This window comes from Camarhynchus parvulus, chromosome 10 (assembly GCF_901933205.1).
Source record: "Camarhynchus parvulus chromosome 10, STF_HiC, whole genome shotgun sequence".
Taxonomy (NCBI): Eukaryota; Metazoa; Chordata; class Aves; order Passeriformes; family Thraupidae; genus Camarhynchus; species Camarhynchus parvulus.
In genome coordinates this window covers 5,851,765-5,923,853 of record NC_044580.1, presented here as the reverse complement: position 1 = coordinate 5,923,853, position 72,089 = coordinate 5,851,765, and the positions used below count along the sequence as shown (strand labels likewise).

Below are 72,089 nucleotides of genomic sequence, written 5' to 3'. Positions count from 1 at the left end.
TGTAGCTATGAATACTTACAGCAAACAAGGAGAAAAACTCCTCTCAAACCCTGTCCAGTGTTGAAACAAGCCAAAGTCACAGACAATGTTCTGTAAGACTCAAAAACCAAATCACTGCCTTCCATTCCACTCTAGCAAGAATAAACATGTAGTGTTGTTCTCACAGAAACAATACAAGAATTAAAACCCAACTGCATCTTAAGAAATTGCAAGAAAGCACCCACATTGATCAAAAGATAGCAATAGCACTAGGGAATCAAATTCACTTGCCCTGAAATTAGTGGCAGTTACTCATTGCAGAGCCAGGTTGCAATCCTTACTTATAATCTTTTAAAAACTGAGCATCTTTAACTTGCTGCTCTAAAATATTGTGAAGCTTTAGTGTGTTAGTAAGATGAATAGTGACCTGGAGTTTGAAAGAATAATTGTTTTGTGGAGTTTAAAGGACTACTGTTTAAAGCAAGATACCTGCTTTTTAAAGTCAACCATTTTGATATTATGGTCTTTTATACAAACTGGCAGTATATTGAATGGACTAGGAAATACCCCTAAATACCCCTAAATAAATGCTTGATATTGCACTAAATTTAGGGAAGTTTGACCAGGAGTAATATTTGTATATAGCATTAATAGAAATACCAGCATGTTGCACTTCAAATGGGATTTTGAAATACAGGAATTGCTATTGTAAATCAGGCTATTAGTCCAGCCAGATCTGCTATTATTTTTCCTCCTACTGTGACTAATGCTTTGGAGAGGAGCACAAGAATCCAGCAGTTCTTTTGGCCTCACTGACGTCTGACAGTGACAAGTTTTACTATTCATTGCTTTATTGCTCTGGCACAAAAAAAGTGGGGGGAAAAGCCATTCCAGAAGCAATGCTTTCCAATCTACAAGAATGCTCTTGCCTGTGTGTTATAGAAAAGGTGAAAAGAAACACAGGTGGGCTATTTCAGAGCACACCAGTACAAACACACCAGTCAGGCCTTTATTCCTCAACTGTCACAGTCCTACTTCCCTCTTACATGTGTCTTTCTAGAACTTGAGGTCTCTTTGGTCCCTTTTCATTTCCTCATAATGCATGGGTGTGGCTGCAGCAAACTTACATTACAAGCTCAGTATTACTTCCTGGCCCTTTCTTTAAACTCCTACACAGGTAGAAGTTTTGTTTCTCTGATTGCTGCTTAATACTGAACAAATAATTTCATTATTTTCATTGAGTCAATGATACTTCATATTTTTCCTGTTTTACAGCCAATTTACACAACTGGCTAAAATTATTCCTTCCACTGCATGTTATTGAGCATTTGACAATTGTTCCACGTGTTATCATGGCGCCTGTGACTTCATTTTGTATATGCAAGTCTTATGCAGTTTTCTCCAGTGCTGTGCATTTCACAAAGCATTTTGAAACTTCTACACCAGCCCTCTGCCCCATTCCACTTTCTTCCTTGAGTTTCTTCAAAATGTCAAGTTTACCAGAGCCATCTACACTAATCCTGAGATAGTCCTTTAAACACCAGTTTCAATTCACTGCCAGCTGTCTGCATCCTTTACCCTAGAGGATTTTCATTCTGTTTCTCATACTGCGCAGCATTTATGGAAAATATAATATGCTGTGCAATGGTTTGCATTCAAATTGCCAAAATATAGCACTATTCCCCACAACTTGAAAACTCAGAGGAAGTTTGAATATGACCATTTAAACAGCTCAGAAAATTACACATAGTGATCATTTATTCACAGCCCTCCACAGTGTGTGAAGGTGTCTGCAGACTCTCTGTGAGGGCGATCCCCCCTCTTGGCAGCTGCTCCACTGCTTTGTTATTAAGCAACTGCACTCTGCATCAACACTTCTCCTGCTTTACTCCTACAACTTCAGATATTTTCTTCTCTTTATCCTTGTTTACATCAGAGAAATTACTTACTGTTGGTTGAGATGGATGCGACTGCAAGCTAAGTGCAGCCTGTGCCAGATTGATGCCAGTTCCCAAAATGGTTCTGAACATTTTGTCCTTGTATATGCTGGCAGCAAACCCACATTCATCTGGGATTCTGCTGCAATACTGCTGACATTTAATATCAGCAAGAGATAATTTTCCTAATATAAACATATATTTTTTTCTTGCCAGATATTAAACTTGTGTCATTCATAATATTAGCAAAAGCCATTTTGCCACAGAACCCATGGGAATGTTTTTGACTTGAACTCATTTTGCCTCCCACTGTTGAAAGGCTTGAAAAGAAGTCAATGAAATAGAAGGCCAAATTTCTCAATGGTTTAAATCTGTGCATTTCTGTTGATGGTGTTGATAAGGCCATACGTGAGCATGGAATATATGTTAAATTCACATTTCTCCTTTTATTAATGCAATATGCTATGGTGCTCTTAATTCTAAAATCATACAAAAATTCCTTTGGATTAGAACTCAAAGCCCTGTGAGTGTGCAAAACCTCTGAAAATGCACTTGGGTGTAAAAGCCAATCCATGTTCACATTCTCAACCACAGAAATTTTCCAACAAAACCCCTACACTTTTAAGAGTTGTGTTGTGATTCTCTCAGCAAAACTGAAATCACCACTGCAGACAATGATTCTACAACTACAGCAATTATTAATTCTATCTCACTTGTCCTAGTAGGTGCTAAACAGCTACTGAAATAAAAGCCTTGCTTCTTAGGTTCACAGCACTGATGTGGGGATAGTTGGAGCAGAATCAGGCAATATCACGTGAAGATAAGGTTGTAATTCACACCTGAAATGAATGTGCTGCTGTGTCCCAAATCTCCCATAGTTTTGCTCTTCCTCCTCCTCCTCTGATATTATAGCTCAGAAAAACACTGATTGGCATTTATCAAGAAATCACTGTTTTGCACCAGTCTGAAACCTATGGCAACCCTAAGTAATCAGTGGAAGGCCTGTATGCAGTAGCCAGAAAACCTGAAGCCTGTCAAGCTTTGAGCTTGATCTAGAAAGTCTCTTATAAATCATTCTTTCTTTCTTCAGTACACAGCATTTTATTAGGAAAAGCATGACAGATTAGGAAAAAAAAAAAAGTTAAAAAACCAAAACCAACCCACAGTTAAAACAGGCAAAGGAGAACAAAGAAATGTTGAGTTAATTTCCTTACCCAAATTCCCAAATTTGTCACAGCTGCTTGGCTATTTTCAACCACAAATAACATTGATAAATAATCATGGTGAAATTAATGAAACTGAGTTAATGATGACTCATACATTTTCAAAATCCATTACTAATAGATAAGTAAGTGTTATTTCAGGGAAGCACACACCAAAAGATCATTTGTTTCAAGACGAAGAAAAAGCTTAAATTGCTTAAACACTTTATAATTTTGACAGTAATTTTTTGTTGAAGAGGACTAACAAAAGGAACTATAAGACAAGACAATACAACTGGAAATCCAATTCTGCTTCTATTAACAATAGAAAATAATAGGTCTCAGGACTTCCTCTGGTGCAACACTTGTTCAAACCAGCTGACTGACACTAGATCAGCTTACTCAGGGACCTGTTCCCCGGGTGACAGAAAACAACCAGCATCCACTGTTCAAGTGAGCCTTGGGAATGAGCTGAGTTCCAGGAAGTTCTTTCCAGCTTTACTATCACACATGAATGACTGCTTCCCCAGAATGGTAAAACTACCATTATCTAGCTGATCTGGATTGGAAATACAATGCATTGTATATATATATATATGTATATATAATTCTAAAATTATCTTCTTCTTCCAACAAAGTATCATCACATCCTTGGGAACTGCACCAACAATACCAAATACTGGTATCTCTATAAAAGATCTCCAAGTGCAATTCTACCTGAGGAACAGGTAGATAAGTAGGAAGATTTGGTAATTATTTATACAAGTGTCAAGTGTAAATATTAGAGTGGGTTAATGAGCCAAAATACTCAGCTCTCCTCCAGTCTTGGCCAGGTAATTTGTGTGTAATGCTAGTCAAGATATTATAATAATTAAGAATAATTCACTGATTTTGGAATTAAAAGTCTAAATCCTCTGAAACTTCAGGTGTGGAACAACTGGCAATGTAGGAAAAGGAAGCACAATGATATTGCCTCACAGCCAAGCCCCAAATATGTCACTATTAGAGTTTCTGGAATGCCTCATACCAGTACCTGCAACACTCAAGAATGTTGGTATGTTCATAAGAGTTTACTCCTGCCTACAGTCTCCACATGTCCACTTCAGAGTTATTCCTTTAAAACTGCTGGGAGACTATCAAGAATGTCACAGGTATTTAAAGAACAAGTTTCACCATTATTGATTTGGCTCTTAATCTCTAGGATGCTTGAAATGGAAGAAAAAAATTCTTTACCTTCATGTGCATCACTTTGAGGGGAATGCCAGACAGAATTAAATAATTATTTTTGTCTCTCCTGATTTCTTCTCTAAGGCTTGTCCAGTCTGATCTTGTCTAAGCAGCAATAGAAGTAGTTGCAAAAGGACTGTTACTGTTATGAACAACTGTCACTATGCTTGAGAATAACAACAACCTACTACCCAGTGCCAAGAAAAATGCTCTGTAAATCTTTAGCAGTTACCTGAAACTATTGCTTGCCTCTAAGAACAATGTTTTGGTGAAAAAAAAAATTACCACTAAAATTTTAATTACACATTAGTCTCCCACATAATTTATTTTCCATTTCCTTGATTCTTACTGAGATTGGTGCTCTGAGTCATATTTCATCCACAAGTCTAGCACTTGGAGTAAGCAAGCCCTTCCAAGGGAGAGTTCCAAAAGCTTGCTGATGTTTTGGTCCTACGTGCTGTGCTCACAGGCTGCTTTTAGAGCTGCTCCCAGTGCTCTTGGACAGCTTCCTCCTGAACAGAATCAGGATTCTCAGAGTACCTGCCATTGCCCAGGCTGCAGATAGTGAAATCACACAGACGTGCCTGATGTTGGACAAAACGTTCCAAGTGTAACAAAAAACCCCAACCAGCATCTAGCATGCTTTTCATTCTGTTTCTTACTCCCCCCACCCTGTAAAATATCTCAAGTTTTATAAGATAGCAGAACTTATGGAAGGACATGGAAAAGACATTAATATACAGTATTAAACAGAGCAGTGTCCGAGCACACGTATTTATGCTTTTAAAGAAAAAAGCCAAAAGAATACTTTGAGAGTTGAGGAAAACATTTCTAACTTCTTAAAAATAGATTCCCTTATACTCTACTTTTCTTCTTTCACACTTTTCCTTCTTTTTTCACTTCATTAAAAGAAACCAAGCAAATCAAACCAAACCAACCAAACCAAAAACCCCAACCACGACCACAAAACCCTGAAGAACCCTCTCAAGAAGCAAATAGAACAAACTTTTTTTTTAAATCCTACAAGGTAAGAGGAAGTGAATCTTTGTTCTTTGTAAGTGACAGCAATCACATGAGCAATTTTTGAAAGGGGGGAAATAAATAAATAGGTTAATCTGGTATAAATATTATATACTGACTTTCCCTGTAAGAGGGAAAAATGCAACACAACTTTCTATTGCAGGGAAAAAGAAAACTAACAAACAGAATTTTTAAAATCTGTGGAACCTGCCTCAGAATTTCAGGACTTGCTTTGCCTTTCTTTTTTTCCTTCACACTTGCAATATCCAATCTTCCTGTCCTTGCAAAATAAAGGTAAGTCTGTTAGTTTTGGGACAAGACCCTTATAAAGGTTACAGGTTCTCACACATTCATTCAGATGGGCTTTAGGGTTACTGTGATGCTACTTTACCTTTTCCTGATCTCCTGGAACTGGCACAATTTACTTATTTACTAGTTGTCCAAATGGGAAATAAATCGTTCTTATTCATTTCTTGAAGCCTCCTGAGAAGCTCTATGTAAGTATTTAACAGTTCTTGAAACTTTGCTTGGTAATTTTCAGGTAGAAGCTCTGGAATGAAGAATTTGGAAACAGTTGAAAATCAGCAGTAAACTCAGGGGAACCCTGCTAAGCAAATCATCCTCAAGACAAAAGCTGCAGTCCTGCCTTTTCCATCCAGTTGCCAGGGTCAAACAATATTGCATGAGAACTGCAGTTTTTAGGTGTATAAACTTAAGCTTTTTTTCTGTGCTCATCAGTTATTTCACTGTAGATGTAGCTTCAAATCTGGTTATGGATTAAAAAAAAAAAGAAGATACTTATAAATTACATGGAGGTAAAAAGAGATGGCAAACAGAATGGTTTATAATCCAATTAAAGAACTGTAAAATGGTAGAAGTCTATGCATCAGAGTCCTCCTACTTACCTGAAAGAAAATTGCAATGGCTTCCAAGTGATGTCACAGTCCTTTGCTTGCCTATTGTGTGGTCTAATGTCCCATTGCAAAACTAGTTTTCCTCTTTTTTTCTTTCACTAGGTTTTCTGGGTTTGTTCCAGTGTCCTACATGGCCTATATGTCTGTTTAATAACCCTGTCTTGGGTTATAAACTCTGCAACTGCTTGGCCCCTGGTTCTAAACAAAACAAATCATTTGCTCAAGCACTGTCAGTAAATTTAAGGAAACAAACTGCTCTCCAATTCCACCAAAGAGGATAATATTCTCTCTCTTGTGGTTTCAAATCTGAAAAGGAGTAGAATAAATCTGTATCATCCCTGTTTATCGTGTATATCAAAAAGTGGTTCTGCTTTGTTTTTTTTTTTGTTGTTTCTTATTATTCTTGCAAAGAAAAGTCTGCATGCAGGATTGGTTTGGAGTTTCAATAAAGTACTTAACAGCCATTCTACAGTTGAAATTTCTTTGCTGAATGTCAAGCTCTGCTTTGGGTAATCAGCTTTATGGAACACATACCTGATGTCTGCATACAACATAGTAGTACCCTAACCTGCTGAATAGCCCCTTTTTTCCCTTTTTTTTTAAAGGATATCAACAGGAAAGAACTTTTCCAGCATGGAAAAGTTGCATACTGTAAAAAAATGAACAATTGCAGTGAGTTATCCAGTGAGTAATTAACTTAATTAAGCTAAAGAATCAACTGCAGCACAGGACCCAAAAAAGGGAAGTGGATGTAATTTTTTCCTTCCTCACCTTTCACATCCACAAATTTATACATATGATGGTCCTGTTTGATCAGGTTTAAGACAGCTTATTAAAGCAAAAAGGATTGCAAGTGATAGGCACCAGAGTGAAAAAACCCAACACCACCAACCAGTCCAGAATTCAGGACTCCTGGAAGAAGTGTCTCATTTCAGACTTGGAAGTGTTTCAATGCTTTTCTGTTTAATGTTAGAGTAGGAATGTGGATGAAGTGTGACAGGTTTTCTACCTACAGGATAAAATACACCTCAGAGATACTAAAAATCTAAAATCCCCATCTCTGTTTCCTATCCTGATGAAGTTTAGTGTTGGACTTCTTTATAACACCAAAAACCAGAAACAATTCCCAAATGCCACTAGCTTGAGCCATCAACATAATATACTTCCTACCACACATCAAGCTCTGCTGTCTCTGGTATTTTCATTCTTTCTAAGGAATTAAATACTTAATATACACAATTAGACAACTCTGCTAAATATCTGAGCTAACATTCAGTAGAAGTAAAGGCAGTAGTTCACATCTCCCACTATTGTTACAAGCTCCATGCAAACTTCTGGCTGCATCACCTACATCCAACTTCACATACTTGAGGTTTTCTTTGATACTAAAACAGCTATGGTCTAATTTTCTTTAAAGAAAGAATATCAAAGCTGAGACTGAGGGGAACATAGAAATCTCACAGATTTATGTGGAAACCTCCTGGCCCTTTTCAATTCCAGATATAGATCAAGCTAAATGAGACACAGACAGAAAAGAGCTCTCTGCAGCGTTGTCTGTGCTTAGATTCTCCTGAAAGCAAGACATATTTTTAGCACTTGCACCTCCACTAATAATAAAAACAGAGCACTAGCAGTGTTGTATTTTTTTCACACAGTGTCCAAAAAGGCCTGGATGTTGCTGCAGAGTCAGCCAAACTTCAGCAATGCTAAAACCAGCTGCATTCTCCAGCTGTACAGTTGTAAGAACAAAGTTACGGAGTATCAAAACCAGCAGCAATATGCTTTAAGTAACTGCATATTATCCCACAGTAAGATTGCTTCATTTTGGTCATTGATTGTAGTTGCAGCTCCAGAGAAAAGGAGTTCAAACTGACCTCAATGCCAACGAAGTAGCATTTAAATACTTATTTAGTGTAGAAACTTCTGAAAATCTTGAGACAAAACCTCTGTACCATATTGCAAGGACAAGCCCTCACTTCAGGATGAAAAATATAGCTTCCTTACCAGCTTGGTTAAACAAGACTAAAGATTTTTGTCTCTGTATCAAGACTGTTGGCCAGACCACACTGGAATGCAATATGAGTAGATGTTGATGAGAATACAAAGAAATCAATCAAAAAAATTTAGAAAAAAAAAGAGCTCAGAAAAATGTATCAACCTGTTTGATCTATAGCCTAAAGCTCAAGTCCTGCCAGAGAAAATACCTTTTTATTTTTAATATTTGGATGAGGCATAATGGAGTAACAGCAATATTTTCTATAAAGTAAATGGTCTGTTTAAGAAACATTAAGGCCAGTTTGAAGATTCTTTGCCTGTTTGTCCCTGATTTTCCAAGCCACCACATCACTCGGTCTTTTCAGATAGAATGCCTTTGATTTGCACAGGTTTGGCTTAAGGTCAACAATGTAACAATCCTGAAATAACAGACCATCCTCTGAAATCCCATGTATGAGGAAGACCCTGAGCAATGCTGGCAGATTAGGGAATCATCTCTTAGTCAACACTAAGAGATGAGTAGTCCTGTTCTGTCCCTAGACACTAATACAGTCCAGCTCGAACCATTGAACTTTTCCCACCAAAGAGGAATAGGTGTCTCAGCTGGAGCCTTCCCTGCCCCATGTCTGGAAAGGGAGGAGCAGATTTCCATGTGCATGGCATTTACCAATAGAACATTTGCTGCTGTATCTGCAGATCACCAAGGAGAGATGTCTGTTGCCAGCCAGCTGCTGTCACTGACAACTTCTCAGCCACTTGCACTGCTTTTCAAATTAGGGCTGGGGGGACTCCATCCAGCTATGCCACCTTTTATCTCTGCAGAAAAGGTCTGCCAACTTTTCAGCAAAAGCAGCAGATGGGAACAAGCTGCTGCCCAAACAGAACAATTGATCTAGCCTGAATTTCTCTTGAGCTTATCCACTCCAACATAGAACTGTGAAAACACTTTTCAAGAAAAGTATTAACCCTTTAAAAGCAGTAAGAAAATAACTGCTCCTCTAGAAAACACAAAGATGATGAGTGCCACAGACTTGCATGAAAGTTTGAACAGTTACTGGTTTTCATAAGAGGCAGTGCTGGGAGTGTCTGAGAATGTCTCTGGTGGAGGACCAGGAAAGAGACCTCACATTGCAAGGATTATCAGCAGTGTTCATAAAGGATCTGTAAAGGGCCCACCCTTTTTAAACTGAGACAGGTATTCATATGATACAGTTAATCTGTGTCCTTTTATACAGCGGGCACTCCTAAAGTAAATAAAGGAGCACCAAATACTCAATAGTGATGTAAACCCCTGAGCTGACACAGGCCAGAGGCATCCTCCTTTAACACAGCCTGCAGAAAACTGCCTTCAGGAATGCACTGGGAGAGCAACCAAAGAGAACAGTTAAAGAATGTTATGAGAAAAAGACAAATGTTCACTGAGGTTGGGGTGCACATATTTCTCACTCAAAATTACAGAGACCTGCCAAGCTCTACAGACTTGAAATCAAAGTTGCAATCCTGGCTCCCAGCTCACTCATGTTTGTCTCTAGCTCTCCTTCACTCCATGCAGCACTGCAGGCCTCCCTCCACTCCACAGCACTGTGCACCAGAGTCTGCTGGTTTCACAAATTTCCTGTGTTCTAGAGGAGCCCTTCAAAAAGCTTATTTCTGAATTTCAGACTGCCATTACAGTCCCTCTCTATCTCATTGCCCAAACTCCTCTACTCTTGCCACCTATCCATTCTTCCTCACCTTCTCAACAGTCTCAGAAAGATAAAAATAGAAGACCAAAATGACAAATTTTGAACTAGTTTGCTCCTTATCTCCATTGTAGTCACAAAAATAACCAGTTCCTTCACCTCTGTATGATAAGAATGTATCTAAAGTTCTAAAAGTAGCTGCAAGAATCCATGGCCTTTCCAAGCTCATTCTAGGAAAGAAATAATACAATTTGCTACCAATGCAGGCAATCATTTCTCAGATCTGAAAGTAGATGTAAATTTTCCAAGAATCATGAATTTTCCAAGAATCATTTCCAGGAGATCACTCTGGAGTTTGCCCTTGCCAAAACCTTGATCCCAGTGTCACAAGTCCTGCCAAGAACGTGTTGTGCCACTAAGCTCTAATTGTCTCTGATGTGGAGACTGATGTCATCACACAATGCTGGAACAAAGGAAAGTCCACCAGCATCTGACATCATTCTGCTTTCATCCAGATTTAAAGCAAGAGAAACAGCTATAGTCACCAAGTTAATCTCTAAAACATTCTGTAAATACTTCTGAAAAAATGTACTTCATGAAAGAAGTAGTCTTGAGCACATCACAAAGCTGCCTTTTGAACAGTTAAGGAAATAAACATTTGAAAGCTTTCTCCAAAAGAGATGAAAAAATTTCATCCAAAATTTTGAAATAATTCTTTTTTCTGGTGCTAAAGACAAATTCCAAGAACCTACTTGAAGTTTTGCAAGATTTTTAGCTGTACTGTAAAGTGTCATTTAAAAAAAAAGACGCTGCAAAATCAAAAACCAAACTTGGCAATCTTGTAGATTTCTAAATGTTTCTGATTAGGAATCACTAAATTGATAACATTCTGAAACAAATGTGTATGAAGCAATCAAGAGTATGAGACTCCTCTAAATCAACAAATATTTCAAACAGATATTAAATATTCAGCACATAGGCTCACACAAAAATACCTACTTTCAGTACATTTTATCTATCACAAATTCCACACATGCTATAGGTGTAACGAGCAAGAAAAAAAAGACCCCAACACAGCAGCCTGTTTTTTTCCTGGGACATAAGACAAACTAGTTTAAAAAAATGAAAGTAAATAAACATGACCTGTGACTGTTACAGGTGAATGTGCTGGTTAATGAGCTACAATTATTTTTCTCCAGACTGCCAGGTGCCTGTACCTCCAGCACTCCTCTCAACCTCTCCAACAAACACAGCCATGCCACTTCAGCTCTACACCAATAACTAATGGCACCTAAGTCACAGCCTCCCTCTGGCTCTTCCCCACTGCAGAGGCTGGGAAAAGGGAAAAGCTGCCTGTGCCTCCCTTCTGTGGGCCAAACACTCAAGCCACAAGCAATGGTGACAGTGTTTTCCTTAAATAACAACAGAATACACACACTGCAGCTTGGAAACAAAGGGTGGGGAAAGTGAGAGTCTCTTAAGTGGAGTATGGGAGGGGAAATTAAGAAGTATTTGGCTTCTCCTAACAGTTCTCACACCTCAAAAGATACACAAGACTGCTCACTCTGTGTAGCTGCCCAACACTTAATGCACAGTACAGATGAGATAAACAGCACCTGGCTGCCCTAACACCTTTGTCAACTCATTACCAGCTATCTAATGCAACCAAGGGTTTTTCTTTCACTTTTGCTTCTGCTAAAATGTAGGTCATGAGGGGATGATCCTCTTTGAGGCATGGCTTTTTATCTTACAGTCTCCTCTGAATACCAGTTTGAAGGAATTTGACCAGTGTGGTTTATAAGGAGTCTCTGGAATAAAAACTGAGAACTAGTCACTAGTAAAAGTCCACAGATGTCTTACACTAAATATTCTTAACATGAGAATCTTTACAATTGACACTCATCTGCTCCACAGAAAGACATCAAACACATTCATAGATCACGTATTGAGATGCACATTGTCAAAAGCTAGTTTTTCCCTGCAACAGGACAAAGTTTGTTGAAGCGAGGTGCTGATGGAAGGTGTGAAAATGTGAAAAATTACTAATCATAGATTGCAAAATATGTTGATTGTATTTGGAAAATTCCCTGAGCACACCTCCATCTATTAAAGTACTTTTCTGACACAAACTATAGTTAATCCCTGGTTGTTTGATGCTGGCTACAGCCAGCATCATCAAACAAGGGCAGAAGTTCAGTACCAACAAAGAAGAAAGAGCAAACAATACAATTCTCTCAGACCACCTGTGGGTTCTTTTTGGTTTCTTTTCTTCTTCAATGACACACACATTTGTGCAATTAAAAAAACAATCTTAACAACAAAGCTAAAGGATCTTTCACATCTCTGAAGCAATTTTTCTTCTAAATAAATCTGAAACTACTGAGAATGATATTCTGCAGAATGTATCAGAAGAATCTGCTCAACAACTTGAACATCCATAATATCTGCAAATGACCTACTTTCTTCACAGTTGCCCAGCACGTAACAGTCTCTGTACAAGAGACAGCAGCTGCCTTGCAACCAGTGAGCTCAGCACCAGAGAAATGGCTGTGCCTAACAAATGAGATATCTTGGTTATTTTGACATGTTTAACACATGTATTTCTGGCTTGTCACCAAAAACATTTAACATGTTTTGCAACACTTTACTACTCACAACCATATGCTCTTGCACTGCTTTGAGTGAAAGAGCAGTTATCTACTGCCTAACAATGTCTGCTCCAATTCAGTCTCCCACCCTGTCAACATGGCACTCTCCCCTTTGGCAATAAATGCATTCAAATCAGCAAAGGACAGAACCTGTGTGCTAGCCCTCAATGTCTCTTCAAATGCTACAAAAGGATTTACTGATCTAGATCTCACTGAAGTCTAGCATGACTTGAGGCATGCAGTTCTCATTTTGGAAGTCCAGGACACTCAAATTTTACCCCCCAGTCCAACTAGAACATGTTTGTTCATGTTCAAATGGGCTGCTTCTGTGGGCTCTGACTGCCTTAGAAGAATATTCTGGTTTGAACCACAAGAGAGGGAAGCACACAACACGTGGGAAGGATGGAGCTGCTCAGTACAAGGCCAAGCTTTCACAGACATCAATATCTGGAAGACTATCTCCACAACTTTAACAGGGAAAGAAAAAAAAAGAAAGAACAACTCCAACTCATTGAAAATATGGACATCTAAAATAAATCAGATGTTCTACATTGTAGAAGTGTCTATTTTCCTCCAGGCAATACAGAATCTAGACGAGTTTCTAATCTAGATGAGATTCTAATCTGAGACCCAAGACACAACTGTCATCACCATATATATAAAAAAATTCTCACTCAAATCACTGGGAATGTTGTAACAACTTCAACAGCATCAAGCTTTTCGCTCACACAGATGATCTAGTTTGGATTTTCTTGTTTTGATTATGCATCCTAACAAAGAGCATAACTCAATGCAAACACCTTTAAGACTCTTCAGCAGTTTGTCAGCTTGAATCTAAACTTTGCATTACAGAGGGGACTACACTCAGCTTCAGAGTCAGACATCTCTGAGAGCTCCAGCACGAGTATTTTATCCAGGATAAAAGTGTTTTTTAATCCAGGATACATGAGTTGTATGAAGACCAATATACTCTATTGTCAGTGCTGAGTTAGAAACTGAGAAAAGCTGTACTCTGTGCTTCTTTCATCACTCCTCAGAATGATTATTTTATGAGGAAGCATAGATCATTGAAGCCTAATGCAAATAGGCAGCAAATGTGCTACATATCCAACTAGTACACAAACCACAGCACATATTGTATCACAGTATAATTTCTAAGTGTCATATAATATCTAATCAATGAACTCAGCATTTTTTATCACTGTCAGGTCCCAGCTTCTCTACATATTGCAATGATTTATTTTATTGGTTGTGACCACTGTTATTTGCATGACCAAATAAGATGTCTAGACAATGTGAGCATGTAGGACAAACATCACATTCACAGCCACAATTTCTTCACCACTGTAGTCAGAGCTAACTTTACAATCTCTTGCCTGATGATACATTTATAAATAGCTGGAAGCCATTATCATTTTGGGACATCTTCTCCTGTGCTGAAGTGTCAAGTGCTCAATACTACATGCAGAAAGGCTTTGCATTATTACCTGTACTCTTGAAAGCTATCATTCTTGCTGTTTTGAAAAGGTTAATGCTGTTTATGCTATCCATGTCTAGAATTCTAGAAGGAATGCACTTTTTTATGACCTGCTCGGTATTCATTAAAAACTCCAGTTTTGTTAAGTGTAAAATGGAATATTGCTAATTGCAGCTTTTAACCTCTAGAATATCCATATTACTCAAACAGAAGTGAAAGGAATAATTTGAAAGTGGAAAATGTCCAAGTTATGGATGCAGTAATACACCACATGCCATGCACTATACAAAAATGAAGATTGCACACAAGATGTTCCTTAGTATGCAAGTACCTACCTAATTGGGAAGATTGCAACAAAAATGGGATTAAGAATTGTCATGCCATTAACCAACACAATTCATCACCAAGAAATATGATTATTTTGTCTTGATCACATTATTTTATAATGTACCAATCAACCAAAGCCCACAGCAATCAGGAAGGCATCAGTCTGGATTTTCCAGAAAGCTGGACAGAACTACTGCCCATAAGGGCCTCCTCAAGCCTGTGTATCAGTAGTAAGGACAATGGGGTTGCCTTGTATAAACCCATGTCCTGGGCATGCTGGATGCTTCTAACCCTGGATTTAGTATAAATATTCTAACTTTCAGTTTTCTACTTTTTCATACACTCAGTGTACTTACATCAAATTTGTTTCTGCTTTTAACACATCTATCCATAACTGAAAAAAACCCCACCAAAACCACACAATTTAAATTTGAGAAGAGTCACTTTTTCCCCCATTAAGACTTCTCAGCTCTTCACCAGTGTTTCCTGATGTTTGATACAATAAGCAGAAATGTCTGTCCACTCCATCTGTACAGAAGTATGGCATATAAGGCTCAACACACAGCCTGTAAAGAAATGCTGTTTTCACCACAGCAAACAGAGACAAGAGTTCCTCCAGATGAGCTTTTCCTTCTTCCCCCGAGAGCAGAAGCCTAGCAAAGCTTGCCAACAGAGTTAATACTTTGGTTGAATAAACAGTTCCTTAGATTCAATTTTTAGCTCATGCTCAGGAAAATCCAGCTCTGAGGTGATGTGTGAGCAGATCCCTCTCAGCTTTCTGTAGGATTGTCTCAAGTCAGCATAGCCCACACTAACTCCTATTTGTCTGCAAAAAATGAATCAATTTATATTCCCTTTGGAGTAAAAGCCACCTTATCAGACAGTAGAACAAAGTGATAGCCAGTCTCTTCCTTCCCACTCCTTGTTCTATACATATGTAGCAAAACACCAAGACTTAACAAATCTCTGAAATCTGATGCCTCCAACTTAAAAAGAAAAAATAATTTCACTGGAACTGGGCTTCAAGATGCAGCAGTTTGTGTGATATGGAAACAGAAAAACATCCAAGCAGTCTGTTTTCTCAATCAAACCAAATAGCTGCTATTGTGATTTTGACCTCCCTATCTAAATTCCATATTTATGACTATGACATAAGAAGAAGAAATAGCAAATACTTGCCTTAGCTTCTTTAAACAAAGCAGCTAACAAAACCCAATTCATCCTGATGTGTCACTGTGATAAAAAGCAGAAACTGGAAACATTGTCACTTTTACAGCCCATAGTCCTGGTTAAAAAAGCATCCACTTGTCCTGAAATTATGGAATGTATACGTAGATTGTGGAGTCACTACTGTTTCCACAGTAGCCTAACTTCATGTGCAGATCTGTTTTAATAGGTTAACCTTTTTATTATTGTCATTATTTTATGTAGTTTACATGATAAAAATACATTTGTAGCAGTGGAAGAAGATAATTCACTTTTCTATAATGGAAAACACTTTTCAGCTGTTTCTGGATTCAGATTGTCCCTTGGTCCCAGGCAGTGTGGCAGTGTCACTTCTAAGCTCAGTTAAAACTTTTCCCAGTACCTTTTTCTTCCTGCCTGACAGCATCAGCTTTTGGTTTGCATCAAGTGAATTTGTTCTCCCTGCTCCACTGTGGCAGCAAGTATGCAGCTCTATTACTTTTTCAGATTCTGCATTAGAAGGAATGTACAAAATACAGCTCCTCATCAGTCTCCTTACTGAAGATCAAATTTCAGTTGTGTAACAAACAGTGACTCTGCATGACATAATGGGGCCTTCGTGTGTGAAACAGCTGAACTGAAACTGCACAAAATATCCTACATCATTATCTGCTTTTGGCTGGACATAGAAGAAATTTGTCTCAGGAAAGAAATAAATTGCATAAATAATCCAGAAATCAACCCCAAAAGTTTCCAAAGGACTTTAAACAGTATCTTTTTAACCCTAAAGGAGATTTCTAGTTAACATACAGATATTTTACAGTAATAGTTCCTGTCTTGTGCAGAAGTCAGCTACAGGAGAAGATCACAGTTTACTTTGGATGGGATATCAAATAATATTAGGAACATCAAAATTTGGTTTTATGCAGCATTGAAAGGCTTTTGAAGAAGAAAGAAAGAACTGCTTTCAGACTGGAAGGTTTTATTTAAAGGTTCCCTAGCTTCAATATCAATTGCTATTTTAACTCATCAGTTTGCATCTGTAGCCACAGAAAGTTCATATTTGTGGCACTTAAGTTTCAGAACATCTAAGAATTTGCTGCTTATATGACCTTCAAATTTTTAGGTACTTGGGAACTCCCTAATAAGCAACTACAAGAATGTATCTCATGAGTCTCTATGAATTAAGAAATTATTTGCTTAACCACAAAAACAACATCTAGCATGCTAACAATTTTAAGATCCTCCATCTGCTGAAAATTCTATGTATTCTTAGGCCTAACATCACTTTAATTTATCACTTGTTTCCTAAAAAGAATTAGTGAAAATGTAAGTTCCTTCTTTTTTTCCTACTGGTTTTATGTGAAAAGAACACATGAGCCCAACATTAATCTTTTCTTCATTTATAATAGCTGCCTACCTACCCTCACTTCAGCCATTTAGCAATCCTGTTATGAAACAGCTGCTATTAGTGAAAAAAGTCCAAACTGGCAGCATTCAGAGAGCACTGGGAATACAGAGCATTTTAAGATGTTTCTACAACTCCCCATCAATACCCTCTGATTCATTTTTTCAAGACCCTACCTTAAAGCCTCAAACCAGGATTATGCTTCTAAAGACTCAATATCAGAAAGTCTGGCTTTTCTCTTGATTTTCCCATGGAGGACTTCCTGTTCCTCTAGACCAATACAACCTTCTTAAAACATTTTTTTCCACTCTTTTACTGCTGCTGAATCTGATTCAAAAGGGGCCCATCTGTTCCAGCTACATCATCAGGAGAGCTCTGCACTTCCACACAGCTGCTGAGCTTTCTGTCCCCCTGCAGAAGCTGGAATTGCTTCATGCACCCCCTTGGCACAGAAGATATGTAAAGAAAATGACAGATCCAAAAACCTATTGCATGGTCATTTCTACACTGGATGTTTCTCTAATGTAAACTCTCCTTTTCTTACATTTTGCAGGGCCCTAATTTGTTCGTTCAATAAAATGCACTAAAAAACTTGAGAGTGCAATTTTCCAATGGAAAGGAAACAAAAATCCCACCAAATAAACTAATCTTATTATAAATTCCATGAAGCAGTTCAAACAGCCCAGATAGGTGATTGTTTCTATTAAATTCTATCAACTGCTGGAGCAGTTTCTCCAGGAATTCTAACACTCCCTTAGAATTTAAATGACTTAACCTCCACTACGTTCTGCAGACTGAAAAGCAACTACCTGCAAATGGAACTTGAACCAAATGGAAAATGGCATTTAACAGTGATGTACCCACATCACTGCCTCCTGTCACATGCTCTGAAACTGGATTCCCTCACACAACACAGATGGACCAGCCTGACCTGAATGCAAGCAGGCTGAGCTCTCCAAAACACCTGTGACCATTTAATTCCTGTACTCATTCAAGGCTCAGGGGGCTTGTTCTGCTCAGCCTGGACAAGAGTCAAGGGAGACCTTAAAGCCCCTTCCAGCGCCCATGAGGGCTCCAAGAGAGCTGGAGAGGGCGTTTGAACAAGGGCACATGGTGACAGGACAAGGGGGAATGGCTTGAAATGAAAGAGGGAAGATTTAGATTGGATATATGGAAGAAATTCTTCCTGTGAGGGTGGTGAGGCCCCAGCACAGCTTACCCAGAGAAGCTGTGGCTGCCCCATCCCTGGAAGTGTTCAGGGCCAGGCTGGACATGGCTTTGGGCAATCTGGTCTAGTGGAAAATGTCCCTGCCTCTGACAGAGCATTGGAACTAGATGATCTTTAAAGTCCATTCCAACCCAAACCTTCCATGATTTTCTGGCCATAAAAACGTATTAAACTGTATCTGCATCTCTGCTTTGACAGAAAATACCTTCTAGATACAGTTTAAAAATAAACTTACCTTTGAGTCATAGAAATCTTTGCAGGAAGTTTTCTTTAGTTTCTTTTTTATAAATGAGCCCAAGTAAAATAAGAACAGTTTTAATTAAGTAAAAAATGCACAAAGGTTTTAGATTGTTTTAGTTAAGATACAATGGAACAAAAAAATTAAATTTAAATGGCACAACTTTCTACCTGCATCTGAATGCCATCCATGGCAATCAGCTGGACTTGCTAAGGCTTCCTAGATTCAATTTCTGGACAGAAGCTGGCAAGCTGCAGTGCATTTATTGTGGTAGTTACTGTGTTATGGAATGGGGGTTTTTTCTACCCCTTCAGTTGATTTTGGGGCAAGTTTTGTCTCATCTCTTCATGCAGCATTAGGTCTTTTCTTTGCACACAGTACTTCTTTATAGTATCTGTGAAAGGTAAAAGTGAAGAATTTGTTTTTATTGATAATATGAAATTTTCACAGAGCCACAGAAATGAATTACAACTGAATAGCAGTTATCAGTCTCCCTACCAAATGTAATGCATGCATTTTAGCTCATTTGATCTTGGCAAGCCTCAGAAGTTAATAAGTTAACAAAATAAATTATACTAACATATTTTAACAAAATAAAAATAAAGCTCAAGTGAGAACAGCCTGGAATCATATTTTACCTATAACAATTTACACAACCTTAGTAACATTAACAAAAAACATTTGAAATTAAGTTTGGGCAATTTATCCAGTTGAGAATTAGGCTGATTAAAAGTCAACATTCTGAGCACTCTCATGTGCAAAAGTGTTCTACATTCTGACAAATTAAACAATAATAATAAGTCTTCATCGAGTTCAGGATGTAAAATAATTTATTAGGTTCTGGTCATAAAAAAATTTAGCTACTATTCTTGGGTTTTTTAAACAGCAGCAGTCAAAAAAGTACCAATTGAAAAGTGTTCAATAAAAATAAGGCAAGCTTTGTAAATTCTTTCCTTAAAAATCAATGCTGTAGCACTACAGAATCAAGGGTAGCAGAAAAAATAAACAAGAACTTAGTAAAACAATCACCAAGTCATTTCTTTGCTATCACTTTAGATAGCCAAGGAAGCATTGGTAAAGCAGTATGAAAGTAAACTTTCATTTCAAAACTAATGAGAGTTAATTAAGATTTAAAGGCATCCCTTTGGGGGGAGGAAGTGAAGTATGCCCTAGTGATGATAATTTCATATTCTATTGGTTTATGTTTGTAAAACGAGAGAATAGTGAACCAAAAGCCTGCAAGACTCTACTGTTTCTGCTCAGTGATCCTCTGGAGGCAGAGTTTCATGTAGGAGTTTTTATTGCGTATTTCCAGCACTGCATCTCGGACAAGCTCAATGAACAGCTGAGGCCAGAGCTTCTGCAAGGATTCATTCTTCATATTGATGTCAGCTGCTTCTTTCACTAAGTTCTCAACGTATGTCTGGCAAAATGTCTTTCTTTCTTTGATTTCCTGCATGACAGAAAAATTGCACAATGTATAAAGAAAAGGAAAAAAAGGTTAAACAAGAGCAAATCCACAAAAATCCTCTCAAAAATTGAATGAATTAAAGAACAAAGCAATTAGCTGCCAGATGCTATTGTATACTTTCTCCCCCTGGTTTTGAGTTGCATGGCCCACTCACTTTCATGAGTGTGGCCACAGAACCTTAATGCATTCATAATATTCCTACTATATTAAGTAATTAATTTATCTGAAATTAACTTTCAAGTAATTATATAAATACCTGTTAACAGCATTACAGTTTGTGTTGCTTTCTGGTATAACAGTGAAATTGTACAGAAATTATTAAACACTAAACTACTTTTCCTTCTCTCCCCAGAATTTCATCTTTACAGTACAACAGTTGAAAAGTAGATATTTCTCTACATGCCCTAACAAGAATATGGTCATAGAAAAATACGCCAGTACTCATCCTGTTCCACAGTCACCCTGGCAAGTGCTGGTTCGTAATGTGTATTATATTAGATACTGAAGCAAGGTGAAACTTTAATAATAAAAAGATACTAAGCTTTGTGCAACTACTAGCTCTGCATTTTAGTAATTCAAACCATATAAATCCCTGATTCTGCAAAGTTTCTATAAAATGCCTTAAGCTTTGAATAGTAAGTTATACTGGAGCTAAATATCTACCTAGCTTGAATAGCAGCATTTTAAAAAATGTTAGATCATGCTTCAGGCCACCAAAACCAAAGTTTTTAATGACTAATAAAGTTGAGAAAATGCCTTCCAGCAGTTTCAGCTAAAATCCCAAGTTATTAATCAAAGACTCAAGACTGTCATCTTTAGCAATACACTTCTTCAGCCACGTTTGTGATGTTAGTTTACTGCTGCTGGGGACCTGGAAGGGTTCCTTTTGCCAGAACATGCTCTTGTGACACCCTGCAGTACCTGCTGCTGCATGCACAATGCTACAGCAAAGGACAAGCTGGGAATTCTGCACTGGGAAGAGAAAACAACACATTTATTTAATGGACTGTACAAATACTAAGCTTACTTTATTTTATTTTATTATAGGGCTGGTTCCATGGTAAAGGGCAACAGGAATACTTCACTGTCTTCACGCCATTCAAAGATTTAAGAGCTATCGGAATTTTTGAGACTAAAATGTTTTCTTAATTTAAACTCTCCATACATGCAGTCATGGTCTCCTTTTTATGCTGTGGGTCTGAGATAATAAAACCACAATGGAATAAAAGATTCAGTGATTACTGAATTTGATTTACTTTCTTGCACTACAGGATTTACATATTTCCACATAATCAAAAAACAAACAATGGGACAAATGTGGGAAGGAGAGTACCTACAGTTAGAACTCATGATGATTGCTCAGAAGGGAGATTGTGGCTGAAAAAATCATATTCTCCCTGGGAACAATTTCCCTCTGCCCAAGCAAAAGAGTGAGCAGATCAAAAACACAAACTAAAACAAGCGTGACTGATGCCCTTGTCTGAAACAAGCCAGCTTGCAATTTTATTAATAATTAAACCTGGTACTTTGCCTATATATTTATTTTCCTGGAGCTCACTTAAAAGCTACGAAGCAGCTTTTTATTACTACAGCCTGCACTCTCTCATGTGTTGTCTGAAGGTGCTCTTCACCAATTCATTCAGGGAAAATCTATCATGTGCAATATATATTTTTCTTCCTAAAAAAATTGTGTTCACTCCATATGGCTTGTAGTTGAGAATGTATTTCTGAGACTATGGCATTGTTCAGGAATCACTTCACCAAAGACAGAAACTGAACATTTTCCAGTATTGTGAGGAAAAGATCAGTTAGATAAAATGTTTGATCAGATATGTAAATACATTAAGCAGTGATCTTTTAAAACCACCATTATCAATAGCACAACTGAAACTTGACACAGATAAATTCAAAGAGTAGTAGCCTAAGGTTACCTAACAGAAAATGTAAATATTTTGTAATGATATATTTACCTCAAGCTTTTCCATATGAAAATCTTTTGTCATGTAATTCAACGTTGCTCGAGCTGTGCTTTCCCCTCCACTTCTTCTGTTATCACTACTTTCTTCACTCCCAATCCCAGATTTCTTTCCCTTTCCCTCCAGCAGATAATGGAATTGCTTCCTCCTGTGAAATGAGATTTACAATCCGAATAATCAAAATCTTTTAAGTGCAGATGTTTCTAGCAATTTTGAGGGGGGGTTTCTCCTTTTGAACATACATTTTTGAGCTTTAAAGTACTTTGCACCCTCAAGTTATTAAAATACATATGACTCTAGATGTCCCTTCATTAATTTGTCTCTAAACAATTGTCTCTGATATCTATCACATAGCATCTCCTAAATAGGAAGTCTTGCAGCTTTAACTTTTACTAAGTATTTCTGCATAGTCTTCTATAGAAGACAAAAAATAGGGGGGTTTGGCACCCTTTTTTACAGTACAACTCTTAAATCTGTTAACCATTAATTACCCACTATAAAATACCCACTAAAAAATAACAGTTCTTGTCATGAAGCTCCACAAGTCTTCAGCAATCCCAGTACAACTGCAGAATTGAACATGCAGTTCATTTGTGTGCACATTCCTTTTCATCTCCTCAGTAGACTTCAGACAACTTCTGGGAAAACCTCTGGCTACAAAGACCAGGAGATGGTAACTCCTGTGCACTATGCAGAGGACCTATCTTCTAGAAGATGGTATTTGTGAAATTTTTATCTTTTTAGATAAAAAGAATTATAACAGTGTGCAAAAGAGTTAAACAACATGTTCTGGACAAACTCCAGTTCTGTTCTTGTGTTTTACCTAGATTCTCCAAATAATGAAAGCATGCGGTAATGAGGCAGCTCTGAAGATGCCACATATGCCAGAATGCCAAAGAGCCTTTCTGCCTTTACAATGTCATTTTCAGTAACCTGTTAGAGAGTGGGAAGGGGAGAAAAAAGAAAAAAAATTACATTTCAAAATTAGTACATTCATATTTCATTACATATGTACATTGAGAATTAACTGAAATTTTTAATATAGAACACTGCACACAGATCTGTTGCAGGCACATCTTCAAAACATAGACTTGCTTCTGCTGGCACTTTAAATGTATTTTAAAGAAACCAGATGAGGTACTGGTGCTTGTTTTATTTCCTGTCAGTCTGAATATTTTAATGTAAATACATGCTGCCCTGTGCTTCATGATAGTCTTCGTGAAGCGAGGAATTTTAAAAAGGTTTCTTACATTCATTTTCTGAAGGCCAGACATATTAATTCTGCTCCATACTGCATGCACTTACAAAAGGTCTATTGGAAAATTTCTGATTAAGTTATGCTGGAGAAACAGAAAGATTCTGGGCATGCACATGTGAAAAGATAACTTACAGACTCCCTTATTTTGGCAGCATCATGGAAAAGGTTTTATAAAAGAGAGGCTTTAGAGGGAAAAATTTTTCTCTGTATTTTTCAGCTCCTGAAAATAAGTGTTCACTCATTATATTTCTCTAAATGTCTACCATACTGTTGTTTCAATATTAAGTTCCAGCTGCTCTTTAAACTAACTTTCAGTGGTTGAAAAATTTTCAGGATTTGTTTTATACAAAATTGAAAAGCGTAAAGAAAGTGGAAGAGATTCATTCTTTGGTGGTGGTGGTTACTAGTTTTTGTTTGTCTTGGCTTGTAATCTCTGGAGACCATGGCCTGTGTTTCTCCCTGATGGCCAGACTATGAACTGACTTCAAGTGCCAAAAGTTTGTTGGCACAGTTTCTGGGCTCCTGGCTTTGTACTGAGTGCAGAAGCAGTCTTTATGATCATGAAATCTGACCTGGATAACACTGGACAATGAAACTTACTCATTGACTTCTTAACTTAGGATGAATGGAAATTAAATTTCATCCAGAAAACATACTTTGGGAGAGCAACCCATTATTAAATACACTTCAATACTGACAATATTTACTAAGAACTTCCAGACAAACTTTGTAATCTGTGTTATTGAAATGTGTGCATAAAATGGAATTTTGATCCACATTAACAGATTTTTATTGTATTCTTTTGTAATGTTTAGAGACTATACAATCTACACTGCCTAAAGTATACTGCAATAGCATAATGCAGGGGTAAATTCAGTCAAAACACAGATCAGGAAATTAGAAATGCAAATTCAATTTTTAAAGTGGAGTTGTTCATTTTCACTTAAAAATTAAGTAAGTCTTACTTAGTAGCCTAGGAGTAGATGACCTTGCTGAACAGTCTGGAACAGAAGCAAGGTCTAAAACAAAGAGCACAGAAGGCAGCTAGGGAAACAAAGCCCAGTGTAGGCAGAAAAGCCTGCTGGAGAAATAAGTGATTTTAATGTATTTATTTATGTTAAGAGAAGCATAAGGACCAGGTCAACAGAGACAGCAATGCTGAATACAGTCTCCAGCTCACAGAAACTCATGTTCTCTATCTTAGTGCAGTGCATTGTTTGCTCCATTAATCACAAAAAGATGATAACAGTGGTATCACATAAATGTAAGGCTTTGTGCCCGCTCCTTGCCAAGTGCACAGAGCAGGGCCTGACTGTGCCAGCAGCCCTGCTCAGGCAAAGGGATGCATCTGTCACACTCTATCCCATACCACGGGGTGGACAGCACTCTGGAGGGCTTGGTAACTTCAAACCTGGACAGCTTAAAATTAATCTGAGCTTAGAATTAATCTGAGATCACTATCACTGGGAAGAATAGTATCTCAATAAAGACAATTTGCTTCTTCACAGTTAGTAAATGTAACAATTGGACAAAGGCACAGAATCATTGCTAGGGGAGACCAACACTCAGCTTCTAGCCTGGAATATTAACTGGAGTGGTGGGGGAAGGCTGGGGAGAAAATAAAAGGTTTTTTTTACAGTTTAATAGTGCTAGAGTAATGCAATTTATTTAGTTAATTCTGTTAGTATATATTGCTTTTACTTTGCAGCTCTGTGTACCTCAGAGCTGACAACACAATATTGTCTCCACAAACAGTGCACACAAATGGTGATCAGAATAGCAGAATATGCACATTTCCCTTTCTGTCATCTGGAACTGTTATTTAGGGCTGATCTAAGGGCTGAGAATCACTTCAGGGGTTGTGTTCTTTACATTGAAATAGAATTTTTTATTGCTCATGTTAATCCAATAGGTAATACACATCTGCAAAGCTGAATATCATGACTTCTGCCGTAGGGTAATGAAAAACAGCAATCAGAGCTCATCTCTTTCTTCTGCTTAGCTAAGGCACTTTGCAAATGATTAATGACACCAGAAAAAAATTTCTGTATGCACATCTTCATGTAGTGTGGTCTGGCTGAACGTTTCTTGAGGACAAAAATGTTCTTGTCATACATATTTAAGATCTGATATATGTCCTACATAAAATCATGCTGTGCTACATGTGCTCCATTTACTAAATTAATCCCCAAGAACTATTAAATACAAAGTTTTCCTTCAGAGACTGAATTTGTTGACCTTGAGATTGTAACAAAAAGTCTACTAAAACAGTTGTGTTACTTTTTCTCTCCATGAAGACCAAACACAAGAATTATCTACTTGCTTTTCATCTGAATCACTAGCAGATTTTGAAAATATGATGTAGTAAAAAAAGAAATAAACTTTCTATTTTTTAAATCAAATTTAAAAAGCATTTTTTTAGCAAACTACTACATTTGAAGTTATTCTATATTTTTCATGGGATTACTATAGTTATATTTTCTTCCTTTTCAAGATACTGTGCTGTTGGAGTGAGCCCTATTTCCATCCTTTCCTTGCTAGTTAATTCATTTAAGCTCTTTACTCACTCTTACTCTTCTGAGCAACTAATCTATGTTTTATACAACTAAAACCAAGTAAACCACAACATCCAGCTTTGGTTGGATCAGATAACAAGTATATCTAATCCAAAACATATGATGATGACCAAATTAAAATACCAGATCTAAATGCTAAAGCTGTGTATTATTTTTGCTCTAATTAACTTCCATAACATCTCTTAAACTTATTTAGCATTTAAAATTGAATGTGCATTCAAACATTGTGTTGCATTGTAACCATTTTCACCCCCTTTATGATCAAAGCCCAAGTATAAAATAGCTGTTTTATATGCTTGAATAAATTTAATTTCACTTGAAGTAAAGGGGAATACAAAGTATACAAAGAACAGCAATATTAGTGTCCTAACTTTCTATTTATTTAAACATGAAATGCTCACTCAACAACAAAAAATACACCCTAAAGATCTTGTACACAGCAAGCAGAAAAAAAAAATTTAAACATCTATTTGACAGACTTTTCCTGTAACAGGCCTAAAGCAGAAAATATGATTCTATGGTATTTTGTAACACTTGCAATTGTAAATAATCATATACAGTAAACTACTAAGGGGTCTGTCAAACACATTTTTGCTTAAGTATTCAATGTCAGTGCTGTGATTTTCTCAAAAACAATAAAAAAGTGCTTCTTAAAATCAAGTAAAATTGTGCAGTTCTTTAATAACAATAATTTCACATAATTTTATTAGATATGATTAATTTTAATATTAATTGCACAAGAAATTACATGGTGAAGTCTACTTAAATATTTCCCCCCCTAATACTGAGATGACACTGACAGGGTTGTGCTCATTTCAGTAGGAATTTATCTGCTCTTTTAAAAACAACACTAATTTATCCTGCAAGAGCAATTATAAGAAGCACCACCATCCTACCTTCTCTCCATTTATCTTCTGCAGATTAAAATGGTTCAGTCTGAAGAGAATATAGTATTTCCATAAAGTGAAGTTGACAACTGGATTTCCCTGAGGATCGACTGTCAACTGTTCCATGCGATGCATCTCAGCCAAGGCATTGAACTGCTGCAGCGCCACAAGATTTGTCTCCTTAAACTTCAGGTGCTAAAGAAAATCAAACCCCAATCGATTAAATAAGGAAACAATAAAGAGTGAACACAATGATTCTATTCTGTGCCACTCCATTTTCAAACTGTAACACTCATGTGTCTGATGAAGCAACTGAGATTGTTTCATTTGAGGTCTCTGTCGCAAAACGCATCAATGTATCAACCTAGTGCTGTATTACTTATACTAAGAGAGGTCAACGTTACAAGCCCCAAGCAACTTGTAAATTCTTTACTTAAAGCAGGCATATTTTCAATGTTATATAAAGCAGTGATACTACTTAAACAACATCAACTTTAATTCTACAAGTAAAGCACCTGCAATATCTACAGATAAAAATGCTTATAAAATACTCTGCCCTTTTCAGGCACAGGGTGCTGGTCTAAATCATACTCTGCCCTACACTAATGTTCCTATGAGCATGGTGTGTGCTACACAGTAACACTAATGTGGGAAGAGCAAGGGGGAAAAGTTGATGGTGAAGACAAAAACTTAGCTGTGATTCTGCTATTGCCCACAAATTGTCCCCCACCCACAGTGAAACAATTGTTTCATTAAGACAGATAAATTTGCCTTAAGCTCCCCACAAATTGATCAGTCTCAATTAAACCATTAAGTTTTGTTATACTCAAAATCTTGAGAAGCAGCAGGGAGCTCCAGAGCCAATCAGTCTGAGCTACAAGTTGCTTATGTTTGTTATCTCTATTTTACTATTTGCATCAAAATGACTGATTTGAATGACTAAGAAAAAAAGAGAGACAAACTGAAGAGAATTCTCATTCATGTTGCTTTTCTCCATCAAGAACTGAGGAATTTCAATAACTGTGCTGATTTAGTCAGCTATTCCTTCTAATCTTCATCTTTTTATCCTATGAGCAATTTGCTCTTTGGACACAAATGAAGTCTTCCTGATACCATGGTTTCACAACAACAGTACAGACAACAATACTGTATCTACACACAAGTTTTGCAACTTAATTAGGTAGGTCAAAGGAATTAACAGAAATAAAAATCAGTCTGAAAATAAAACTAAATTTAAATGGTGAATTTTTAAGCATCAAGGTTATCATTATAACAGCAGGAAATATGCAATTCTTAACTGTGTCTATTCACATGAAAGCACTTAGTGGGGGGGCTATGCCATTGTAAGGTTCTATTGGACAATCCATATTCCATAGCTGTTCAGACTGAAACATAAGGCATGCTCACCACACAATTAGGAAATTTTGTCTTCAGTTTTGCTAACACTTGAACAATTTCATCAAATTCTATGAACATAAAGGAGACTGTGGCAATAATGCCAGCTGTTTGTACACTCCAGTTTCGATCCAGGCACTCCAGTGCCCCAGCACCATACAAGCCAAGAGTGTCTCCTTCCACCTCCACTAAATGAGACTCCAGAACAGACAAGCCTTGTACTGCACTGCTCAGGATTGTATCAAGAGATCTGCAGAGGAAATAAAAATACAGTGATATAAATGAGATGATTTTGAAATAATATCATCACTCTACCAAATATCAGTCCTTTTTTTTACCTAAACTCAACTGTCAAATGCAATGGCATTTCTCAGCATTCATTCATTTTCAGTACCCCATCTGGTTCAAATACACTAAAGGCTGGAAAACCGTTCTTCCATCAAGTAACACTGTATTTGTTCTACTTCTTCAGCAGAAAGGGTCTGGGTGTATTTGAGATGGTGATGGATTGAATTAAATAAAGAGTCCATTCATATTTAATAATTGGCTTTAAAATTTTAGCTCAGAATGGTAACCTAGCATGGTTCATGTTGCTTTAGATACCTAAACAAAGCTTCAAACAATCTATTTATTTAAGCAACACATTCTGTTTGATGTGAAATGTAAAAGTGGACATAAGCAATAACTCAAGCCCTTCTTTCAAACAATCTGACCTTTCCAATTCACAAGAGCAATTTTAAAATTAAGCAATAAATCCAGGTATTCCTGAATACTATATCTTTTTGTCCTATTTCAAACATGACACACTCATCTGGCTGGACCTAAAGTGTACAAAGAACTCAGGATAAGCACAAAATAAAGGTCTAGAAAGTTATGTAATTATTGTTATTACTTTATTCTTGACCACATTCTTAGTCTTTTTAATGTATTTGGACTAGCAACAATCATTTGACTGATGTTCTTTGACAATAACAATCAGAACTCTAAAATTTCACTCAACTGAAAATGTTGAGAACCCACCACTTCATATGTGAAGCTCTAATTACTTATCTCTTCTGAATTTCACCTGCAATTTTATTGCTTAGTAGCTCATCTTGCAATTCTTCACTGTCATAAAACACTGTGATCAAAACAGCATCATTTCTCAAGCAATGGGAATTTTTTCATTAACAGAGAAACAGTCAAACTACCATAGTTACACTGACTTGGTCATGGGTGAGGGATTACCAACACTGAATTAAATTGCAAAGAAACCAAGCAGGCAAGAAAGCAGTGGGTAAATGTGTGCAGGGGAAAGCTTTGGAAGCACAAGAATAGAAAAGATGATGGCAATTTAAAAATGCTAAGGAAAAAGGGTTTCAAAAGATGCGGCACTTGACTGGAGATAAGAACCATTCTAGCCATAAAAGACTGAAACTCAGATGGGTTCTACTTGTGAGAGACAAAGACTTCCTGAGCATCCCTGACATTTGCAGCATTGACCAGGGACAGCAGGAAGCTGTACTTGCTATTGAATTTGTGCAGACAATTTTTTCAGGCATTTGCCCAAGCTAGCCAAGGTTGAAGTTTTAGCCAATCCAAGGCATACACTGCTCATTAAGTTCTGCAGTGGTTTCTGGCCACATGGCCACTTTTTTAGATGCAAATAAGCAAAAATAATATCTTTTAAACAAAAAAACACTAAAATTATCTTGAGAATAAAACTAAGTCTGGTAATTGCTACTGTTACTTTATGGGTGTGAAAGCAGTCTAATAAAAGATGCTGCAGTTCAAACTAAGAGCCTGAATTCAACTATGAAGCATCTTGATACACAAAGAGATTAGAAATCTTCATAATGCTCATACATCTTCATTTTGTTCATTTAAACTGAAGGCAACAATCTAAGCTGTTAAGGAAACGAACAGCCTCAAGAAGGCTCAGGAATTCACATTAACATTTCTTGTAAACATGAAGTTGTCCTTTATTTAGCAAAATCACATAATAATTTAGCTTGCACTTCTTTAGGCAATGAGTTGCTGTTCTATTTCTTTTTAAACATGTTACTCATTACTAATGGTCAAAAGCAAAGTAAACCATCTTTTCAGGGTTGATGTGCATATATTGTACTTTTGATAACAAAATACAGCGAGATCTCAGTGGTGAGAAGCAGTAACCTGGAACTGAAGACATGAACAGGTAAAAGCATCACCAAATAATAAAATACCTGCTTTCTTCAGGAAATACATATGCAGCACTGCCATTGATCTGGCAGGGCTCATTTCCTTTATCTTTGTTTAAAGAAGCCTCAAGAGCGATTTGGTTCTGCTGGATCTCCCACTGCCGAGCGATGTTACCAATCGTTAACCGCTTCTTTTCCTGAAACGAGATACACAGGGCACCATGAGACATGACAGGCCAGGAGCAGCACATTTGTTTGGTCTGAAATATGCTGCTTAAGCAAAACATTTTAAATGTTTCAAATTGAAGAAACTGTACTAGTGGTTGGTGGTTATGCATTAAAATGGATGCACTGTTCTAGTGCTATTTTGCACAAGTGCCAGCACATAATTTCACAAAATTTGCAATAAAGAAACAAGAAAATTAACATAATAAATCCACAACTTATGAAAGCATGAAGTTACTTAGGACATGGAAACTGCTACTTCCGCAAGTTTTTCCATTTTAAAGAGCTCAAAACTCTAGCTCATGTTCCATTTGCCATGGGAGTTTTGATGCTTTCTGGTTAGTGCTCAACACTTAGACTTCCACAACGCCTGAGCTCCATGTCACAGAAAGGGAGAGAAGTTGGAATCATCAGTGGCTTTTATCACAACAATCTTTAGAAAATTCTGTTTATTCTCAAGGCTGAGGGTCTCAACCTCAATTACTGTACAGCTCTACTGCTTTGTTAGCCCTCAGATGTGGGCTGCTGGATTCCTACAGAACTTCAGAAACTTCCATGAACTCCTTCTACATAAAGCAAATTTTGCAAGTGTGAAGATTCTGCTAGCAGTAACTTTCTCTTGTTCCAGTAAATATCAAGTTCAACCACTGTTGGAAAGGAATGACATTCTCTATACATTTCAAAGTACATCTCAAGCTTTCCCAGAAGAGTGGGTCGGAAGCAATAAAAAAGAAGTCTGGAAAAAGAGATGAAGAAATTCTGTTGTTTGGGCAGACAAGTATCAGCAAGGGAAAAAGAAGAGATGACATTGGCGAAATAAACATTTTCAATGCAGTGCATACAGGAAAACAGCAATTGTTTGCTACTGAACAAGTGCCTATAATTTCATTTCCATTTCATATACCATAAGAAATGTTGGAGAAATGTGATGGTAAAAGAAAATTGCAGAATATAGTTATCTAAATATTTTTTTCAGATTTAACTATGAAGAAACAACTTTTTTTTGCTGGACATTGTAGCTATGAGCATATTTGTTCCTTTAATTTAAATGTGTGGAACAGGGAAAAAGCCTGAATCATAACAACTCATTCACAAAGAAAATCTACAAAATCATCAAATCATATGAAAAATATTGGTATTTGACTGTTACGCCACTTAACTATTTGAAGATAGGAAATATACTTTGATAAAATTAAAGTCTAAAATGTAATGTTGAAATTGCTTAATGATGACACTAGGTGTTAAAAATATTTTTTCTTTTAAGGAAATTTTCCACTAGCAAAAAGCACCTCAAAATGCAGGCCACCAAGACAAACAATCTCTCTGCTACAAGGAAACATTACATCAATGGTTAAGAACATGAACTACAAAGAAATACCTACTCTTTTTTTTCTAGTCAGAGAGACATTTTCAACAGCATGAGACAATGTCATGTGTGAAAATTCTTTACTAATTTTCCATTTCTTGATGCTACTAAGATCTATCACTAGCACTTCAGATCTGAAGATACTTTAAATACATCAATATCTTGCAGGGAAAGAAGAAATACCAAAACCAAACAAACACACTGCTTAAAAACACAAAATCACCTCTCAAACCATATCTAAGCCTTTTTTTATTATATCAATATTTTTTAATCAAACAGAAATATGCAAGGAAACAAATATACAAGAAATCAAAACATGTTCTTATTCACTGGACACAAAATTTTTCACTCCTATTCTCTTGGGGGGTTTTGATATACTTAAAACATCTTTTGACATACTGTTAACATTCTGTTTGTGTCTTTTTATTTTTCAGTTCTATATGTTTGCTACACTTCTTATGGCCTCCTGCAACTAATCCAGTCTAATCCCCTTCATGAAATATGATTTTACCTAGGAAACTTAATATGGACATGAACATTTCTTGTTTAATTTAATTCCAAATTGAAAGAGATTGTTTGCATAGGCATTACTGGCTGACAAAAAAAAAAGAAAAGAAAAAAAAGGAAAAAAGCCAACTTTTTTTCTCCAAAAAAAGGGATTTGGAGCCAAATGATGATATTCACACAGCAAATGGAATGAAGATACTCTTAGATTCTGGATTTTGGTCTCCTATTAGGAGCACAGCTCATGCAGTCAGCAGCCCATGAAGAGCATTCTGGAGGGAACCTGGGTCTCCCCTGGTGGGGCACTTCTGTCTGTGTGTGTCAGCACCAAGCAGGCCAGCTGGGCTGGGAGATAAGATAGATCAGAGTTGTGCTGACAGGGACACAGCCGGAGCCTGCCTGTGACCTCAGGGCCCCTTCACTCTAGCCACAGAAAGGAACAAATTCAATGGGAGAAAACGAAGGAAAAACTACTTCAGAACAGCCTGCATGGCTGCAGCCAGAGTGTTCACCTGGAAAGGGCAGACCAAGGAATGTGAAATCACTGGATGAATCCTTTACTTTAGCCTGGATTTATGAAGTCTGCCATCCGCTGCCATGTATCACACTCGTGTTCAACATGGGCTTTCTGCTAAAGCGTACCTTGCATATTTGACTGAACAGAGTTTCAGTCATGGAGTGCACTGCTGAAGCTGTGAAAATAGACAGAGGCATATTGGGATATATAACATAATATCTGCAGCAAAAAAGGGATCTAAATGATTGCTGTAAACTGGTTTACAGTAACCTTAGAACAGCCAAGGCAATACCTTAAGCAAGGTCTGTCTATGGCTTTCACGCTTCCTCTCTTCCTCTTTCCTGGCTGCAATAGATGCCATACGTCTTTCTTCTTCCTGCAGGAAAAAAAGAAAAACAAATTCCTAAAGGGAGGAACTAAGCCAGTTCTGAAAAGTATTACTGATAAATTATGTTCTTGTGTTGGTATTTGAAATGGAAATTTAAATTTTAACACAATTTTAGAATTTTTATCACCTTAATGTTTCTAAATACTACTAAAACAAATCAAATTGTTAACTATAAATAAGTCAAGAAAAACAGAATAAATAACTATTCAGATAAGCTGAAGATAAAGCTAGTTAAAAGTAATATATGTAAGAGTCTTTGAAAAAGTATAAAGCATATGGTGACCATGAAAAATATTTTTAAATATGACACTGCAATACATATTTGTAGTAGTTTTTGCAATTAGCAGGATTATTTTTTTTTTGTAAAAAAACACACAGAGCAAAAAAGCTGGGTTCTATTTATGCTTGAATCATAATCCAGGATTAATTTTCACCATTATAAGCTGTTTCCAGGGCCTGGATTTTCTCAATCAGCAACAGAACTTGACAAGAACAGAACATTTTCAAAGTTAGCTATTCCATGACCATTATGCCTCATCAGCATTATTGCCTAATGATGAAGTCTCAAGAAGAAAGCCATTGACTTCTAAACAATGAAAGTGAAGCTGCTTCATTTTCCTGGTACAGCAATTTGATACTGCAATATACCCATATTTGGTTGGATGCCCCTTGTTTACAGAAGTCTACACATTCTCACAGCACAGTATTTTTAGAACATATATTTTCCAAGTAACAAAAGAAATGTTCACTATGAAGTAAAAAGTGTAGAGTGTTTCCAACACAAATATTTGGAAAGCATACTTTAACTTATTTTGATTTACTTCACATGCCATTTGGGCGTTTCTACTGAAGCCTCTTCCCAGAACATATGAAAAGTGTTTTCATTTCCTCAAAATAGAAAGCTCCTGTCCAAACCTTTTCATTTTCTGGAAAAGTTATATGTTAACAAAATAGACAAACAAAAATGAACAGAAAGCACCATCAACCAGTAAGACAAATTGACATGTCAGGATTTCTACATAAATACAACATGCTATGTTTAGAGCATTGTAAGAGCCCCTAAGCACATGGGTGAGTGCTTACAGGAAGATAAAATAAAACAGGAACTTCACACTTAGCATGGCCATTACATTTTTAAGAAAACAATTTCCAAAGCATAAGAAGTTCAGTGCATGCAGCAGACTTGTTCTGGTCTGTGTACAGTCTCCCTGAAACCCACTGACACACCATGGAATTTGACACCAGTCTGAAAAGGGGTTAAAGAACAGATTTTCAAACTGTGCCTCCATGACTTTATCCTAATATCATATATTAAACAACAGGAGTCCCTCAGTGCACAGTAAGGCAAGAGGCTTTGGACAGAGCAAGCTTCTCTAACACAATTGTATGCAAGAATTTCCTTGGAACACTAACTGGAAAGCCCCCTTTTTTTAAATTTATTTATTCTCAATGCAACTTGTCTTTCAATGGTGGAGTTCTGTTGGCAGCCTCCTCTGCTACTGGGCTTTTAAGCTATTCCTAAACAGGGTATTTCCAAGGGGCTACTGCCACGGAGTTACAGCATAATCCTGGTTAGAAGGATTTCTGTAGGTCACCAGTGCATCTTAAAGGAGATCATCAGTAACTGAATAACAAAATAAAAGCACACATGGATACAGAAGGCCTTCTAGATGCCACTGCAACAAAGTGCTGAAATCCAGCATTGAATGGGAGGGTTGGGGACAGGCTGTGGAAATCATGAACTAAACCCATGCAGACAACATGTCACAAATATGAATGCATCATTAATAATGCAAAATAAAAATGTACTGTTCCTCAAGATATGATTCAGAATTTTAAGAACTGCAAACATTATCCCAATTATGTATTACATTATTCTGTTAGTGCTTTGTGTAAAAAACACAAGTCTTAAAATAAAAGATAAATACTAGCAAACTGCATTAGTGATATTTTTCTTTAGAGAACAGGTTAGATTTGTTTCAGTTTTTTTTAAATTAAATTGCTTCATTTGACTGTGTATCTATGCTTTTAAACTAGGCTTCCTAAAGAAACAAGCTTTTTATAATTTTTTTGTCCTCATCTTCTCTGATGACTTTTCAACACATTGATCATATCAAATAACAATGTTTAGAAGTCTTAAAATAAGGGACTTTTCTTGTTCCCTAGACGTTTGATTATATTAAATTGGTATGTAGAAAGAATGGAAATGTAAGCTAGTTTTACCACCAAGGAAGAGGGAGCAGAAACTATCCATCCTATTTGGCAGAAAACATCTGGCCATTCATCAGAGACTCAGTTTCAATCTAACTGAGCTGGTGTTGCGTTTCACACTGGTGGAGGTGAGAGCTAGATAACAAAATTCATTAACAGAAAATTAGCCTTCATTAATTTTATTCATTTCAAAACAAATTGCTGTAGTTTTTCCCCAAGTTTTAAAGCAATTATCCAGGAAGTTCCCTAATCAGTTTTCTCTCAGCTTCTAGAAATCTCTTCTTTCTCTATCTTCCTTCCCAAAGCTGTCCCTTAATCCAGCCCAGATGTGTACCTTATGACTGCCTCCCATGCAGGAGGGTCTGCAGCCCCCACTGAAGTCAGTCCTGGGCCTTCCCTGCCAACACAGTCTCCATACAAAGATCAAAATCAACTAATGCAAACTACATGCTAACAAGAGCATTAACTGAATAAGGCTTTTTTCCTTGATCAAGAGTTTATCCTAATTATAGACATTTTAAAAACACTAATCCTTTTCTAAAAGAAGCTAGCTTAGCCAAAAATTAAAATACATCCTTAGCTTTACTCAGTATTCATAAAGGCAGAGTGATAGAGAAAATCTCTGAATAAAGACCAAGGGCCACATCTACATATGCATTCCTGATTAATCTTACACAACACATGCAAGCAATCTTAAAAAACACGTTCCCCAGGAACCCACAAAAAAACCACCCAGAGTACCGAACAAGTTACGAAACAAACCCCTGCACAGCCTTGCCACAATTCATTTTTACTGCCATCCCTTCTCTTTAAGAAGGGATTTGGGAAGAGCTGGATCTCCCTCCCTGTCAGTCGTTTGCCCTCGCTGTCCCGCCGGTTGCGTCCATGTCCGTGCCTCTGTCCGGACGCGTTCCCGCCGCTGTCCCTCAGGGCTCTGCCGTGCCCATGGCGCCCCCTGCCGGCCCCCGCGCGCTCTGCAGCAGCGCCCATCCCTGCCCGCCCGCTGAGGGGAGGGAATGCCGGGGAACCGGAGAGGATCCGAATGCGCGAGGATGCACGCGTTCCTCCTCACCACCGCATTGCTATTCTTCAATGACACTATTTAAGTCACACTTAAGTGTCTTATTTCCCAGTGGAAAGAAAAAAAAACGTTAGGGATCCCTCCCTAGAAAACCCCCTCAGTGTGGGAACCCAGAACATCCCTCTGGCTGTCCAGGACAGCCAGGACCCCTGCCAGGGGGCTCCGAAGCCCTGGCACAGAGCCCAAAACACCTGTGGGTTTGATTATGCCCCGTGGAGCAAATTACCAACCTTAGATGAAGATCAGCAAGCCACAACAGTTTAAGTAGAATAATAGTGAAGTTATCACAGGGTGGAAAAGTAGATTTTAGGGTTTTTGGTATGGGGGTTCAAAAGGCAAGATGGAGGGAACTGGGTGTGTCCAGCCTTTCTCCTTCTTCTTCTTGGCCTCCATCTTCTGCTGTGATGTTGGCACTTACAGATTGGTTTAGAGTAGAAGCTCACTGTCTAACATAGGTGATAGGTATTGGGAAGTAATTGTAAACATTGTACACGTAGTTTTTAGTATAAAGACATAACACCACCCCAGGGGCAGGCAGAGTGCCTGGAACTGTCCTGCTGGACAGACCTCGGCAGGGCAGGAGAAAATTTTTTATAGATAAGATACAATAAACAACTTTGAGACCAAGAACTGAAGAGCTCCGACTCATTTTTCAAGCGCTCGGGCTGGGAAAAGACTTTCAACAATCTCGGGGTCACAGCAACCCAAAAGATCCCAAGACCTCAGAACACTTTATGGTAGTGATGGAATACAGCAATGAAATCTATTCTGGATAGAGCAATAGAACCTACTCCCTGATCAGCAATGAAATGTCTAAGCAAATAATCAAAACCAAACACAGCTCTCTTACTTTAAGCTTCTAAAACATATAAAACCTCAATGAAAAATCCAAAGCTTTACTTCGAATAAGACACAGCTTGTATTCAATCTGGCAACATTTAAAAAAATTTGCATTATATATCATATTTACACACACATCTAGGAATATATACACACTTAGCAGATTCTCTTGAGGAAGTCTGTTGGAAGTGACAGATAGCAAATATTCCTGATTATGTAACTCCTTAGTAAGGAGTATGTACACATTTCAATCATATTTAAATACTTTATTACATATCTGCAGACAATCTCTGCTTACTATTACCAAAGAGTGGAAGAAAAGAAATAGGTCCCAATCAAACTGTAAGCACCACTGGGCAAGCCCACTTTTGAAAAAGTTCAACCTACAAAGCAGGGTGAAAAAGCTTCAGAGCCCAGAAAAACAACCATTATGCCAGGTTAACCAAGATAAATAATCACAAATGCAACCTGAGCCTGCTCTGACTGTAAGGCTCTGCACAAGCCCATTCCATTCATCCAGTCCCATCACCTTGCAGCTAAGGTGAGGTGAAGGTGTATCTGTGAGTTACTGACAGGAACACAAATGAACACAGGAATCCACCCAGCTACAATAATTCAGCATCCTGCCCAGTCTTTAGGCCTTTAGGCTGAGCTACCAAAGGTCAAGAAAGCAAAATATTTCCATTGAGCTGATGTTTTAGGTACACACCACTAAGTGGTTGGGTTTTCAGCTGAAAATCATCTTGTGTAGACAATGAACAAGGAAAGAGCATTGCAAGTGCTTAACCTCACTGATTTCATCACAACTGGGTCTGTGCTTCAGTGCTTCAAGAGCTTGAATCTTACATTCAAAAATGGCTTAGGAATGAGGCGGCCTAAGAAAACAGCTTCCACATATTTCAGGGTTTAAGAGTTGTCATAATTCAATAGAATCCCTTACCTAAAGGCAAATCTACCCCAACTTAAACAATACTACAATAATTACAGTGCACAAATGTTTTATTCCAAGTACAGCATCTTTGGTTTTCATGGCACATCTATGTTTCTGAATAGTGCTCTAAGGCAGAGACAGTTGTCATTAAATTTTTGCACCAGGGCTCCTTTCTCCAGGGAATCCTGTGGAAAAAGCCTGGCACCAAAGCGTGTACCTTCTTGAAACCAAACATGAATGAAGCTGCCAAGTCTCATAAAAACTTTTGTCAGTATCCTTCAGTAAAAGAAAAGCTAAAATCAGAACTAACAATTGTGTAAAACTCAGTTCTTGAGCAGAAAAGCTTCCGAACCAGACCGTGAATAATTCCTAGACAGAATAAAACCCAACAATCATCCAACTCTCAGTTTGTTACAAGACAAAGCAATGCTAAAGTTCAAAATGCCTAGATGTTCTTCAGGCTGATGAAGAAAAGATCCTATAAATGTAATTAGAGTTTAGTTTTTTACACTAATCAAGAGTGCAAGTCACATGCTCAACACTGGAAGTCCATTCCCCACCCAGGTTAGACCTACCCTTACAGCTGACAGCAACAGCATATTGCAGTGCTAGGCAGAATAGCTGGATTTGGGATTGCCAGCTCTTTAATTTTACCACAGATCCCATGATACTCGTTATTTTTCTTTAAATCCCAGTTTCTTTAGTCATACGATTATCTGGGTAGCAGTTTTATTGGAGAAAATATATAGCACCCTCTACGTGGAGAAAAATGTTAAAAGGTTCAAAAAACAGAAGGCAAATAAAGAGTAAAACACATTATTTTTACAAGCAGGTTTATGAGCAGCACAACTGGTGAAGCCTGGTTTTCTATGGCTTTGTGTCTTTGTGGTTGATTCTCTGATGTTTAACAAGGTGCAAACCCAGATTAAGTTCTTCCCATGGCTGTGAATTTCTGACAACTTTCCCCCCATACAGATCTCATAGAGTCTAAGAAGGAGTTTGAGTCCTTTCTACAGTTTTCCCCATCACGGATATTTCCACCAGGATCCATCTCCTCTTGACAAGGGTTAAAACGGGGAGACGGAGAGATATTTTCTTTATGCAACTCAGGTTTCTGAAATCATACTGATAAAGTAAGTTTTTAAAAGCAAAGTAATTAACAATTATTAAGCCAGTATAAAGTCATAATAAAAGTTATTATTAAGTCATTATTAAAGTCAGTATAAAATATAAAAACCCCTGAAGCTTAGAATATCTGTGAACAAACAAGTATTTAGTATTTTCAGTGATGGAAGCAAACTCTAATGTCCCAAAGCACTTTGTTTTTAACATTAATGTTTTCCACACACGTTACATTTTTCAGCCTAACTGGCTCTATTAAAAAGCATCAGCTACAATTTACAACGCAGTACAGCCTTTGTAGAAAGCAAAGGAGCATTTAAAAGAAGGTGTATGTGTCAACACCTGGTCCAAAAAGTTACCACTGTATCACTGTTGCTTGCTGCTGGACAGATTTCTCTGGTAAGAAATCATGCTTACACATCACTTTTGAGTAGGCACAGAGGAATTTATATTCTATATTAAAAGAATTTATATCCTATATTAAAAGACAAAATAGATGGCATTATGGTAAGACCCTGGTGATTGTCCTTCATCCCCTGGAGTGGATTTTTAAGAAGCCTGTAGGAGACTGAGTCCTCTTTCCCTTATCAAGGTTACTGGAACTTGAGCAGCAGAAACAGAAATTATCAGGGAGAGTAGGTTAGGAAGAGAGAAATACAGACAGACACACAACCTGTGTGATCACCAGATCTCCCTAGGGAGGCTGATTAAAGAAACCAATTAAATTCTTAAATAAAAGATACCAATTACAGCAGTTTTAGGGCAAACAGACCACTCCTTTGGAAGAAATGTGCTGTTCCTTCTCAGCTAATACAACAAATCAGCAAAGACTGTTAGGAAAATTCTAACCAAAAGCTTTGCAGGCTCTCTCATGTCACATGGCAGCTGAACACACAGCATCTGCTGCTGGAGTTTAACCACTTCAAAATAAACATGTTAAATTAAGTAAAAATGCAAACCCTTACTTTATACTGAACTAAAGAAACGGGTTAGAGTTTTAAATACTGTAATGTCTATTCACCATTCAATTCCATACTCAATTAAGGAAGAAAAATGGTATTTTTAATATACACATACACACAGAAACGCCTGCATTTTACTTCTGATTTGAAGTATCTATTAAATTTGATGAAAACAGAAATTTCTTACTGTGATTCTCTTCATATCTAGCTGTCGGAGCTGCATCATATGATGGAGAACAGTGTGTTTGTACCATGTCTCCTGAGCTATTGGATTGCCATCAAGGGTGATATCTGACAAGGATGAGGAATCAGCAAGGCACAGAATATCCTCAAAACTGTAACCAAAAGAGTTTAAAGTTTTAATGTCATGGAGTAGGAATAATTTTGAGGTGGAAGATTTTATTTCTTAAGGGCAGAACATAAATATTTAACTGTACTGAAACACTGCCACCTATCAATATTGCATATGACAAATACAAGTGTTCTGAAATACCAGCAGCTGCTGCTGGCAAACTTTTTATTCCCTTCACATACAGGTAAAAAGAGATCCAGAATAATGAGAACTACAGGAGTATTTAAATCAAGCCCCCTGCTAAAATATGATACATATAAATTCATATTCAGAAATATAACAGATGTATTTGCCATCAAAAGCAGCACAAAAAACCTGGAAAGTACAAGGAGAAAAAGCCAACCACAAATATCACAGAATGATCCTAGGTGTTTGAATCATCATTAGTATTGGAAGTAAAAGCATCATAATCTTCAAAACAGATTAGTCCATTAGTTTGAGTTCAGTCTACAAACTCTAACCAGCTGGCTTCTTAGAACACATCAGATTTGGTTACCTGCCAAAAAACAACTGACCTGCATAAAATGCATTTAGAGATGCATAACCTCTGTAGTGTTCCTTTCATTGAAAATAAAATGTGAAAAGAAAGCAGTTCAGATATTCAGTACTTTTAAACATCAGAGTACTATTTGACTGGATTTTAATAAAAAAAGCTGAACATTTATGGTAATAAATTAGACTCCCTAACATGTTTACAAGGTATGTATGACACTGCACCATCCTTATGTCCTTTGGCCTTCCAAAGTCAAGTCTGCCTTAAGTCAAACCTTAAGTATGCCCTGAGCTCAGTGATCAGAAACCACATGCAGTACAGATGTTCATTTCAAAGACTGTCACTGAATAAAGCTGCAATAGCTATTCTGATGCAATTGGTGCAGCATGCAAGGAGCTCCTGCACTGTACAAGGGGCACAGCAGAAAAGTGACAGGAAAGAGGAAGATGTTACTGCCTTTTGCTTAGTGCATGAAAACAACCTAAAAACCAATGGAAAATGAACTGTGGGTAGATTGTGACAAAGACAGAGAAAGTTCTTAAGATATCAGAAGAACTGGCTGTTTTGTACATGTATTTAAAGCTCGATTATTATTTTCTGTTTCTTTTTATGATCCTGTTTATGGATCATGAACAGCTTATGGAAGCGCATTTTTGGAAGATCGGTCGGACATATTACATAAAATATCTACTCAATATGTTCTAAAGATAAAAGATAATCTTCCCAAATGACACAGAATTTAGTAAGGCTAACCCAAACATGTTAGAACAAAAAATCCCAGTCTGAATTTCCATTGAGCTAGAACACATTTTGCTTGAAAAATATGAAAATCTTTGGTCTTGAAAATGATTTTTGAGTATATTTAGAAGCATTAAATATATTTATTCTGAGTACTTACCACTAAACATTTAACCAAGCAGTACTTCTTTCATTACATATGATTTACAGATTTTTAATAAAAACAATTTCTTCAGGAAATGACAGAAAAGTTGAAAGCTTGCTAGTATGTTTTCAAGACCTTCCACTTACACATACTGCTGTGCTTTGAAATTCTCACTGCTTCAGCATGCCAGAACACTCACTCTGGACCTAAAAACAGATGTGCTTGCTTTATCCTGCTTTTAGCTCCCCTATTAGCAGATCAGTTTTAGAAAGAAACAGTAGTGCAAAAAACTGTTTTCACATCTTTGTATCCACATATAAAAAAAACCTGAGCTTTAGAAATTCCATATAGAAAAGTTCAGATACTGTACTTGTCACACTGGTATCCTAATCCTAAACTAATTAAAGCTTTAATGTGCTGCATTTCCAAACAGATTGCACAGTTTCTAACCAAGCTTCTGCTGCTTCCCAGCACTCAGACTGCTGGGACAGAGCCCCGTGGTGAGCACCCAACAGGAACCAGAGGCCACATCCCAAGGCTCTGTCTCCAGCCTCTGCTCCCCACAAAGGAGCCTTTAACCTGCTCAGAAACACAAAGCAGCTCTGGATGGTGCTGTGTCACACTGCCTCAGTAAATCTTCTCAATGGAATGTCTGATTCTCTTTCCAAAAGGTCTTCTCCTGCAGGACACAACCACCTCTCATTCCTGTTATCCTTCTTACATAAATTATCCTATCGAAAATTGTCATTTCAGCAACACAGAAATAAGTCACAAATTTGGGCTAAATGATCAGAAAGTGTTTTCTGGAAATCTTTTGAGAATAAATCTGCTTTCCCTCTTGTGTGCATGCTCCAAGTCCTGCATCCTGTTCTCCCCTCTGCCAAAGGGACACAAACCCACTTCTCATATCAGAATGCAGAAATTACCTCACAGCAGAGCACTCTGGAGCTCAACCTGCAGTGATACACATTCACAGGACGCAGGAATATTTATCTTCTGTTTAAATCTGCTTGTTTAGGGAGACAGTTGCTCCTTCTCTAAGCATTTGCATCAATTTTTAAAAGCACATTGCACAAAGGGGAAAAGCTCTGGAATAGAGAAGGAAGGCAACATACTTACTATAGTCTGAAAGAACACCTGAGAGGGAACTCTATGTTCAAAAATACCCAAAGAAGAAAACTTGTGTTTTTCCTTGTCTCTAACCACTAAACTACCTATGAAAACAGATGTAACTACCATCAACCTTTCATTCCCTTTACCTGCTTTTGTTCAAGCATTTAACGATGCATTTATAAATTTTCATCTTGCTGAGTGAAAAGGTACTTTCTTGTTTTCATTAGGCTAAGAGCATTGCTTCTCTCAGGTTTCCAATTCAGCAACCAAATGAAGAACAAAAATTACGTGAGCTTGTATCCAACTCATTCCATATGCCTAGACTAAATGAAAAAGCCAACATAATGCTGACCTGGACAGCAGTGCAACACTGAAAATATGTATTTTGCTTCCAAGACCAAAAAATGGTCTTCCCTGGCTTCACATGTTCAAACATGAGCAATAACCTTCTTTCTGATTCGCTGTGGCAAATCTTTCCTGCCAATGTTACCACAACCTCTTCCCTGTGCCACATGACAAATTAAAAATGGGATTTCTCCCATTTCTTTATAACCAGTTCTATATATAGCTATTGCCTTCAGCCATCAGGTATAAACACCTTCAGAGTATAACTGCTAAGATTGTTTGGGCTGAAGCCAAAAAACAGGACTTCCTTTGTTTCCTGTCAGCATCAAGTTCAGTTTTAGATTACATTATCTTGCCAATATATCCTTCTTTACTAAAAGTTCTACAGAGAAGCAGCAGCATTCTGAGCCCTTCTCTGAAGTGTGAGGTAAAAAGAACATCGTGATTAAACCCATGATACATCCTCATGCCTAAAATAGTGACAATTTCAATGGCATTCCTGAGTCTTCTACTGAAATATTAATTCAATATGTCAGTATGTGTCAATTTTAGATTCAAGTATTTTCACTGACACAAAAATAGAAACAAGAAAATCTTTCCATAGAAGCATTGCTTCAAAAATGCTATTTTAAAAAAATGAACATTAATAAAATATTGCAATGAAATGGTAACAAATATATTCAAGTTTTGGCAATTTTGTTGTTTGTTTTCATTTGCTTTTTTTTAATGCACCTACAGATAAATTAATTAAGAGTATTTGTGCACCAATTTGCTTGTCAAACAAAATTCAGTAGTATAGACAGAGAAGTTTTTAGGAAAACTAACTTTTCAAATTACCCTGTGGCCCAGAGTAAATGAGGTAAGTGACTGAAAAGCATACAAAACCACTTTAAAGCGTGTAGGAATGGTCAGAGAGAGTACAGCAGTTCACTGGTTGGTTGCAAAGAACTTCCTCAGTCAGTTCAAAGAGTATCAAGCCAAGCATCAGATCACAGATGGTCAAGAAGATACTTAAATATATAATATTTAATAACTTCCCTGGTAGAAAACAAATCTACTACATAACTCTAAAAAGGAATTATTTAGAGGGATTTAGCCTTCAGAACTGCTATATGTAGTAAAAGCTTATTATTTAAAAAAACTCCAAGCTGAATGTGATTAAAAGAAATTTCTCATTTGTGTGGTTTAAAATAATGACTGGTAAATAGAGAGTTAAAGATATCCATCCACCTATCTACCTACATGCATATACAAAATTTATAGAAAAGCAATATCTTTTGTTTATCATTAAGATTTTTTAATACCTATTCCAGCTGCAAACTCAAACAAAATTATGTATTTCCATATATGTTCTAGATAAGTATTTGTAGCTTATGAGAAACCTAAGCAATAGACCAACTAAAGTCCCCATGGATAAATGACAGATTTTTTTATATAGTACCAAGAAGCAAGCTACTGATCCCAAACTTTGAGAAATCTATCAAAACCTCACAGAAAATTCCAAACATTTTTCTTTCTTTGAACACTGTAAAAATAACATGCATTTGCATAAAACAATATAAGAAAGCAGCCAGAAAGCTACAACAAAAGGCACCAAGTCCAAAAAAAGACAGGGCAATTTCCCTGACTGCAGTGATGCTCCCTGACAGCCAGGGAGCCAAGCTGCTGCAGTCTCCTCCTTGCTCCTGCCAACCTGAGACTTTTTTTAGAAAGCCAGAAACAAAGGCAAGTCTCAATTCTGGAAATGATTCAAAGCCAGCAAAATGCTAACCCCCTCTCTTCACTATGCCAAATTAAAATGTAAAATAAAAAGACTAGCAAATTAACTAAGGGAAGAGCATAAGAAAGACTCCTGCAGTTCATCTCTGAATTGTTTTTAAGTGTTTAACAGCCATGAGTATTTAAGATGTACTGCATTTGTCCTTTAAGAACCTAAGAAACACAGACAAGTAGGTTGGAGCTGTCTGCAAGACACATAATGCAGCTCAATATAAAATGTTTGAGTAGCTGCTACAATAAAAGCTCCTACTAAGTACATTTTACAGAGAGAGCAGATACCACAAGGATAGCATGGCATTTCCAGTAATTAGAACATGAAGCATCTTCCCCTACCCCACATTTAATTATTTGATTCTAAACAAAGAAAGCTGCTGGTGATCAAGGGATTAGAAAAAGGACATACCAAAGTGAAGATAATGCAGGCACTTAGGGTTTTTCTCAAATACTGGCATGAGTATAAAGGCAGACTTCAAAAATGCATTAATATGAAAAGGCACAGAAGACAAACATTTCTATTTATAACAAAATGCTCTTAGTTACTTGAAACTATAGAAGCCCAGCTTTGTGAGTTGAGCTATTTTGCTTCTGCCATCTGGTCTGAAAGGGAATCATGAATATACCTTTCAGACTTTATTAATACATGGACAAGTAAAATACAGGCATGAAATAATTTACCCATAGCAAGCAGAAACTGACTCAGCAATTTGCATAACTCCAGAAATACAGTGATGGAATGTTAAATATAATTTGTACCTTGCATCATGCTGCTTCAACAGACAACTAGGTTAACAGCAAAACAACCTATTTACAAATCCACTTTTAATTTTGACCACTATAAACAGTATGATAATCAATTAAAAATATGTTTCTTGGTAGAATAGTCATATTAAACTACATTTAAATGCCAAGGGTTTCAAGAATTTTTATACTTAAAGTAGAAAATACACAATGGCTTGATTTTTTTAATCTGATATGTTAGGGGTGGAAAAAAAGATCTGTACTCACAGTGCTTGAATTCAAATTTTCATGAAATACAGCTCCAGTAGGACACTTCAAATTACTGATAGGAAGCAAACTACTATTCCCCTTACCTAGAAATATTGTTGAAGCTGAGGAAGAGACGCTGGAGACAGGGCAAAGTATCCACATCTTTCTAGAAAGAAAAGATAGGCAAAAATTCAGCAGATGAAAATGGCTTTTGAGCCTCTTTACTTGGCCTGATGAAATGCTTTCATTTCTAAATGCTGTAACCTTGCTGCAACATTGATTTCTGTTGAACGTGCAGCTCCATCTCTCCCTAATGCAGACTGCAAGGGAGTGTTTCAGTGCAGATCCCACTCTGCAGAACACGCTGCATCACTTGCAAAGCAAATCATGTTAAAGAAAAGGAGGATACTGCTGCTGCTTTCTGAACAGGCTTTTGGGAAATAAGCCAAGGTGCTCTCTCAGCATTTAAGCTGCAGGATAAACATGCTTTAAAAAAAAAAACAAAAACCTTGCTGAAATAAGGTTTTTGAGGTGCAATACAGCAATACAGCAGTGCAATTAGCACTGCCAAACAGCAGCGACTCTCCAGTCAGAGAATTATCTGAAGGACTCTGTCACCTTTACAACCTTCACAATTAACATTTAGAAGAAGGTATGAGTTTACAGAATAAGAAACTCTAAATTTAATATTGCCTAAATGCATTTGCAGAAAACCTCTAAATAGCAAATAGCTCAAATATGAGTAAGATGATACATATTAAGATCAAAATTCATTTATGAAATATACATCTATATCAGACAGACAGCACAGTCTGCAGGGACTCACAAGCCATTCACACCTAACGCCTCAGCTCTGCATCTCCTTACCCTAACAATGGCCACACTCCAACTTGAAACCAGAGGACACAAACCTGGGAAAGGGAAAGGAGCATCAGAGCTAAGTGCCTTGATTTTAGCCTGCAACTCTTCCTCCCTTCATCAGATTTCTGACATGACTACATAGCAGTCCAGAACAGCTCATTCCAAACAGGTAAACAAAGGCAGCTCTAACAAACCCTGCAGCTCCTACTAATGAAACACTGAATTTAAGCCAGCAAAGCTGCTGAGAGTCACCACTGGATAGGATGACATGTTAGAACAAAGGGCTTAAGGGATCAAGTCTGCAGGTGCAAAACTCCTGGGTCAGAGCTGTCCTGAGTCCTCCCAGATCAGACCATGGAATGACTGAGTTCACAACAGGTGCATTTGGGTGTCCCCTCTGTCCCTAAGGCTACTTGGTGTCCATGCCAGAAGGGTGGGCACACATGTGAGGACAGGCATTACAGGGTTGTGCACCACAACTCTTAAGCAGCAATGATTTCAACTAACCACTGGGGAACACGAAGAAATTACCCCTCAAGGCAAATTTCTTAGCATGATGTGTTGCTGTCTTGTAAAACAAGTTTCAAATCTCATAGGTGTAGCAGGAAAATCCCAAAAACCTCCAGCTACATTAATTTTGATACAAATATCTTATAGTGAGGTGGACAGAGGGCAAGTTCTTTCTTGAAGACATGGTGAACACCTTGACCAGTCCTCCTTCCAGTGTAAGATCAAGCTGCAGATGACAAAACCCAAAATTCTAAATTTTAGTACCTCAAATCAAACAAGCAGGTCAGTCTTTCAAAGAAAAACATAGATAATCTTCCTAACAGAGGCCCCAGCTCACAACTGGATGGAAAATAAGCAGATATTTCATAACTCATGGTATGCATAGATCTGTGCTTTTGATGCCATATGAGACTCTTTGTCATCATTTATTCTGTTTGCTATTCTCCTGACAAGTCTCTCTGAATGCACTTCAATCCTCTAAGACGCTTCTGCTATAAACCAAGCCCCAGGACTGCCTCTGCAAATCCTGCAGCTTTGAACCAACAGTTGGTTCTTACAAAAATAACTACTTATGATTCAAGGATTTTCAGTCTGTAGTGGAAAGCTCAAAAACAGTCCCTAAACTGGTAGTCCAAGACCAGTGGATTGTAAAGGATGATAGCAGATTTAATTCCTCAAACCAGCTACAACCCAGTTGGATAACTTTAGTTATTGAATACAGTAAACTGCAATGGGCAGAGAGTTCAGTATGCAACTTCATTTTTGTTTGACAAATGAGTTCATCATTTTTCCTACACAAGAATAATGCACTTAGGGCAGGTCAAAGGGAAGTATGTGAAAAATAAGGAAGGTTCAGCAAAAAAAATGCAAAGTTATTTAAAACAGATTAATTTAAAAATTATTTTAGAACAGCGATTTAATTTTAAAATTGAGTTTCGATTCTTTCATTTGAAGGAATAATCAAATTTAGAAAGCTTGATTCATAATGAGCATTGTCACAGTAAGTGAGTAACTAAAGCACAGTAACCAAATTCTTTTCATGACCTTAAGAGTGAATATTTTGCAGCTAAGTGCTACAGCATAACAACATCATGATTAAAATATCTCCTCCACCTGCACAGTCAACCACATGAACTTAAACTTCATCTTAAATAAAATATAACCTCCCTCCCTCAGCTACTCAAGTGCTCCAGAAATAAAGTATCTTGGGTATTCTTTCCACAGAATGAGATCTTTCTTTCCATATTTCTGCATTTTTAGTAATTTCCTATTGCAGCAGAATCTGAATTTCCATACGAAAGGAATGTAGCTTTCATTTAAAAAAACCAAACAAATATAAGAAACACATGCACATTATTGTACACACAGAAAAAGACAACACCTATCATGAACATATGAACATATGAAAAAATATTTTATTTTAGGAGCCATATTTACTTAGAGTTTTAGACATTATAATGTGTCCAAAACTTAAACAGAGTTAGTGCCATACTTGCTAAAATTAACATTCAATGAAAAACAAAACAATCCACACTCATAAAACTGTATTTCATTAGAGTTTAATGATAAACTAAAAGATAAACTAAACCAAAAAGATACCAACAACAACAACAGTTAAAATAACCCCACAAGCCAACAAGTAAAATAAATATTTCCCTGACATATTATATCATCTTCTGAAACACTATCTCTGCCAGGAAACACTAAAGCATTGAGATGCAGCACAGACTCCAAGTCACTAATTCAAATTTCATGCAGACTCTCCACTTATGACAGCAGAAAGCAGAAAGTACAAGTTGCACCTGAGAGGACTGAAAAGACAGCAGCTACAAGCAAAGAGAATTCTAGGTAACACCACTGACACAGGAGAAGGTACAGTGACAGAGTCGGCAATGAGCAGGAATTTCTCATTTTTGAGATGTAAAAACAATTCCTATTTGGCAAACAGCAGAAACTGAAGGAAAGAAAGGCTCAGCAACAACAGGGGACCAGGAACTAAAATAATTATGCAGGCCAGAGAAAGGTAGCTATCTAAGTAATCTGTTTTATTTTAAAAAGCTCTTGTTTGAATAATCCACTTTCCATGCCTGAACTACAACTCAAATTGCAAAGTGAAAATCTTAAGTTTTAGAATATGAAGATTTAAAATGCTGGGTTAAAGCTTCCATTAGAAAACTCTGCTCTTACAATCAATACCTTTTTTCTCTGCATTTGCCCCAGCAACATTCTGAAGATGAAATTTAACATGGTTTTATGGCTTAGCTAACCTACAGAAATTGAGACTATTTGTTTCTAGTACATGAACTTGAATGGAAGAAGAGTACCTAAATTTGCATGTTAGAACCACAAAATCGCTTCCTCCCTCCCCAAGGAACATCATGAGCTTTCAAGATTTGAAACACTACAAGTCATCATAGAATCACAGCACAGTTTGGGTTGTAAAGGACCTTTAAGTCCAGTCTCCCTGAATACATTCAAAGAAAATAACACCAAAATGAATGTTTGTGTTTGATTCACCTTTATGTTGTACAATTAAGTATTGCAGCAGAACAATATAAGCAACACAATATGAGGAAACATGAGATGTCAAAAATCTGAAACACTGATATGGTTTAAAGAAGTTACAGTTAACATTCATTTTGTCAAAAACAAAGAAAAGGAAATGAAAAAGAAAAAAGAGAAGGACAAGAGTTTTGCTCCTTACTATAGCAGAGACTTGATTGTGACGGAGGTTGAGCTCTGTGAGTGAATCCAGGCCATTCAGGTTTTCTACAACAGTGAGGAGGTTTCTGGCAAGGTTTAACACCCTCAGTTCACTTAAATGACCAATGTTTTCTATTTTAGCAATCTGTCAGAGACACAATAAAGATGCACACTATGTTTTATATGGATATAAAAAAAATATACATGTGACATGTTTTCTAAAAGTATACATGAACTATCAGCTTCACACAACAGTGTGCCTGTGTTTCTCTAAACCATGATACTCAGACATCCAGAACAAGTATTCACCCACATTTTTCTTGTCATCCTGCAGTAAAATTCAGTCAGCATTTCCTTCTATCCCTTTAGAAACCAGGTTATTTCAGCTGTGCTGCTCTGTAGCAGCAACCTTGAAGACACAAAACTAAGACAGCACTGACGGTATCGTTGTATACCAAAATGGGAGAATTTTGTGCATGGCTGAGCCTTAATTTGTCTGCAAAGACACTCATCTTCCTGGGATTAGAAAAGGGAGGACTTAACAAGGACTGAATTACAGTAAGCAGGCAGCTTGTTTTTATACTTAATAACCTATTTTAATGACTCAGGTGATAATGACAAAGCAAAAAAAAAAAAAGAGGCATAAAAAGAGCAGTGACAGTTAATGCTCCTTAATTTTAGTTTTTATTTCTAGAAATACCATTGTATTTTACAGAGGCATTTATTATTGCTCTGATGATTCAATATGGGTTTGTTCCTGCTGTTAGTATTTCCCAGTGATCCACACAAGGCTCTCTATCCAGATAATTATTTCTCATGACAGCGTGGATCTGTCCTCCAGCACCTATGCAGAATTTATGCCTGACTTGCACCCAGGGAGAAGGACAGCCACTGCATGAGGGACAGCAGGGCACTCTCAGTGAAACCCATGCTGGGGGGCAGAAAGAAGCCAGCAGCTTTTCCCGTGGAAAATACTTTAGCAGCCCCAAGATTTTGGCAGTGCAGAGAGCTACCAGCATGTGTCATTCCCTGCCAGTTAGAATTAGCATCTCTGCACCACTGTGAGCCCCCTTTAGCACCCAGTGCCCAGGCACACCCTTCCTCCTCCAGGAGGCCAACAGTGCCACGGTGCAGAGCAGTACAGAGTGCCTGGAGTCACGGACATGGACATTCCTGCTGCTTTGCACCAGTGCAGGTGTGGCCATGCCATGCTGCAGAAAGTGTCCAGCAGCTCCTGGAGCAGAAGAGGTAAGGGAGACATAATTTAACAGTTTGAGAACATCCCATTTTGTTGGTAATTTCCATATATCCATACACATGTATGTGTACATGTAAGTCTGTGAATGGAATATGCTGCTATAAGAAATATTTCAACAATTTCTCAGTTAAAAAGCATACAAAAGTAGATAGCAAGGCCAAAATTAAATAGCATCTTAATCCTTTGATTCAAGGTGCTTAAACTTTTGATTCAATGGCTAATTAAACTGTCCATTTATGTGTATTTTATACAAAAATATTACAGCAAGTGGAACAGAAAATGCCACTACTTAAAAGATATTTCTACAGAGAGACTTTTAAAAGCAACCCCAAGTGCAGACAGTTGGCATGAAGAGCACAGACCTCTGCTGATGTCTGCCCAGCTAGAATGCCACAGTCTAGAATATTAATCCTGGTATTTCACTGCTACTGCAAAGATAATGATTTCATCAGCAACATATAGAAATACTCTTTGCCACTTTGCTAAGCTTTAAGATTAGCTCTACTGAATTGCCTGTTTCAATTATGCATGCACACATGAAGGTACACCAGCTTTTCATATGGGTTATTAGGTAAGAAACAATACAAACTATTATCACTTCTTTTTGGATGTTTCAAATAATACTTATATAATATCAAAAAGAAATTAGTACACAAGTCAAAGTCTACTTGTGAATACTGAACAAAAATACTGTTTATTTTCTCATTTGCTTCTATTTTTGAATACCTCACTATGAAATAGAATTCAGCAAAAGGTTGTTATGCATCAAATAATCACCCATCAATAATTAAATTGCACAAATTAAAGTTGCATCTTTAAAAAAATCTGAGATCAATGAAAAGAAGTTCATGCATAAAAAAAATCAGGTTGCATAATTTTACTTACAGTTTGAACTTCTGGAAAGAAAAATGATTCACAGAATTAAACAGAACACAGGAAATTACTCCAATGACATTTCATATTTAAAGCAGTATAGAATGAAATTCATGTGTAGAGTCCCTGAATGATGCAGTTCTATGTGTCTATATTACTGTGTTAATAACAGTTAATCTAGCGTATTTCCAATACCTTGCCTGTAACTTGCGCACAGGATGTAATTGTTCAGTGTTCACCTGGGATCACTGGTAACATATAAGAGATTCTGTACATCATAATGCTCAATTATTATTTTCCTTTTGCTGAGATAAGTCTGGCTCCAATGCTCTGATCTGTTGTTTAAACTCCTACATTCTTAAACATGAGAAACCATACTTTGAAGTTCTCAAAGCCAATTATGTTGCTGAAGTCTGTCCTTCAGAAATTTGCAATGTAGAAGAAATACCTTTTAAGATAGAAGGCTGCTAAAAATAAAAACCCCACAAATTTAAATAGTTAAAGGAGCTCCCTTATTCAGTGTTGTATAAGCAAACAACAACAAAACCCAGCTTTCAAAACAAAGCACTAGTCCACTAAGATGTATCCCAAACACAACATTTCTTCCCTTCATTTCTTCATTAAGCATTCAAAAATATCTAAGACTATGGGATGGCAGATTGGTGTTATAAATTTTCAATTCCTCAAATGCAGTGAAAAAAATAACTTAAAAAGGAAAACATGCTTATCTTTGAACTAGAAAGGAAGAGAAAGGTAATTTATTTATGGAAGTTCTTAGTCTTTATTTGGTCTTGACATTAAAAATACAGTAAATCTACCAAAAAAGGAAATAACTAACTCCATTTCCAAACATTCGTGCCCTTCACATCTAAATTTATGATGAAAATTATATGTATGTAGGGAATCTGGTTTTGTCAGACCACCAACAGTAGAAACAGCAATCAATCATACAAAAAAATTTTATAGCAGTTCTAAGAGTGTGTTACTTGAACTACACCACAACTGCTCGTGGTAGTTCACTGTTGTGTAGGTAGGAGTGCCATCACACTCAGCATTTTAATCACTGTCACCTGCCTGAAGTACAACACTGAAAGTACAAGTGCTCTTAACAGACTGGTACAAAGATTCAAAATAAACATCATGACACCTTTTACTAACTTACTGACTTCTGCAACCTCAAGAGCTGCAAAACTTGCCACCAGTTCCCTTTCATGAAACAATACTTCTGTAAAAGACACAGCAAACACAGGATGTCTACACAACAACCATAAGCAATCAAGTTATTGTACTGTACCTGATTTCCATGAAGATCTAAAACATCAAGATTTTTTAGGTTCTCCAGATTTGAGATCTTCTTTATTCTAGAACATTTCAATTATAACAATTATTTTTATTATTAGATTAAAAGAATCTTTCATTTTCCAGCTAATACAAAATAAAGCCTTTTTTTCCTAACAAAAGTAATTGAAATACAACAACACTTTGAACCATGAAAAGAAAATTTATAAATGAGTATGACTTTAAGACTATCACCTTCCTTTCTGACTGTCAATAATTCAATACCAGCAGAATTTATGTGGCTCTTCTAGAAAGAAGATAAGGATGGAACACTTGCTCCACTAGAATCTGAAGTCAACAACTTCATTGTCTTAAAACTCCTCTGTCCTGTCATATTTTGTCAGATTCCAAACCTAGGCTATTATACACCCAACAGCATCATCTACTGGCTGATGACATTAAACACATGTATTAAGCATTTGCTTTGAGAGTAATCAAAGATCACACACAGGCCAAGCTGAAATAAGTTGCTAACAACTGTGTCTGATGTGTGACCACCTACTCACGATAGGCCAAGTCCTAACTACCTCAACACCACACTCCTAAGGTAAACCCAGGGTGGTTATGATAAGGAAAATAAGTCCTCAAAGCACTTTAAAATTGTAGTACCCACAACCCCAACTACTAGCAAAATTGACTTCTACAGGTGGGATTTTTAATACAAAATCTCTTAGTTCTAGTAACATAAGGCACTATTAAAACTTGTCAGTTTTGAGCACAGGCTGATCTAGGAGGTACATTCTTTATAAACTGCACATAACTGAAATCTGGTCACTAGTTCTCACTGAGTATAAGAAGCTGAGGAAAATTTTATAAGTCAGAGCACAACCTTTAGATGTGTGAGCAATTGCACAGATACATGTATTAAGTTATTAAAATTAAAGGCTATAGGACTAAAAGCAATAAATAAGCATTAAAATCCATGACTCATCTGTCTGGTGTGTTTCCCAGATAAATACATCAGGCAGAAATATTTTTATAGGTTATAAATAATTAATGAATACTACATTTGATCTGAAAAGACATTCCACAACATGCCACACAAATCTAAGAACATATTTAATAATCAATCAGAATAGAAGATTACATGGGAACATGTGAAGTACTTTGGAAATGTTGCTTAAATGTACTAAGAAAGGAAGTTTTGACATGACACACAAAATCTGTGTGCTTCCTCAGTGGGATCCCTGACACTTAGCTACTCTCAGGGCTGGTCTCACTGGTATGACAGCAACATCACAAACTGCAAACTGTATCAGAAACAATGGGAAATCACAATTGTTATACCATAGGAGGTAGAGTGCCCTAGTTAGGTTTTATTATTTTTACCTGTTCTTTCCCAAAAGAAGGACTCTCAGGGATCTCAAAGTTGAAACCCCACTTATCTCTTCAATCTGATTATCATATAAATCTAAGAAAACAAGATGGTGAAGATTAGAAATATTTTGGATACGGGTTATAAAGTTATGCTGGAAATTCAAAAGACGAAGGTGATCTTCCCCATCAATAATTGGGCACACTGTCAGTTTTTGCCTGGAAGAAAAAAGAAAAAACAGAATACACAAGTAAGTAACAAATCAGTAATCCACCTTCTGCTCACCCACTCTGACTGAACAGAGAAAAGTATATTATCTTGGTTAAGACAGCATTAATTAGGTTTGCTAATTAAATTTTATAGATAAAGCAGAAACTCCTGCCTATTAAAAAATTAGCCTGAAAACACAGCTGAAATACTTCCAAAATTTTCTGAACCCCTCTCCCCTCAGAGATTTGCTCGTTACATGGAAACTACATGGAAGTTTTGTGTTGTGACCACACAAAAATTCCACCAGATGTGCCCTCACACTCTGTTAAGTTTTTCTTCAGCTATCACATGAACAGGCTGTTCAGATCAGAAACCTGCCTGCCTCAGGTGACTGCTGTATGGATATACTCATCACAAGGACACCCTCAGAGCATTCCTCCACAGGACACAGTTCTTCTCTCAAACACACACAAACCCAACAACCAATCCCACCACTGACTGCAGCCATTGGTGGGGCACTCTGGTCACTTCAGACCAGGGGCTGAGGCTCTGGGGCATGTCCCTCTGTCACCTTCTCACCTTTCCAGGGTAAGTCTGTCTGAGCTCAGGATTTTTTCTTCAGCAGTGCGTTGCAATACAGGAAATGATATTGATGAACTGCTCCCAAAATTCGTGTTATCTATTGGAAAATCACACAGAGAATACATGAACTACTGCTCTGTAGATGCATGTCTTGAAGTGCAGGTGATAAAAGCAAAATTTACTTTCTTTTAAGAAGTAAAGCATGAAAATGCTTTTTGCCTGCATTCAGTACTATGATTTATCAGTTTTCTTTCCTGATATTATGACTATATCCCTTTATATCCTCTTCCCAAAGTGCATCTATTTCTTTACTTTGAGATTTTTTCAACAATGTGTTGCAAGCAGATATTTTGTAAATGCTTGTACTGTGATTAGAATTACCCAATGATAAGTTGACATAAAATTGTAAAATTGTTTCACAGTTTCAGTATCTGAACTTAAAGAAGGTATTACCCAACTTAAGATAAATTTTAAAAGACACAGATCAAATAGATGCTGATAGAACTAGAAAATAAAGCACCAAAATATTGAAACACTCCCACTGAGCCACAAATGAATGCCAAGTCTTTCAAAGGTAAGTGCACACAATACCTAGTGATCATTGGTATTTCACTCCATTATCCAGAAACAGGCAGCCCTTGAAAACATATTTATAAATTCATCCTTATGAATTTCATTAATATGAGAGGAAAAAAGTGAGTGTCTAAAAATACCTGCAAAATTAATCAACAAATGTGTTCTGTGAGCTTTGGCTTATTTAGAAAATGATCCACTGAAAAATATTGGTCAAAAATAGATCACTGTACATGCACACTACTGAAAATATAGGCTTGACTTCTGTGTGCTTGCCCTTCTTTTTCCTCTTCCTTCAAATAAATCAAATAAGTTAGCAGGAAAAACATCAAATCTGCAATAAACAAGACAAGTGTTTTACTACTACAGCAATGAGTCCATCGTTGTGTGAAATATACTATTAGGTATCTGTTTGAGTAAAACAATTTGTCAGTCAATCTACAATCTTTTCAGTGCTACTCTTGAATTTTATCATTAGCTACTCTAACAACATTCTCTATGCATCCTTCGAAATCAAAACTGTTAAAAAAAAGCCCAAAATATTAAAATCAATTAACATTGTTGCAAAAATCCTACTTTACTTGTGTCACAGGTTTTTAAGCCAATAAACATAAAACCAGAAGCTTAAAATTACCAGTCTGAAACATGACAGGATAGCAGTAAAGTGACTTTTTTTCTACTGTCATCCTCCTAAAGGCATGTAAAATATCCCTATTGCTGCCCTTTTCTTTAAGAAAGATTTATAAAAAGCATTCATTTCAATGCCTGTATTATATTTTTGAAAAAGATTTCTAGTGGTTTCCTGACAATGGTCTATTGACCTCTCTTAACACCTGAAGGGAGCACTAGGAAATACCTTTGGTAAGGCTCCCAGTAAAATAGACAGAGACTAATGAGAAGATTCTACTGTTACCTGATGCATGTGAACTAAAAATGTGGCTCTTTTGTCATGATCTGGATTTTGTAAGGGTGTGAATAGAAATCTCCCCAAATCCTGATAAAGACCCTGTGCTCTGCTTCAACATCAAACCAGAAAATTCTGTCAGACTGGATGGTGCTGGGAGATAGAGCTGCTTATTACACACCAAAGGACTTAATACTCTTAATACTCAAACTGCAGACTTACATTTACTCCAGAAGTTGCACAGTATCCCTAAAAGTCAACCCATCCTGAATGGCTGCTGGCCTTCATTTTTTTTACCAGACTGAATGAAGACAACTAAATTGATCTTCTACTCACACCAATCATAGGCAAGCAGCAGCACAAGGCAGCAGTGTTGTGTCAAGTATCTTCCAGCCCTCACCACAGTTAGCAGTGATAGCACCAATATCTTGCTTTGCAAAGCCAAGAGCATGCAAGCACAATAGAAAAACTCTCTCTCAATATCACAGTTCTAAATGAGAAACTAATTTTATCTAAATATATTAAAATGTTAAGCATCCAGTAAAATGTTACCTTAGACAATTGTGTGGCTATTGAGGGAATATACAGTAGGGCACTTAATAGGTTGTGGCTTTGTAGGTAGAAGAAAAAATATTCTTCCATAAGGGGGGAAAAATGGATGAAAAAGCCAAGTAGTGGGTTCAGGACACGATGCAACAGTAATTACATTGAATTACTGCAGCCAAGTAGGAAACACTGTGACTCTTATATTGTCTAATAATGATACAATCTTTCTTTACTTTTTAAGTAGTAAAACATGTACAAAGACAAACAAACCAAACTCAATGGAATATTACCTTGTCTTCCCGAGTAGTTTTTTTCCAGATCATGCTGCAGAAGCCTATTGTGGAAAGATGACTGCTCTTTATTTATTCTGAATTCAAACTGTAACACAATATTAGAGACAAATGTTAGAGTTTTCAAATGCAAGCAATGTCTTTACATAAACACAACCTCAGTACTAACAGCTCTCAGGAATTACAGGAGAGAGGTATAGATAGAAGATCAAGAAATCATATATATATATATTATGGCAGGCTATAGTACAACCCCATGTTTCTTATTTTATTTGTTTTTAATAGCATGAAATAAATTAACAAAATACTATCAGATACATTAGATATTGTAAGTCAACAGATGAGTAGTGAAAAGGTAATTCCCATTTGAAAGCATACAAATTTGTCTGCATCATACAACTACATTTGTTAATACTACTATCCAAGAAAAGGTAATAATTACCGGTTTGGTTTTTTCTGGTATTGACGAGGTCTGGATGACCAGCTGGAGACCACAATTATTAACCTGCAAATTGGAAGAAAATTGAATTAAATGCTACTTTTCTCAGAAATATCAATACAATTGTTGATTGCAATATTGATACTGCGTATCAACAGAACCGCTTTTTAAATAATAAAGCTATTTGCAACAGCAAAATCTGCCAAGGAAGGAATTATTTTGCAAAATACTACGAAGAATACATCACAGCTCTAAGTAACACTTAATTTTTCGTTTACAAAAATCACACTGGTTTTAGTTTTAAAAATATAATGAAAGCGTGACTTCCATGGGGATACATGGAAGGGTTCTTCAGTATGCAGAAAACAACTGTTTGCATTTTAATACGCCTTGTATTTCCAAAAGGCAAAACATGCTCGTCTTTGAGCCAGATTTATGCGACAAAACCGAGACGTCGCACAGGAGCACAGAGCCGAACGGCTCATCCGTGCACCTCCCAGCACAGCACAAATGATGTCGGGGCGCTGCCGCCCGCCGGCACCCCCGGCACTCCAGACCGGCAGCACCTACCCCGGTGCCGCCCCGGCACCCCCGGCACCCCAGCCCCGCAGCACCTACCCCGGTGCCGCCCCGGCACCCCCGGCACCCCAGCCCCGCACACCTACCCGTGCCGCCCCGGCGCCGGCCCCCGCCCCGCACACCCCGCCGGGGCGCGGCCCGCGGGCCCCGGCCGGGCCGGCCCTTGCTGGGCACCATGGCCCGCTGCCCCTCGGCCCCGCACGGCTCCGCGCAGCTCCTCCGTTCCGCGCAGTCCCTCGGCCCCAGGCGGCCTCAAGCAGCCTGTCAGAGCTCCGCGGTGCCAAACAAGCCCGTACGGCCCCACGCCGCCGCCGCCCTGTCGGAAATGGCTCCGCCGTTACCGCGGACACCGCGGCTTCCGCCCCGCCCGCCGTCTGGGGCGGTGCCGAGGGGCGGGAAACCGTGAGGGGTGGGAAACCGTAGGGGGCGGGAAACCGTGAGGGGACGGGGACGTATGGACGTATGGACGGACGGACGGACGGACGGACGGACGGACGGACGGACGGATGGATGGATGGATGGATGGATGGATGGATGGATGGATGGATGGATGGATGGATGGATGGATGGATGGATGGACGGACGGACGGATGGACGAGCGGATGGACGGATGGATGGATGGGGCGCTCTGTGGTAGTCCTCCTGTGCCCGGTGTCGCCCACACCCCGCTGCCCCACAGTAAAAAGCCGCTATTATGATCGTATTTTTCTGAATTCTACAATTCAAAACCCGTGACAAGGCGAGAAGCTGGATGGTTCCTGTCGTGCCTCAGGAAGTTGTCTTTTGTGGGCACAGACTGGTCACAAAATGTGACAATCACAAAATGTGACAATCACAAAATGGGACAGTCAACCTGTGTGAGCTTCTGGAGCCCAGAAACTCCTCTGATGTGTAGTGGATGCTTTTAAATACACTCATCAAGAAATTAGTGGTAGGAAAAACAACGGTGTGGCTGTCAGTGTGTGCAAGGGCTGTGAATTGTCTCATGGTGTCTTTCCCAATCAGAATCATGGAATCATCAAGGTTGGAAGGGACCTTTAAGATCGTCAAGTCCAAATGTCAACCCAGCAGTGCAACTGTAACCCCTACACCACAAACCACATGAAACATTGCAGGTTTAGCTTCTTGTATTGCCATTTTAGTTTCCATCTGCTGGAAAAAGCACCATAAGAAATCTGTGCAGATTTTAGTTGTCCAGTTGAGATTCATGGGTTTATGATGTTTACTGGGTACCAGTGAGCCATGGGTTTCCCTCTAAGGGACTTCTCTACATTAATACATTTAGTTTTAAGTTCTGCTATGTTTTCAAATACTGCTTTATCTCTACTGGGAGTTGAGCATTATAGAGCACTGTCACATTAAAAGGAAAATAAAACAAAGCAAACAAACTCAAAAACCATCAGTCTGGCAATTTCAATGGAAATCTAATCAACAGTGTTTGAAATTACATCAGTCTTCATATGGCCAAAAGCCAGTTCTTACTGCGACCACTGGTAGAACAAATAAACACATCTAGTGTCCTTTGCTATAAAATCAAGTTCCCTCAACCTTGACAGAAAGATATATCAGATAAACTGAAAGGTCTCTCTCAAACATCATTTGGGTTAGCTATTTGGGTAGCATAAAATAGTTCTTTGTTCATACTCCTGACCTTGTTTGTGCCCAGGGAGGCAAATAACTTCCATGAACTCATACAAAATCTGACCCACAACCCCTGTCCATATTCTTGCCTAGAATGTGTAATTTGTGTTTGTATTTCTGTGTCCACTGAAAAAAATAGCAAAGTGATACATCACCCAAGAGATAATACAGAATGTTCCATCAGCAGAGAACTAGAGATTTGGTTAGTGGTTCTTGTAAGAGTATTTCATAAACAAAATACTTTATTGCTTAAGGCACATTTAAAAATCAGCCAAAGCCTGGGGCAGGGCAGTCTCAGAATGTGTCCATGCCAGCAAACCTGACTCATGAGGACTGTTTGCCACAGTAATGAGAAGAACTGGCCATGAGTGCAGTCTCACTCTTTATCCATCCAAATTTTTAAGAAGAAAATATTGAAGCAACGCAAACATAAACAAGGATACTACAAATGAAGCTGTGACTAAAAGATCATTTAGCAGTTTGGGTACAGACAGTATTGAAAAAAAAATCTTCCTTGAGTGAAGAATGAATATTTACATGGTAAATTGGAAAGATTTTGATTCTAATATTTAGCACATGAACCTTAATTTCACTTTAGTAGCTGAAAGAGTCCACTGAAATGTAGTGCAATAGTCTTAAGTTCAAAATAATCACTGCCTAAGTGTTTCAGAAACAGGGCCTCTATTTTAATTAGTTCTGAAGGGGGAATATTTTTATTCAGTGTAAGTGCCATGCAGAACTATAGAGGAGACTCCTCTGCAAAACCAGCACGTATCCAATCATATCCTTGTTCACTTGTGTATCTTATTTCCAAATCTCATCCTCGGCATTTAAACCACACTTACGCCAGGGAAACCTTTCTGACTTTCAGAAACGCAACGCTCTGGTCAGTGAGCAGCGGCGCAACCCCAAGGCTGCACCAGGAGAAGAGCAGCCGAAACGCTGCTTTCCGGCGAGGAGCCCGTTGTTTTCTGGTTCAACAGAAGCAGCCCTGTTCAGCCGTCAAGGGAAGGACTCCTCAGCTGCCCGGCGGGCCCGGGGGCGGCATGGCTGGAGGAGGGTCGGACCCTCCCGCTGCCGTGCGGCCGCGCCGGGGGAGTGGAGCTGGGAGCGCCGCCCCAGCGGGAGGGGACGGGGGGGACAGGAGGGGAGGCGGCCGGGCGGCTGTCGCAACCCGGGGCATCGCGGGTGTCGCGGCGGGCTGAGCCCGGCCGGGGAGCTCCATGGCCCAGCCGCAGCCGGCCGAGGCCGGGGCCGCGCCCGTGCCCGCCGGGCCGGAGCTGCCGGCGGGGAGCGGCCCCGTGCAGATCCGAGTGGCCGTCCAGGCGGCCGCCGAGGAGGACGAGGAGGACGAGGAGGAGGAGGGGGGCGGCGGAGCGCAGTGCCCCAGCTGCAGCGAGGAGGACTCGGGGCGCTGCGGGCGTTCCAGGTGAGCCCCCGGGCAGGGCGGGGCTGCGCGGGGCGAGCAGCGGGGCCGCCGCCGACACCCCCGGAACGGAGCGGGCCCGGCTGATGCAACGCCGAGGGGCGGGTGGGAGACGCTGGAAAGCCTCCAGCACGGACAGCCGGCGGCCGGGAGGGAGCTGCCCGCCGCACCGATGGCTCCGCCGGGCTGCGACCCACCCGCCCCCCACGGGACTGTCGGGCCCGGGGCTCCCCACAGCGAGAAACGCCGGGATCTGATGCCCCCGACATTTCCAATTCACTGCGTTTTACAGAAAGATTTCGGGGGGTTAGCTGTAGCTGTGTTTTGGAGTTTCGTTTTGGGGTTAGAGGTTTTGGGGTTTTCCCTCTTTTTGCCCGTTTTGGCTGGGTGGCCTGAAATAGCTTTGATTGCTATCTTACTAGTAAAACGAACATCCAGGATTTTTGTGCCAGCAAACTGCAGGAAGACAAAGATCTACTAGTTGTAGTTCATCCTGTGGTCTGTAGTAAAGCTGCAGATGGAGTCATAAATTGTCACATAAAAATTTAGGTACAGTAGCAAGAAATTCAGTATTCTATTTGAACATATATTGTTTCTAACTGATTTTCTAACTTCATACCTAGCATTGACTCAGAATGAACTGAAATGTTGTATTTTAAATTACAGAGGGGTTGTAGGGGAGTGAGAAATTTTCTGTAGCTGCCAAAACTGTCAACTATGGACTACAGAAACAGGAGTTGAACAGACCTAGGCACAGTGCAGTTAAGGTTTTTAAACTGAGTCATCTTAGTTATTCCAAAATCATATGTGACTGTTGTATTTTTGTAAAAATGTACAGCAGCCTACAATATTGCATTCCATGTACTGATTTCTTAAAATCAGAATATTATTTACATTATATCATTTACATGATAGTATTACTTGTGAAGAGCTTCTAGCTCTGGCCCAGACTAGAAAAAAACCCATGGTTATTTTTTCAAGCTTTGGAAGCTCTTAAATATTCTTAAATGCCACTTATTTAATCCTCTGCAGTAGGTGCTGTCTTCAGAAATGTTTGCTGACAGTGTTGATGTACATTCAGTTCTTGTGGAGGATGCCTTTTTGTAAATGGCCTCTTCCTGATCAGGAAAGGCCAGAGGTATTGCCATGGAGAGAACTCTAAAGACTCTACATCAAAAGTAGGTGAATGGAGTTTACATGTGCTTGTCATTTCCATATAACCTTACCTAAGGAATTCCTTTTTTGCAAATGCAGCATCTGATAGGAAATTATTTACAAGCATTGGGGAAATTATTAGGGATGATCTAAAACTGCTGGGAATGAGCCATCCACTCTCCAGCTGAAGCTTGCAGACAGCTTGCCATCAGTAGGCATCCAGTGCTGTATTCATGGTTTTGTTGACAAATGTGGACTGCCCTTGAGTGACTGTACTCTTGGAACTTATAAATTACATTGCCACATAGTGTTTATTAATGCAATACTTCATTCATTTGGAGACTCAGCTAAAACTTTTCAGAAGGTTAGATGCTATCCAAACAATTTAATATATTGTGAGATATTTAAAATTCCAAATCTGCTGTCTCTGTAGATATGTTTAGTTTCTTGTGTGACTAATGACCAGATGAGTCACCACACTGAAAGATTGTTTTTCATTCTGTTTTACAAGCATATCATCACAAAGCTCTGAATAAAAAAATAAAGTTGTGAATAACTACAAGGGTTTGGATCTTTGTCAATGTTGACTAAAATTATTTATCAACTACTTTTGTAATACAGTTGATACCCAGAGGTGCTACAGATTGATCATTATTACAAATTAACATGGAGCTAGTTAGCTACAAATTTCTGCATTTATTGAAGGTGCTATTTCCATGCAGCATTTAGTGAGGGCTGTTGTAAGAGCCCATAAGATTTTGCAAAAACTGACGTGTCTGCCAAACTTAGAAATAGTGTATAGGTCAAACTGTGGCCAGTATTTGAGAGGTGAAATGTTTCACCCTGATTCAGTGTGACAATGCTGTAGGTCTCTGCAAACATGCAATTCATTTTTGTTGTTTTCCAAAGCACAACGCCCTTTTTGTCTCTGAACAAACACCTGCAAATATCTATGCTAATAAATCCCTAAAACAAATGTAAGCCTGATCCAGAACTAAAGGCAAGCTTTTCCTAGCAGAACGTGGATTTGCAAAAAGGCTGAAATGTTCCAAGCTTCTTGTACCCAGACTAATTCTGAATCAGTAGTAAATGAAGTAGTGGGAAGGGATTATCATGAATGAAAGATAAACACCATTGGTTTTTGCTTTCTTCTGAAACCAGCAGCCACAGCTGGGCATTAGACATTTTTTACCATCCTAATCGTAACTTCATCTATCATCCTCCACTTCTGGCTTTGCCAAATAACAGAAATTCTTTGTCTTAGTCTATCATTCTTGTCATTCCTTTGAACTGTACCCTATCAAAGGCTAGGGAGATTTTTAACAGGGAGACTTCCAGGACTGTGCAAGTATCCACATATATCAGATGTGTTGCCCTATCATCAGAAGAAGCATCACAACTAAATGTACTGTAAGCTTCAAAAAGCCGGGTACCAGAGAGCTGCTGTAAGTGGTGCCAGCAGCAGGCAGAGTTCCTGTGCAGAGCCCCCTGACCTGCCCACTCTCTCCAGACAGCAGCACAGCCACAGCACTGCAGTCACTGCCTCTGTCACCCCTGCACAGGACTGTCCAGGGCTGGGGATCCAGCAGGCTGCATCCTCCCTGCCAGACTGGCCTCACAGCACTCCAGTGTGATGTCTGCTCCTTTTCCTAAGGATTCCAAAGCCTGCAAAAGCTACTTAAGACAGTTTTGGGGAAATGCATGTCTCCTTCTTTTCATTACTAATGTACCTGGGAGACCAAACTAGTACATGATTTATGGGCTGCTTAGTGGACGATTTTTTTTAACAGAAACTTTCATGATGATCTCACAACAAAACTAGACCACTAACAGCTTGAAAAAATGACTCTGACTTAAGATAGACTTGTCCATTATAGTCACCTGTAAATGGAAATGTCTATTTCAGCAACAAGCATCGCACACAGCAAGATGTTTATCTTGAATCCATGGCTGCAGTATTTTTTGAAGAGTAGAATGCTCAACAGTGCTCCATTTTGCCCAGGTACTCAGACAATGATGGGAGATAAAGAGAAGAAATGAGAATGACCTCATGAGGTCATTCCTCATGAGGAGCCTGCATGTGCACATATTGCATATAAACCTGTTTCTGAGGTACATGAGCTGGCAGGTTCAGACCCTGTTCTAAACTGCTGGTTATGTTACTCTGTCACTCTGGAAGTGACCTATAAAACGTGCAACAGTCCTGTCAGTCCTCCTTACTCCCTGGATATCAGCTCCTGCATCCATGCAGTGAAGAGGCTTAAGAAATCATGACTGCATCCAGTTGGAATATTCATTCTCTGGTATGTGACACTACTCATGAAGCACATAAAGGTCAGGCCTGTGTTTAATAGCTTCATACTGAAAAATATAACACTGTAACTGGAGGAACTTTGTATAGTACCAAGTGCCAGGGCACCTTCGTTTCATGTTTTGGTGGAGCATGGAGTTGTCAGTGCTTTCAAGCCATTAGTGTAGATGTCTCATTGTTCTGCACTGAGATCAGCTTTTGGAATGAGCTCAGGAACTCAAGTCCTTATGCTGGCTGGAAAGCTTCATGCTCTGAGCTAGCTTGCTGGCTCTGCTGGGTGGGTGATACCTGTCCAGTGCCCACATCTAAAGTCAGTTGGAACCATAATGGTTATGCCCTTTAATTTTGAAAGGTTGTTTGAATCCACTAATAGAAGATGAAGATCTGTTGATAAAATGATTTAACTGTTTTCCAGTGGTGGGGAAAATGATGATGACTCTGACCAGAACTGGAAACCACCAGAAAATGACCTGATCCGGAAGTTAATAGCACAGATTGAATATTACTTCTCAGATGAGAACCTTGAGAAAGATGCCTTCCTTCTGAAGCATGTGAGAAGAAATAAGATGGGCTATGTCAGTGTTAAACTCCTCACTTCATTTAAGAAGGTAAGCTAACTTTTTAAGACTTGAAAGGTCTCATGCAAGCCTGATGAAACTAAAAACAGTAGAAAAGATTAAAGTAACATTTTATGGAGGCAAGTTTATAGTCTTTATCTGCCTGGTTTTGCTATGATGGTTAGGTTTGTACTGATCCAGAACTTTCACTGCTGAACTTGATGATTGGCTAGGGAAATAATTGGCTTAAAAGCCTGTATGCTTTTAAATTATCATTCTTGGAGACAGGAGGACATTAGATAAAATTAATTTCCATGGCAACTACTCATGAACAGCTGGGTAGTCCTGGTAAAGTGACATTCCTGTCTCTGAGAAGGAACAGTGAATCTGACTTTTGGACGGAGAACTAAAAATGAAGAGTAGTATAAAGTATCTGGTAACCAATGTTCCTTAGACTTGGAGTTTTTTGGCAATTTTTTTTCTCCTTTCATTAGAAATGCAAGGAGAAAAATACATTTCTCCATACATTAGAAAGACGTATGTAGATCTGTACACAACTGATTTCTAGAATTACACTAGAAATACTTGGTCAAGATTCTAAATCTCATTGTTTTGCAGAGTTATGCAGTCTAGAAGTTAAGGCACTCTCAATTTCCTCAAACCACTTCAGATTATGCTGGTAACAGAAAAAGTCTTTATAAACATTTAATGAAAATGGAAGTTTGGGGTGTTTTTTAGACTGAGATTTTTTGAGGAAGGAAAGGTCAGTTCATTACAATGAAGACCTAAACTTAACAAAACTTCTTGTTTGGCATATGTAACCTCCACAGAACATACATTTTGATCATGGTTCAGGCCTAGATGTGGAATGACCAAATACTACTGAGTAGGCTTTCAGATGTAGTCATGATTCCCAGTTTGAGTTTTAGTGCCAGTTCTTGTTTTCATTCGATTCAACAGGACATGAGCTTTACAGGAGCTCACTGATGCCCATTATAGCATGAAAACTGTATACTTTCTCACTAAGTCTGCTACATGAAACGAAAATCCAGGGTTCCGCTTGTAGACTGAAGCCTGCATCTGCCTTAAAATTCAGTGACTACTTTGACTGGGTTTGCTCAGTTTTGTGCTTAACCTGTGTCTGTCCCGAAGGTGAAGCACCTTACCCGTGACTGGAGAACCACAGCCTATGCACTGAAGTACTCCAGCACTCTGGAGCTCAATGATGATAACAAAAAGGTGCGAAGAAATACTCCAGTTCCAGTGTTTCCAAGTGAAAATGTCCCTACCAGGATGCTACTGGTGTATGATATCCACATGATTTCTGAGCTGCAGGCCCTTAAAAAAGAAGAAAACGGATGCATGCAAGAAAGGATAATGGAGCACCTCCTCAAAGCCTTTGTAACTTTTGGTGCAATTTCATCAGTTCGTATTCTCAAGCCTGGCAGGGATCTCCCACCTGATATCAGGAGGGTTAGCAATCGGTACACCCAGCTGGGAACCCAGGAATGTGCAATTATAGAATTTGAAGAAGTAGAAGCTGCCGTACGTGCTCATGAGTTCATGTGTGCTGAAAACAAAGAGACCGGCATGAAAGTTGTCCAAATAGGCATGAAACCACCAAAGAAAAAAGTTCCCAAAGACAAGAACCGGGATGAAGATACCAGCAAGAGCCTTAAGAAGGCTCGATCCCTTAACAAGAGAGTTGAGGAACTTCAGTTTGCTGGTGATGAATCTTCAGCAAACAGCTCTTCTGACCCAGAGAGCAATCCCACATCACCACTGTCGGGACGCAAACGTACCCCAGCAAATACCACAAGTAATTTGAGCCCCATCATCCACCCAAACAACCATTTGAGTCCTAACATGTCACCCAGATCAAGTCCTTGGAATAGTCCATCTTCACTAAGAAAAGTAACCAAAAAATCTCCACTGGCTGAAGACAGCAAGCTGAATGCAAGCACTAGCCCTGAAATTCCAAGGAAATACACTGATTATTCTTCAGATAGCAGCATCACTCCTTCTGGGAGCCCCTGGGTGCAGAGAAGAAAAGCCCAAACTCTGACCCAAGAGAAGAGCCCTGTCAGCAGTCCCATGATGGTTCGGAAAATACAAAATGCAGATGGTCTCCCTGTAGGTGTGCTGAGGCTGCCTAAAGGTCCTGATGGCACCAAAGGATTCCACAATGGCTGTGAAAGAAGGAAGGCTATGAAGGGTGAATAGACTATTCTTTAAAAACAGTTTCACAAATCAGCCAACTGCTGGTGACCAAGTCTGGTGAAAAACTGTCGCTTGAGTGACTCAGTGAAGTCAGTATTTAATTTTAAAAGCTTTTGTATTTATATAGAGACTTTATCATTTGTATATTTGTATATTTTCTTCACAGAACAGATGAGGCTGGAAGGCATCTCTGGAGATTGCCCAGTCCACCTCCTTTGCTGAAGCTACAAGTCACTGATAGGTTTGAGTATCTGCAAGGACAGACTCCCCAGCCTGTCTGGGTGATGTGTTCCTTTGTTCAACCACCCACACAGAACCAATCTGTGCCCCTTTTCCTGTTACTGGGTATTGCTGAGAAGTGCCTGGCTACATCCTCTTTACTTCTTCTCATCAGATATTTAAAAACCTTGATGAGATCTTCCCCCAGAGCCCTCTCCACTCCAATCTAACCAATGCCCACTCTCTAGGGCTCACAGGAGGGACATGCTAGCCTTTGAATCAGCTGAATCACTTAACTAATGCAGGGCCCCTACCTGCATCCATTCTTTTTAATGTATTATTCTGAAACACCTAAATATTCAAGCAGCCATATAAATAATTGATGAAAGTACATTATTTGCCAAGCTAGGATCCTGAGGAGCACTGTGTACTTACACTTTAGTGGCTATATTATGAAAAGCTATGGAATGTTATTACCAGTCTCATCACAGGGAGCTGAGGTTTTGAAGACTGCCTGTGTTTGCCTCAGAAGGAACAGAGAAACCAATGCCACAGTGAGCAATTGTTCTCACATACATCACCAAAGCAGTATTGTTCAGGACTGCTTGTACTGAACCAGTGTGCATTTTCATGAGTAAAGACTGAGCACTGGAGATTGCTCTGTAAGTGTTCTCTTGTATAATCAGATGGAAATAAAAATATTAACTCTAGATCTATTTTGTTTACTTTAAAAATAAGTTGAGCTGCACATGAATAGATAACTTAAACCTCATCTTATACCATATGAAATTCCAGTAGCAGTTACTCAAAATTTTCATTGCATTCAGGGAAAAAAAAATCTTCTCTGCCCCATTACTGATGGTTAACTCTGTGATGATGCTTCACTCTGTGTGTCACAGTCATTTTTATACAATATTATAAACTAAACAGTAGTTTATAGAATTTGACAAGCAGGCTCAACAAAAAGTGCTTAAATTAAAATTAACTATAATGCTACATGAAGTCAAAGAAGGAAACTCCAGTTTTACTTACAAAAGTTAAACTGGAAAACTAGCCCAGGGACACTAAGAGCATTTCAAGTTGCAATGGTCATCTTGGGAAGTGTGCACGACATCAGATGGTGATTCTTCATTCCAAAAGTCCACATCCTGTCCAACTTCCTAAGTGTAACATTTCTGCTGTGTAAATAACTGCAGTAACTCACAGTTAGACTCCTATACACAGAAATCCCAGCTCTGTGTGTTGCTCTTTAGCCACCACGTACATTCCTGGTTCTTTCACTGCACACACAGATGGAATCCTCCAGGTGACCTCCTGACTCCCATGACACAAACTGCAGCATATGCACATTCACAGACTTTGTGAGCTCTCTGCACCAGAACACACAGGCAGCTGCTTGGAGAGGGCAGAGTGAACCCTGTGGCTGCCCAGGACAGGGAGAGCCAGGGGCTGCCACAGCAGCAGGGAGAAGCTGGCAGGGAGCATGGTGCTCCAGGGACTCACCCCACAGAATCCTGCTTCTCTTCTGTAGAGCTCAAACACACACATGCACACTTTGAAGTGCTGGTTTCAAAAACATGGAGCTTGAGGCTATTTTTATTCCTTTTTTTACACAACAAACAGCAATTATAAAAAGCATTTTAAGAATGAGACCACTTTGCCAAGTAGCTCAGTTACTGAAGGCATTCAAGATTCTTAAGTGCCTACACACCACCAGTGCCCAGGGCACCAGCAGAGACCCCCACATGCTACTCAATCCACAGCAGCTTTAGTCATACATGTACAGCAATAAAAACAGATACAACATTAATTCCTTGGTATAAATATTTAGTTCTCCCTGAGTTTGTTTCTGTCTTCACATTCAATCAAGAGCTCAAAGCCTGAAAACAAAACAAACCCCGAAAATACACACCACACATTCAAACTGCTTGGCTGAATGCTGCCAACAGAGATGTATTAAACACCAATAGCTCGGCCTTTATTTTGTTCCAGCTCTTAAATGTTTATATTATTATTACATATTTCAACTAAGTATTTTTTAAAATGTCATATCAACTCAAGAGAAACAAGGTGACAACACATCTGGCATTTTAGTCACTGGTTGAGAGCCCTTCTCACCTACCAAAAAAACATTTACTTCTGTCCCCAGTTACAAGGGATGCATTCCAGTTGCCTTCATTTCACACAGGCAGGTTAGGGCTGGGTTTAAAACCCTGAGGTCTGAAAAAAGCCAAGGACTTCAGTAAAAAAACCTTATTAACTCAGCTAATACACCTGAGCTATTCAGGACAACAGTTTGGTTAATCAAACAGAGCTGGCTTCAGCTTACACCATTGCTCCCTCAGCTTGGATTTTACTGCATTTGAAGCAAAAATATAGTTGATTGATTCATAGGAAAGATCCCACATCTGTGATCGAGTCAGATTAAATGTTTTTGCAACCAGCTCATACTCTTGCGATAGGTCAGTGGCGAAGACACCTTTATCATCAGTCTGGAGTTAAATTCAAAGGAAAGAAATAAAAAAGTTTAAATTAATTCCTCTGTATCAAAAAGGTTTTTTTCTATACATACAAACCAGTTTTATCTTGCTGTCTCACATTTTATTCCACTGTTCTTTCATCTCTGGTTATTTCATTCTTATTTGCCCTATTTTCACTAAAAATGAATAAATTATTCAAACACATAAGAAAACTTCTTAAAATGATGGCACGATTTATCAAGAAAATAGGATTTCCTACTAAAATTGCTAGAAAGATTGCTATCAAATGATGTATATATTCAAGGTATGTCACTATGTGCAGGTCTCCTTATTCCTCTTGTCCCTTCCCCCAGATAAGCAGTGCTATTTATATATATATATATATATATATATATATATATATATATATATACACACTTGAACAATGCTATGGAATATGGGGGTTAAACTAACAGGATAATACTGAAACCCTGCCAATGGCAGCACAAGTACTTGGCACCTGCAATGCTTAAAGACCTTAATGAGCTATCAGGAGAACTATGAAGAGCAGGAGCTCTCACCCAGCACAATGAACACCAAGTAAGCAGAGATGTATATGTAAGCACTGGAGCCATGGGTTGTAAGAGAAATCTGTCATTGTGCAAAGAGCTATGAAGTTCACTGCTTGTATAGCTGACCATTTTATCCCACAGAAAAGAGTCCTGGCTTTACAATAGAACCAAGATAAATGCTAGCAATTCCCATTTGAATTAAAAGCATTTCTCAAACTGAACATTATGATTTCCTAAAAGCAAATGATTTGCTACAAGGT

The 72,089-nt window shown here is 38.3% G+C and overlaps 3 protein-coding genes across 4 annotated transcripts in view; 1 reads left to right on the top strand and 2 right to left on the bottom strand.

Annotated features, from left to right (window-relative positions):
• Window positions 1–18,864: 18,864 nt before the first annotated feature.
• On the bottom strand, window positions 18,865–59,628 carry LRRC49 (leucine rich repeat containing 49). Its single transcript, XM_030955262.1, has 16 exons — window positions 59,390–59,628; window positions 58,694–58,756; window positions 58,252–58,339; window positions 55,936–56,035; window positions 55,161–55,364; window positions 53,788–53,854; window positions 50,364–50,507; window positions 46,393–46,454; window positions 40,524–40,671; window positions 33,094–33,177; window positions 30,235–30,386; window positions 28,043–28,280; window positions 26,645–26,830; window positions 22,738–22,847; window positions 21,909–22,062; window positions 18,865–19,920 (listed from the first exon to the last, which is right to left on the bottom strand). Exons 1-16 carry the CDS (start codon window positions 59,444–59,446, stop codon window positions 19,714–19,716), a joined length of 2,064 nt encoding a protein of 687 aa, XP_030811122.1. The 5' UTR covers window positions 59,447–59,628; the 3' UTR covers window positions 18,865–19,713.
• Window positions 59,629–62,108: 2,480 nt separating this feature from the next.
• LARP6 (La ribonucleoprotein 6, translational regulator) lies at window positions 62,109–69,508 on the top strand. Its single transcript, XM_030955549.1, has 3 exons — window positions 62,109–62,339; window positions 66,218–66,410; window positions 67,512–69,508. Exons 1-3 carry the CDS (start codon window positions 62,134–62,136, stop codon window positions 68,580–68,582), a joined length of 1,470 nt encoding a protein of 489 aa, XP_030811409.1. The 5' UTR covers window positions 62,109–62,133; the 3' UTR covers window positions 68,583–69,508.
• Window positions 69,509–70,206: 698 nt separating this feature from the next.
• Window positions 70,207–72,089, bottom strand: part of ADAL (adenosine deaminase like) — an 8,266-nt gene continuing 6,383 nt past the window's right edge. For both annotated transcript variants that reach the window (XM_030955550.1, XM_030955551.1), the window contains exon 10: window positions 70,207–71,290. In XM_030955550.1, coding sequence (XP_030811410.1) covers window positions 71,099–71,290 — 192 coding nt within the window. In that variant the 3' untranslated portion in view covers window positions 70,207–71,098. The remainder of the gene's footprint in view (window positions 71,291–72,089) is intronic.

Excerpts from the sequence above, each read along its gene's own strand:
- LRRC49 (XM_030955262.1), bottom strand. The coding sequence starts at position 59,446 with ATGGTGCCCAGCAAGGGCCGGCCCGGCCGGGGCCCGCGGGCCGCGCCC. Across the intron at positions 58,340-58,693 it reads TACCAGAAAAAACCAAACCG|TTTGAATTCAGAATAAATAA; the intron begins GTAATTATTACC and ends ATTGTGTTACAG. Across the intron at positions 22,063-22,737 it reads TCATTATTTGGAGAATCTAG|GAGGAAGCAATTCCATTATC; the intron begins GTAAAACACAAG and ends CTCATTTCACAG.
- LARP6 (XM_030955549.1), top strand. The coding sequence starts at position 62,134 with ATGGCCCAGCCGCAGCCGGCCGAGGCCGGGGCCGCGCCCGTGCCCGCC. Across the intron at positions 62,340-66,217 it reads GGGCGCTGCGGGCGTTCCAG|TGGTGGGGAAAATGATGATG; the intron begins GTGAGCCCCCGG and ends ACTGTTTTCCAG. Across the intron at positions 66,411-67,511 it reads TCCTCACTTCATTTAAGAAG|GTGAAGCACCTTACCCGTGA; the intron begins GTAAGCTAACTT and ends TCTGTCCCGAAG.